This window comes from Lathyrus oleraceus, chromosome 7 (assembly GCF_024323335.1).
Source record: "Lathyrus oleraceus cultivar Zhongwan6 chromosome 7, CAAS_Psat_ZW6_1.0, whole genome shotgun sequence".
In the NCBI taxonomy this organism is placed as follows: Eukaryota; Viridiplantae; Streptophyta; class Magnoliopsida; order Fabales; family Fabaceae; genus Lathyrus; species Lathyrus oleraceus.
The window spans coordinates 448,340,716-448,412,804 of NC_066585.1; the positions used below are offsets into that span (position 1 = coordinate 448,340,716).

General features: G+C 34.4%; 4 protein-coding genes and 1 long non-coding RNA gene across 6 annotated transcripts; 3 read left to right on the plus strand and 2 right to left on the minus strand.

The window, feature by feature from the left end:
- Positions 1-14,826: 14,826 nt before the first annotated feature.
- Positions 14,827-15,549, minus strand: LOC127104299 (uncharacterized). The gene has a single exon (XM_051041489.1). It carries the CDS (start codon positions 15,547-15,549, stop codon positions 14,827-14,829), a length of 723 nt encoding a protein of 240 aa, XP_050897446.1.
- A 6,541-nt stretch (positions 15,550-22,090) lies between these two features.
- Positions 22,091-27,692, plus strand: LOC127104300 (uncharacterized). The gene is made up of 8 exons (XM_051041490.1): positions 22,091-22,603; positions 23,095-23,453; positions 25,613-25,826; positions 25,879-26,095; positions 26,193-26,457; positions 26,852-26,957; positions 27,050-27,191; positions 27,427-27,692. Exons 1-8 carry the CDS (start codon positions 22,091-22,093, stop codon positions 27,690-27,692), a joined length of 2,082 nt encoding a protein of 693 aa, XP_050897447.1.
- Positions 27,693-27,886: 194 nt separating this feature from the next.
- On the plus strand, positions 27,887-28,792 carry LOC127104301 (uncharacterized). Its single transcript, XM_051041491.1, has 4 exons — positions 27,887-28,015; positions 28,091-28,341; positions 28,416-28,583; positions 28,684-28,792. Exons 1-4 carry the CDS (start codon positions 27,887-27,889, stop codon positions 28,790-28,792), a joined length of 657 nt encoding a protein of 218 aa, XP_050897448.1.
- Positions 28,793-39,617: 10,825 nt separating this feature from the next.
- On the minus strand, positions 39,618-41,661 carry LOC127105641 (uncharacterized). 2 transcript variants are annotated; one of them, XR_007795067.1, is made up of 3 exons: positions 40,770-41,600; positions 40,362-40,670; positions 39,618-40,263 (listed from the first exon to the last, which is right to left on the minus strand). It is a non-coding gene; the product is annotated as an uncharacterized LOC127105641 (long non-coding RNA). The 2 variants fall into 2 exon arrangements; XR_007795066.1 differs by having other exon boundaries at positions 39,618-40,670; positions 40,770-41,661.
- A 2,649-nt stretch (positions 41,662-44,310) lies between these two features.
- Positions 44,311-45,801, plus strand: LOC127104302 (uncharacterized). The gene is made up of 2 exons (XM_051041492.1): positions 44,311-45,282; positions 45,373-45,801. The coding sequence occupies exons 1-2, from the start codon at positions 44,311-44,313 to the stop codon at positions 45,799-45,801; spliced, it is 1,401 nt and encodes a 466-aa protein (XP_050897449.1).
- The last annotated feature ends 26,288 nt before the right edge of the window (positions 45,802-72,089 follow it).

Genomic DNA, 72,089 nt, shown 5'->3' on the forward strand with positions numbered 1-72,089 from the left:
AAGTCTAAGGATGGCCTTAAGGCAAGAAAGGACTTGATAGCGATGGGAATAAGAACTGAATTAGGACCCTTGAAGAAAGGAAAACGAACATATCTACCGCCTGCTGCTTATACTCTATCTAGAAAGGAGAAAAAAACATTGTGTAAGTTTCTAAGTGAAGTTAAAGTTCCAGAAGGGTACTCTTCAGATATTAGAAGACTTGTGTCTATGAAAGACCTCAAGTTAAAGAGTTTAAAGACCCATGATTGCCATGTTATAATGGAACATTTTCTCCCAATAGGTATACGTTCTATTCTTCCAGAAAAAGTAAGAAGCTCTATAACTAAGTTGTGTTCTTTCTTCAAGTCAATTTGCAGTAAGGTGATCAATCCTGCGATCTTACCAATGTTGCAAAAAGAAATCGTTATTACTTTGTGTGAGCTTGAAATGTTTTTTCCTCCATCATTTTTTGACATAATGGTACATCTAGTTGTTCATCTTGTGAAAGAGACACAATTGTGTGGACCAGCTTATATGAGATGGATGTACCCTGTTGAACGTTATATGAAAATATTAAAAGGGTACGTGAAGAACCGAAGTCGACCAGAAGGTTGTATGGTTGAAAGATACATTGTTGAAGAAGCGATTGAGTTTTGTACTGAATATTTGTCTAATGTTCAGTCAATCGGACTCCCCAAGTCTCAGCTTGTCGAAAAGAAAGAAGGAAAAAATCTAATTGGAAATGAAATCGTGGCAGTATCAAGGGTCGAACGGGATCAAGTGCATTTGTATGTTCTGCACAATGAGAATGAGGTTGAGCCGTATGTTGAAATTCACAAGGATGTTCTCCGAGGTTTAAATCCCAATAGAAATGAAAATTGGATAGTACGAGAGCACAATCGATGTTTTATACCTTGGTTTAAGGATCATATTTATTCAAAGTATTATTCAGATCCCGCTTCAATAACAGAAAGGTTGAGATGCTTAGCATATGGTCCAAGTTTCCATGTTTTTTCTTATAGCGCATACGCGATTAATGGATACACATTTTATACCAAAGAACAAGATGATAAAAGTACTATGCAGAATAGTGGTGTCACCGTGGTAGCTGAAGCAATGCACATATCAAGTGTGAAGGACTTAAACCCCAAATTTGCAAATCTGTCGTATTTTGGTGTTATCGAGCGCATTTGGGTGTTTGATTATGAGAAGTTTCAGATTCCTATATTTGGTTGCAAGTGGGTTGAAAATAATAACGGCATTCGAATGGATAAGTCAGGATTTTTGCAAGTGGATCTTAATAGGGTGGGATACAAAGATGAGTCTTTTATTCTAGCCTCTCAAGCTAGACAAGTGTTCTATGTCAATGATCCGAAAAGTACGAAATGGTCTATAGTTCTTTTTTCCAACAAAGTAATTGATGAAAACACTGGAAATCAAGGTGATATTGATGTTGAGATTGAATCGTTTACCAGAAATGATCAAGATGAGAATATTATATCAAATGATTCATATATTAGAAATGATCATAATGAGGGTATTTGGATCAATCCAACCGTCCGTGTTGTTAAGAGACATGTAGAACATATTCCAACCAAGAAAAGAAAGAGAACTTAGTGAAAAAGGTACAGGTCAAATGATTTTAATTGTTTTCTTTATTACAGGTAAAATGACTTTTATGATTTTAATTGTTTTTACATTTGTCATCTGATTTTAATTGTTTTCTTTATTACAGGTAAAATGGCTATTATGAAGTCAATCATTCGTGCAAGGGGCAAGGGATACTTGAAAGTATCAATTGATATTTGTTTAGATGGAGATGTTCCATTGTCGTCAAGCCTCATTCGCGTAGATGATGATGCTGGATATTTGAAAGTATCTCTCTACGACAATGGAACATGTCCATCTAAACAAATATCAATTCTATCTTCAAAAGATAAGGGACCAAAAATATAAGGGGATTACGCAGCAAATCGAGTCAGTTGCATCAAAAAAAAAGAAGGTATAAACACAATTGTATGATATTTATGCATAGAAAATGTTAATTCTTGATCTTATACATCACCTAACTAATTTTATGATATTTTAGGTTCATGCTATTGATATTGAACAAAAAGAGGTTGTTGCTAAGAAGACTGCTGCTAGCAAAAAAAACATACATCTCAGAGATGCTTTTGCTACTTAGTTTTATTTCTTTTTAAGTTATGAATTGGTTGTATATTTAGAATCTTTAGAAGTTAAACGATTATATATCAGTGGATTGTTGTATATGTATGGATTGTTGTATATAAGGCTTGTTGAATGCAATGTGTGAAAAAGGGCTTCAAATTATACAGTTTTAGGTGTACTGCTTCAATATACAGGTTGTCTAAAATAAATAAAAAAATATAGCGCTTTTAAAATAAAAATTAAATAACCACCCACTTTAGAGAGCACTTTCCAAAATAAGCGCCCTCTAAACCCTTTAAATTTTCACTTTAGAGGGCGCTTTCCAGTAAAAGCGCCCTCTAAACCCTTAAAAGTTTCCACTTTAGAGGGCGCTTTCCAGTAAAAGCGCCCTCTAAACCCTTAAATGTTTCCACTTTAGAGTGCGCTTTCTTTAAAAAGCGCCCTCTAAAGTGGCCCTTAAAGGGCTTAAAGAGCCACTTTAGACAGCGCTTTCACCAGGAAAAAAAACGCTGTCTTTACCTATGCTAGCGCCAGATTAGAGGGCGCTTTAAAGCGCTGTTATAGGCCAAAAAAAGCGCCCTCTTTTCCCTTATTTGGCGTAGTGTTTGGATTGATCTTCTCCTTCAAGCAAATAATTCTCAATATGTAACACAGATGCTCAATGATATATTTGGTTGAAACTATGTGAAGTTGCAATGAAGATTTAATGTAGAAGTTTGAGCAAAAATTATGTTAAAAACACTTGCTTTTTTGAAAATGAGAGAAAAATAATATTTAAATTATAGATGAAAGAGGTGACTTTCAAAATCTGAAAAGTATGGTTTATATAATGCCTTAATACCTCCCTGAAAAAATACATATGCATGAATAGTTGCCATAATTCATATATTCCTTTAGAAATTCGTTTGGAGTAGGAAAATAGTTGAAACATTCTCACTGGTTCAATGGTAACCGGTTACCATATACGGTGTAACTGGTTATGCTTTAAAAGAATTGAAAATTGCGCTCATGTAATATGTTATATAATTTAGAATAATCGGTTACACTCTTTGAAAAAGGCCACATAACATAGCGCTTCAATGTGGTAACTGGTTACGTCAAAAGTGGTAACCGATTACTAGAACAATGTCACAAACTAATAAGCATCATTCAATATCATGTGATGAGTGCGGAATAGACGATGCCAGCATTACTAGAACAATGCCACAAACTAATAAGTATCATTTGACAGTAACACCATGTATTTTACTTCATCAAAAGTAGTTCTTAAAATGGAACAAACAGACGGGAAATTAAAAGCTTCTTCACACCTCTAAATGTATATTCAAATATGAATCAATAAACGAATAGTCAGTTGGAGTGAGAAAAAATTAACAGTTTGATTCGTACTACCAAATGAATAAGAACTGGATTCAAATTAACACTCACAGCTTCCACTGAAGAAACAATATATTCCCTGCCTAGAGGGCTCAAAACATTGGAAGGCAATTTAATCATATAGAAATCATCTCTTTTCAACCGCAAAATCGGCAAGGAATGCACAACTTCAGCTAACATAACATGACTGGAGGAAGCTAACCATACTCCAAATTTTAGTTAAAAAATAAGAAAGTTACACCAAATTTCAGCTAACATGTATCTTATGATTCACTGCAGTTATAGATGTTTCTTAACCTATTCTTAGTTTTATTTTCTCAATATATTATCTTATCATTAAACTACATTAAAAACAATTCGGTTAAGATACTATCTTCACATTTTTGCAGCACAATGCTAAGCTTCTGCCTTGGTACTAGTTATTATTAGAAAAAGTGACAAATAAAGATTAAGATACGGAATCAATAACAAACAAAACTTGAATTTACTGACTATAGAGTTCTCAATCATTCTTATTTGATCATGAGGAAAATTCACATAAGAACCCCCAAAAGAATAATGTATGGTTTCTGGAACTGCGGACAAACTAGATGTTCCTGTATCATGAATAGCAGCATTGTCATTGATTTTTGTATTGGAAGAGCTTGAAGCATGATCTTCACTCACTGTATTTCACCCGTAATCAGATTTAAGAAGTTGTCTTCACAGCTACTATGAGGACTAGTTGTTTATCGGCTAATCGTGCAGAAAGTGATGCGGCTTGGGAAGCCTACAAAAGTTTGATAAACTCCAAAATCTCCAAGTTAAAGAACTTTAGGTACAAAGTATCTGAGAGAAACTTCCGTTCTGGGTTTTTACCCCTAATGGAACTCTGGAGGTTAAGGAAGTTGTTCAAGAAGTTGAGGTAGATTTTGGTCATTCAGAAGTTGTCATGGAGGATGTTGTTGCTCAGTCGGTTACTTCTGAAGAACAACAAATTGAGGTTTCTAATAATCAACAGTCTATCGGAACCTCTTCTGGGGACATTCCTAAAACACTTTTGAAGACCATCGAGGATATGAAAGCTGAGAATGCTCTGGTTAAAGAATGTCTAGACATGCCGAAAATTATGTTTCAGTTGATACTATCTGTAAGACCCCAATTTTGACTCTAAGACCCCTCATGTTATCTCATCATATGCATTGGCTTTGGGATCACACCTTGACTTCCTCCTTACCCCTCAATCATTGGGTTTGCATTGGAAGAGATCATCAAGCATATTTGATTGTATCATACTTTATTTTTCTTTGTTTACTAACCAAAATATCAAAAATATGTCTATGTATAGCTTTGTTTCTTTTGTAGGTAGTATGTGCATCTACCAATGCCTCATCAAGCTCACAATTAGGGTTTGAGACCCTCAGTGCAAGGAGATCAATCAAGAGATGATTCACATTGGTTCTAGACATTATATATGGATCCCCATGATCTTCACTTATCATCTTGATCAAGAAATCATCAAGAATTTGAAGCTTGTTTGCCTTGGAAGTCCTAATTCATCTAAGCATCTTGTGTGACTTCCTCAACAAGTTTATTCAACATTTGATCAAATATATCAAAGGATACTCCATATTACATCATCTTATACATGTATGATCCTCCATTCAAGTTTGCAAATAGGTTCAAGGTAGTTGACCAGAGAAAGTCAACTGGTCAAAACTGGGGTTCCCTAGACCCTGTCTCCTACAATTTTTATCATATAAAAATTGTTCCAAGATAAAAGTTACTCTTTATGACATTACAAACAACTTTCATGTTGACATCAAGATCTAGTTTTGCTTGGAAATTCATTTTTTATGGTGAAAGATTATAGGTCATTTTGTCGGAACCCTAGTTAAGAGACCAACTTCAAAATACTACAACTTGCTCAATTTTTATGAGATGAAGGCCATAAAACTTTCATGATAAATTTCAAGATATCCTCTCCAACTTTGATTCTTTGAGAAATGTCAAATTCAATTTTCAATGGAAAGTTCCAAGAGGAAACATTATAGGTCATTTTGGACCATTACCGTTGAACAAACAATTTTCCTCAACTTCTAAAAAGCATAACTCCTTCATGCCAAATCCAAATGAGGTAAAATTTGTGACCAAATTGAATAGGATTGAAATAGATACAACTTTTATGAAAGAACTATATCCCTTAGAATATCATAGCAAATGTTATTCAAGGTGGAAGAAGTGGATATTTTACTTAGCACTTAGAAAATTTTCAAATATGTTTGATTTCTCAAACTTCCACCTCAAAATTTATCATGATCCAAGCTTCAAATGGAAAAGTGTTAAACATTAAAATTGTTCCCCTTGATGTCACATTTCCAAAAAGTCCAATATCACTTCATTTGGACAAGATTTGAGGGACTTGTGCATGGCTCCTTTGTTGGGTTTGTTTTGGCAAGTTCTGGATTCAAATGCTCATTTCTCTCTGCATGCTTCCACGTGATGACCTTAATATTCATTATGCACGAATTGAAGTTGGATTAAATCATTCTTTAGGTCTAAATCATTGCCCATGCACCCATTTACCATTGTTACTAATTTTGGCAAATTTTCAAAATGGCGCAAGAATGAATTCAATTGCCTATATAAACAAGTCCTTGGCTTCAGAAATAACACACACCTTGCCCAAGATTTTCCAATTGATCTTAGAACCTCATACTATAGAATTCCTTGAAGATTTATTTGAAATCGAGTTTGAATTTCACCTTCTGTTTTGAAGTTCAAACTCCAAGGATTCATAGCCTTTTTCATCTCAATTGATCATTGCAAGCAAGAGGAGGAAGAATCAAGCAAATTCAGATCGAGATCAAGGCAATTTGAAGCTACCCGAAGGTTATTTTTCAAAAAAATTAAGCCTTCGATTCTCTCTCAATTCTTCACCATTCTCTTTGATTTTTGGTTGGCTGAAGTCCTACCACTATAGGCAACAAGATTGAGTTGCTTTGAGGTCAAATCGAAGTAACTCAGATCATGAACCTCAAATTTCAAATCCATGTATCTTTCAATATACTTGGAATTGGAAGAAATGGACGTCAGATTCGTGCTCCTGAGCATTTTTCTTTCAAAAACATGTACTCACTTTTCATTTTCCATTTGGTTGAGGGTGGACCAATCCGATGAGGTCCATCGGAGAAGATGACTGGAGCTAGGGCTCCAGTGGTGCATTGGCAATGTCCAAGCCATCTGATCTAGCTCCCATGTTCTAATCTTGACTGTCTCTTTTGATTACCACGCGTGTGATGCATTGACCATGGTCTATGGTGGATAGCATGCACTTGGCCATCAGATCTGCCACCTCAATTAATGAGGGAGATCTGATGGCTCTTGCTTTTTGCATTTTCTGATTTTTCATTTAATTACCTTATTTTTGTTTAATTCATAATAAATCCATTTTTTATCCAAAAAAATGGGACTTTCACCAAAAATATTTCGATATTTTTCTCTTCCATATTCTAAATTAAAATTATTTTTTGGATTAATTTTGGTATTTTTCATGAATTAAATGTTTTTGTGCATATTTTTAATTGTTTAAAAATACTTCTGACCTTTTAAAAATCTTGAAATTTTTTGTCTAAGGTCCTTTGATCTTGTTTTACCTAGGATAAATCCATTGGCCATTTATTTGGTGTTTTGAAGGTATTTTAGGTTTTTACCAAATTAAAATGTATTTTAATTCATTTTTAAATTGATTTTTAATTGATTAAATGTTTAAAAATATTGTTGAGTCATTTTTATGGTCTTGTGATGTTTGACTTTCTGTTTGGGCATTGGTCATGGTTGATTTGACCTTTGTTGGATCAAAATCATTAGACTTAGGGGATTGATGAAATGTACATTTCATCTCCCAAAATGAATGGATGGTTGTGATTTGATGAAATTCCTCTCATGATCAATTTGTGTTTCTATCTTCCCCTCCCTCTTCATCTTCATACATATTCTTTCATATTCCCTCACTTGATCAATGAAATCTCTAATGTCTAAAGGCTAGTTTATTCATCAATGACCTTGTGTCAGTTGAATCAATACAAGTATGATTGAGATAGGTCATTCCCATTTTATTTTAGTTTGTGGTATGTTTTATGAGTTTGGTTCTTTGTACCAAATCTCTAACATGAATTAACACCTATAATTTTATTGCACGACCTCAGATAGTTGTGACTTCTACATAAGTCCAATTATGATTGCTTAACATAAAGCTAAATTTGACCCTCAAGGCATACCATTCTATTAAGTGAGATTGTAAGTCTCTCATTCTTCATGGCATTGTGTGGAGACTTGGCCTTTTTTCCTTTCATGGGAGCTAGTGACATACTTTTTGAATTATCCAAGTTGGAGCACTGCTCACAGAAGATGTTTTGGTTTAAGGATTCATACTTGTGAATGAATGGTTGAGTGTTCTCCAAAGAATGACTTAATCAATTAAAAATCACCACTAGCACTTAACTAACTTTTGAGTAACATTTTATTAACTCTTGTTAATATTGCTTTACTTTCAAGTAATTTACAATTATGCAATTTAAATTTCAGTCATTTGTCATCAATTGCCATTTACATTTCATATAACTTGTTTATGTTTTAAGCCATTTTCACCTTGCTCATATGAGCCATATCTTGTGATTGTATATATTGTTTATGTATTTTGATTTTGTTTGTGGTCTTAGGACCTTAAAACACACAATAACAACAAAAACCTTAAAAAACATTTGGAGTACTGTTGCAATTTGATATGAGCTTTTGGACTTAGAATTAGGCAACTTTCCCTGTGCTAAAGGACTTGGCCAATGCCAACATCTGAGACTGAGCTATCCTTGATAACTTTCATCTGATGCAAGACATTGGATGTCTTTGGTTCATCTGTTACTCTATCTCTGTGCTTAAATATTATTTTTGTTATCATGATGTCTGATGTTTTATTCTGAGTGGATCAAGGAATATTTCATATGCTACATTGGAAGACAATGAAGACTGCTAGCTATTGGAACACCTGCTTGGACGTGGCTATCTTTATTTGATGCCTTAATCTTTATGATGCCTGGATATTTCTCATTATTTATTGATTATTGCTTGATTAAAGCCCAAAGAAAAATGAGTTTCTATATGACATTCTTGTCTGTTGGATTGCATCTCATTGGTCAGATCGTTTCAACTCTTAACTTTTAAATTTGTGCTTAGGATAACCTCTTCATCTCCTCCCACTTCTTAAATTTCAAAACCTCTCCCTCTTTTCAAAAAATTTCTTTGCTTGTGATTTCAAACTTATACATGTTTTAATGATTAGAAACTTTGGCCTTATGCCAATGAATTTTCAAGCTTTATTCTTAAATCAAACTTGTAAATAAACTCAACCATATTGACTTAAATTTCAAAATACAAAAATAACTAACAACTTCACTTAATTTTTTGGCCTTTTGTGCCCTTTTCTTATTAAACTTTTGTTAAAAGCAATTCACCAATTTCTTTGAAACTTTTACCACGAACTACGAGGTTTTGATCCCTCATTTTTATGTTGGTACGTAGGCACAAGACCGAAGATCCTGTTAAACACAAAAATATAATCAATGATTTCTTTTCTCGCCCCCACACTTTGTATTTTATCAAACATCATTTATACCAAAAACAAATGCACACATAAAAAAGGGCTCCCTATGAGTATCTAAGACACTTTGGGTGCTACCACCTTCCCTCTGTGTAACCAACTCTCTTACATGTAATCTTTGTCATTTTATTAGTTTTGATTTGAAAACTTCTTATCTTTGGGTTTTGTTCGTACTTTTCCCTTTTCCTTTGGAAACAATAAAAGCGTGGTGGCGACTTTGGTTTTATTGACGTCAAGTTTATCCATAGCTTGATGGTCATGAATTTACCGCTACACTATCCAAACTTTTGCGGCCTCCTCCGCCTCAAAACTCTTAGTTGTTTTTCAAAATAGTTTTGCACTTTTTGTGTTTTTATTTTGTTTAAGTGAATTATGTTTCTGTAACATGATTCTACTTTCTGCCTTCTAGCATTATTTAATGAAAATCATGTTTTGTTGCTTTCCATTATTTTGTTTTGTCTATGTCTTTTTGATTGATAAAAAAAGGAGAGAAATATATTTAAGGGGAGAATCATAATTGATTTTGATATACCTTTATTCTTGAATCAGAACCCAAACATTTTTTAATCTTTCTGATAACAACTACTTCGAAGAATAGTTTGCTAAATATTTTGCAAGGATGAGTTCAAACATTAGAAGCTCTTGAAGTTTTCAGATCAGAACTTAAGTTGTCTGTTTCTGAACCAACTAGGAATCCGAACCAGGCATCATGTTTTCAAAGAATTGAAATCAGACTATGAACCAGGCATCGAGTTTTGAAGAACTAAAAATCTGGCATCAAGTTCTGAGGAATTGTAAATTCCATGGTAAACAAACTTGATAATCAAATTTGACAATCAAGATCTTTAATAAGAATTCGTAACCAGACTCTGAAATCTCTTTCAAAGATTAAAGGAGATTTTTCAAAGGTAACCGGACTCTGAATCTCTTCAAAAGAGTTCAGCCAAGCTTCTAAAGTGAAGTTCATCAGAATGTTGAGTTTGACAACAACTGCTTTGGATGAGTTCAAGCAAATTCCGAAGACAAACCAGATTCTGATGGAAGATCATTCTGGTACTTTAAAAAGGTTAGTCAGGAAAGTGTTCTTTCATTTTGATTTTATCTTTTTAGGATTATACATCTCAGGGGGAGCTTTTTGCTTCTGTAAGATGTATCTTTCCGTGATTACCCTGTATAAAACTATTCATCAAAATACATGTTTTTGTCATCATTTAAAGGGGGAGATTGTTATAACAAGTATTGGTTCTGCATCTATACCTTGAGTTTTGATGATAAAAATGTTGCTTTTGTGTAAGAATAATTTTGGTACCGTAATGGTTTGTTATTATGTAGCTTTAACATGCAGTTCTGATTCTGAGTATATGACGTGTAATGCCATCAGTTTCTGAACATTGTTTTCCAAATTCCGCTTCAATGCTAATCATGAGAAGTTCTTAAAGATATCAAGTTGTTGCTGCAATGTTCTTTCTGCCTCTATGCTGACTCACTCCCGAGAAGTTTCTGAAGAGACGATATGTTGTTGCTGCAACGTTCTCTCCCCTTCTACTTCTGGATGTGACTCTGATCATCAAGCTTCGTAAGAATGACAAGTTTCTGAAGTTTTGTTACTTAGTTGAAGATTCTAAAGATATCAAACCAAACATTGAGATACTGAAGATCTCAAGTCAGACTGTTGACGTTGTCAAGGTTCTGATCGAAGATTTTGATGTTTCTGAATCCAACTGTATGTCTCTACCCCCCCCCCCTCATTTTCTTGTGTTTTTCACACCTTCAACGTGTAGATTGACACTTCAGTTCATTTAGTGGGTTATTTACTCTCAATATTCTTTTACATTACTACGTTTACTTATGTTGAGTATCCTCACAAGCATATATGTACTTTTTCTTTGACACAACTTTATCAGACTCATATTAAGAGTTTATGTGATATTTATTCAAGAAGAGTGTGTCATATCAAGTGTGTGATATCATCCCCAACCGTTATTAAAATTGATATCTATATCATGTATTTTCTCACTTTTTAATGTATACTTATTTTCAAACGTAAGGATAACATTCATTGCAATGATAATGAGAATTTAAGTGACAATCTATCACACACACTTGAAAGTAACATGTTTTACAAGTGCAACTTGAACGAAATCTTGACCTAAACAAATGAGGATTTTCTTTTATAGAGATTACACATGGTTTCACCTATTAATCATTCACATAAGTTGATTTTAGATCAGAGTCAATATTGGTTTAACACGGTAAAACAATCTAGACCATCAATGTTATTAGGTTAATTAAAGTATCATTATGTTAAAGCTGGAAATCATATTCTCGATCAAAACTGACTCCCTAAGTCGTGGCTTATTCATATATTTTAAGAGGTCATTTTCTCAATATGTGGAGAAAACAAAAATAAAGTTGCCTATAGACGTAGAAAACAATCACAATCTCCATGTCATGAAACCCGTTTCCTAAAAATATAGATAACAATTTTTATATTCTAGACCAATATTTACCATTGGTCGTGTACATTTTGTTATTTTATTTTAAACTTTACTATGAGGCAACCTTCTTAATCGAAATACTAGAATACAACTTCTGATTATATGTTATGTTAACGATGCATATTAATTTCTATATAATTCATCTATGTTATGACATCTTTTAGGGAAAAAATGATCCATGAATTAAGCCTCACAAAATAAGACAGTTATTTGCTATTGAAGAATCCTAATTTTCTAGAAAAAATCAGAAATGATAATTCACATACAAATTAATAATCATACTCTTGTATATAGAGTTCTTATAGAATCACTTAAAAGTAAAGAATACAAGTAATGAGGTGTCTGTAAAAGTTCTTAACCAATTTATATTATTTGCTCCCAACTTTGCCGTAAAGTCCACACATTGGTCACATTTTTTGTAATTATGATAAAATGAAATAATTTAATTTTTAAAAATATATTCTTTGATAGTGTTTACAATATATACATATTTAATTGGTAGAATTGTTGAATCTTGAATCAAATATAATGCTTTACAGTCGGATCTTCAACTCATGTCTTTATAACTTGAATTCGAAGCTACCATCAATCCATTTAGTATAGCTATTAATTCAGCTTCTAGACGATCAGTAAAATCAACATGTTTACTAAATCTTAACCGTCATAATTCTGTGTGATCTCTTATTAGACCTCTATAATCCGTCTTACCAAGATTTCCATAAAACCTTCCTTCAATATCTAGGGCAACTTGATGTTCGGAAGATGGACCCCAAACAACCAACTGCACCCCGTCAAAATATCATAAAAATTAAATATGTATAACTATAAGTCTTACACTTAAAGTTTTAATATTATTTTATTTGATGTAATCGATGTTGTTGTTGTAATGTTTTTTAGTTCAAATTTTAAAACGATCACTATATATTTTTAAATTTATAATAATCAATTTTGGGGAAATTAAATGATCTTTGGCGGCATTTTAATTTTTTTTATATACTTGAAATGATTATCCAAATGAAAATCTTGAAAAAATATTAAGAAAATATTTGAAATGTGATTTAAGAACGTGGAAAACATTCCGTTAAGTATTTAAAATAATAAAATAATAAACAACAGGCTTTTAAATAAAGAATTTTAAAATTTTCAAAAAAAATCGTTGTGACGTGTATATCACGTCGTTAAAAAAATTGATCGGTAGAATGGATTGGACTAATATTTTTAATATTGTATCATAGTTTCCATGTCGGTAATACTTTACCGTTCTGACACACATCATGACAGATGTAGAGACGTGACATTCACGTCGCAACCTCAACGGTTAAATAATATCAACGTAATATTCACTATGATGTAAACTCTCTTTATTATGCTAGCTCTAGTCCTGTCAAGGTAGGTATATCGACATAAGATTCACGCCATTATGACAGATGTAGAGACGTGACATTCACGTCGCAACCTCAACGGTTAAATAATATCAACGTAATATTCACTATGATGTAAGCTTTTTTTATAAATTTAGCATTGAGATGTTCATGACGTTGTATGCTCATGACGTTGTATGCTCTATTTATTAGGCCAGCTAGAACGCTTCCCCACACGTTATTTATTAGTTTCTAAAAAAAATTAAACCTGATTCTTACCCACCTTTTTTCTCAATCATTTTCTTCTTCCTCCTACTTTTTTCTTCCTTCCGCAATTTTTCCTCCACCAAAAACCAACACCTTTCATTTTCATTTTCCTCCGTTCCACAATTTTTTTCAAAGTTTAATCTTATCTGAATTTCACTCAAAGATATCTATTTTTAATATAAGAAAATAAAGTACTACCACATTTACGTCTTAACCCTAACTAAAGCTAATTAAACATGTTAAACTCTCTTATCATTATGAATGCAGTTTTGCAAATGATGCATGTTCTGCCTTAGAGGACTTTGATTAAAGCCACTAAAACAGTAGCTTGGTTCGATGTTACCGTACATACATGACTCATTTTTTGGTAAAATTGGTAGCTCAAATTGGCAGTACCATCCATAGTTTCATAGTTGAGGTATAACTTTTTTTTTGTCATTCACTAATTCAGAAGAAAATGCACACAAATATTCTAATATAATGTTTTCTTTTACTTAATCATTGCATATAACAAAATCATAATAGTTCAACATTTGAACTGATATAAAGGTTATGTGACAATGGTTATAAATTTTATGTTACTTAAACACATACAGAGAATTCACATATAATGGTTGCACATTTTATCAACACCAATGGTTATAATCATGGTTCACATTTCTATTACATGAATTCAATTCCATTTTTTCAATCTTACCGTCTAACTTTTTAACAACTTCATGCTTGATAGTTTGATATATTACATGTTGACTTTGTTTTAGCAATACTTAGGAATCATATCTATCAACCTTAAATGTAATTTTTTCTTATTCTGTTAGCTTCATTTGTGGAAACTCTCAAATGACTTGAAGCAAAACTTTGGACAACCAAATTAGTGACAATTTTCTGGTGTGAACTCTCAATCTCAAATGAAACACATGGTGATTGGTGAGTTGAATATCTAAACTTACAAAACAATCATATTGATTCACTTGTTCATTATATACATGACTAATGTCTTCACATCATGTAACTATAGTTTATTTGTGAGAATGATAACACCATCTATTTAGTGCTACTTGCAATTTATATACCTACTTAGACTGTATCAGCGGAGGCAATTCATTTCAAACGTATAATTAACTATATAAAGTTGATGTTATTACTCTTCAAAACCACTTTCCACCCACTTAACTTAAATCTCTTTCAATAATCAAACAATGCAGAATAGCACAAGGTAGCAACAAGGTTGGAATTGAATTGAAAACACAAGTAGCAAGAGGTGCATATATTATACTCAAACTTCCAAACAAAACTTGTTAGTTATTATAACATCAAATCATATAACATTCATTCAATAACATAATAACTAAATAGGATAGGTAACTTAACTCTCAAGTAATAACATAAAAAAAGACACTCGTTCTTCTTCACAGTAAACTCACCACTGGACATTCTTTCACCAATTTTCATACAAATTTAGTGCAATTCTGTTTCAACTTAGACAAGCAGTATATCAGCAATTCTGTTTCAACATAAACATAAATAAAAGAGAAGAATATCATTCATCAGCAACATCATTAGATGGGAGCTCATTCAAATTGAAGTTACGAACAACTCTTGGTCTCACTTCTGTTTCACCATAATTAATCGGGGGCTGGTTCAATTCAACGTTTGGAACAACTCTTGACGCCACTGTTTCATCATTACAATCACTTGTTAGCATCTCAGTATCATTCCCATTGCTTGAAAGTTTCATTCTCTTATACTTAGGATGATTCAAATCAAGATTCGCAACTGATTCGCGAGACATATCCAACGACGGTATTGGAGGAGTATTATTAGAAACTCCGTGATGAATAAGATATCTCCTGCTCCTTTTCTTGGTATTATACGATCTTGGTGGAAGCAAACTTAACAAGTCAACAGCTGGTAACTCTTCTTGTTGACAAGGTTCCAATGCAGCAGGTGGATGATGAACGGTACCCTTGAAAACCCTAGTCCATGAATGTCTTTTCTGTTTGGCATCATCATTATTAGGATAACTTGGAGAACAAGATAAAGAGAAAGTGATCTTGATAGTTTTGTGAGCCTTATCATCATGTATCTGTTGTTTGTTGGAGCGATGACAAGTCTTGTGACCGCCGAGTGATTGGCCTGTGGTGAATACTTTATCACAAAACTCACATTTGTAAACATGCCCTAGTTTCTCATCATATTGTTGTTTATCCTTGTTGTTGTTTCTGAGTTTATGAAACGAATGAGATGAACAAGATTTTGTCATGATGACGACGCAAAGATACGAGGGTTTCAGACAAATAAGAAAGTGGTGTGTAAGCTGTGAAGAGTGAGAGAGATAGTGAAGAATGAGATGGAAGCAGCATAAAAAGAAAACACAAAGAGTCTCTTAAGGATTAGGGTTTTCTACTTTCTAGCTTAAAAGACTTACTAAAATCACTTTAATAAACCATTTTGAATATCACTTTAAATTATATTTAAGATATTTTTTACATATCGCAAACTAAGATTTGATGGAAGTTACAAAGAAGGATAAATATACATGTTAAGTATATATGTATGAAGATATAATTTAAAAAGACGGGGTAAACATAAGTCCTATACTTAAGGCTCAAATTTCAATACATATTCAAATAAATTAGATTTAATTAAAATTGTCAAAAATATATTTTAAAAGATTTGGTTCTTTTTGAGTTTATTTTAAAAAATATATATTTTTATTTCATTTTCAATATATCAAATTATTTTTTAATTTATTTTTAACATATCTTAATAATAATTATTGCTCAGACTATCTACCTATGCTATAAGTGTTTTTAAATTTTTAGAAAAATATATGTGATGAAATGGATAGAATAGTCCTCAATTATTGGTGGAAAACTAAAAATATGAAAGGAATATATGATGAACGAGTTGGAACAAACTTTGCCTTAACAAGAATAAAGGAGGGCTCAACGTGGTTTCAGAAAAATGAATATTTTTAATGACCAAAAAAGGGGAAATTATACTGGTACATTTGAATACCAAACAGTAAAAAATAATATTCATTAGTCACGTGATTTTCACGTCACAAATGTAAAAATCACGTCATAAATATTAATTAGCGATGTGAAAATTCATGAGACAAGAGCACTTGTGACAACTTTTATGTCACGTACAAATCACGTCATAACTTTTCTACGTGATTTTCACATCGCAACAATTTGTCTCTTGATTTTCACGTCACAAAAATTTGTTGTATAGCAGACCTGCACTGCTACAATTCAGAAGAGTAGGATAGGTTGAAAAGTTTGCCACGTGAATTTCATTACACAAAAAAGAAAATATGTCAGTTTTGCGTCGTGTTTGCCACGCCATAAAATTTAAAATATTGTCATATATTTATCACATGAGTTCCCTTTCGCAAAGATTCAACACCAAAAAATCATCCATTAAGTCCTTTCCCGTCAACTACTAAACCCCACATATAAAGATCCACACATCACCAATCGAGTTTGAACCTATCGAAGTATACTGAAACTAATACAAAATAGACATTTCGTAACACTAATTTTACAAAGGTCATATTGTTAACCGTGATAATAGCTTATTTATGGGCGTTTTTTTTTGTATTTACTAAAGGACATGTCACAACGGTCAAATGAAGCAACCATAGTGAAAGGTACACATAGTGAAATGGTTCGAATCCCACCACCAACAATTAACCATTTATCGTGATAAAAATGTGATTGACAATATACATCACCACGATTTTTATTACCAACCGTGATAAAAGGTGATACTTATTTATATATAAGCGAAATAATCTCTCGCTTCAGTACATAACAATCGTCTCTCTCAAAACAAAACTCTAACAACTATTTCACTCGTCTCTCTCAAAATGAAACTCTAACAACTCTGTCCCTCGTCTCTCTCATATGGAAACCCCAAAACGAAACCATAACATCAAATCTTAACCAATGAGTATTTACAGATTCGTTTTCTCTATGTTTTTTTTCTAGTTTACAATGTCTCAGACATCGTATATGACATTTGTCCCTAAAAGTTATAATATGTTATAAACCGGAATTTCCTGTTGTCCCAGGCATCTGGTCCAACATCTATCCTCTCTGGAACAGAGTTTTCAAGTGGTAACAATCTTACAATTTCCGTTGTTTAATTAGTACCTCATAATTTTTAAAATCATTGACATATGCAGAACCCAAAAATGGATAGCTAGTTATAGTTAACTATTCATTCTATTCTTGTACTATATAGCTTTGGACTAAATGTAGAAGTCAAGTGAACAAATAAGAATGATAAAAATAAGAATAATAAAGCGTTATAGATTGTAACCATATATATTTTCTTTATTTATAGACTAATAAGCTTAAGCGACCCTCCATTCCTTACGAGCTCTTCATGGAGCCGCACAAAAAGAAGACTTGGGAGTGGGTTGATCGTCTTAGAGAGACAGCCTATGTATGTTAATTAACACAAATTCATGTTTTTATCGTCGTTCTAAATTATAGTGAAAAGAATGTTATATATAACTACAATTGTTTTAAATAACCGTAGTGAAAAGTATAAAGGTCTTGGGTTCAATACCCAACAACGACATTTTTGCTTCTTAAACAACCTTTAATTACGGTTTTATCTTTCAACCATGGTGATATGTTATTTTGAGTTTATTATTACATGAGTGGAATGCTTATTTCATCAACTACTCACTAAACATATAACTCTTTCAATGTGATATAGAAATTAATAATTTGATAAATTAAGTTATATTAGAATAATAAATTACAATGGTCAATGTTTGTCTAGATTTTTTCCTTTCATTCTATGTATCTCACTCGCTTTTTTAAGTGTGAGAATTATATTCAATACTTGTGACATTTCAACCATCACTTTGTTTTCTATTAGTTCATTGACATAAATTGCATAAATATTGCATCATGGGAGCAAGATCTTGGAATCATTTGTGGAACATAAAAGATATAATATGTGTTTTGAACTTGTATTAGGTTTAAGTGTAAATACTTACAAAAGTAAGCTCTATGGAATCAAGTTAAAACATAATTCTCTGCATGCAGCCTCTACATTCTTGTCATGTTGTATTTTTTCAATCCCTTTCATGTTTCTAGGCATCTATGTAGGATATAACCTAAGGAGAACGTCTAATTGAAATCCAATAATCACTAAAATTAGATGCGGGCTCTTAGTTTGGAAGGGTAGGAAATTCTCAATTAGAGGGAGGTTGGTGTTACGAACCTTAAGCAACATCCATATGTATTACTTCCATTTCTACACGGCACCCAAATCATTCATACAAGCGACCATAAAACCACAAAGTGTGTTCTTATGGGGATGTGATGAATTGAAAATATTGGTTTCAAGTATGAAAGGCTAAGATAGATGGAGGACTTGGAGTCATTCATAATGAATGGTTCAGTTTAGCATTGTTGACTAAGTGGCTACCAAAAGAAATCCTAATGGCATGAAATTATAGAAAGCAATAAAGAACAACCTAACATGCGATTTTTATGACATTAAAAATGAGAGAGGGAGAGACCACAATGTGTGTTCTTATGGAGGAAGAATAGCAATTGAGAATATCGGTTTCAAGTATGAAAGGCTAAGATATATGGAGGACTTGGAGTCAAGCATAGTGAATGGTTCAGTCTAGTATTGCTGACTAAGTGGCTACCAAAAGAAATCCTAATGGCATGAAATTTTAGAAAGCAATAAAGAACAACCTAACATGCGATTTCTATGAGATTAAAAATGAGAGAGGGATATATATATATATATATATATATATATATATATATATATATATATATATATATATAGAGAGAGAGAGAGAGAGAGAGAGAGAGAGAGAGAGAGGTTCAACTATCGTCCTTGTTAAGTTTAATTCACTCTTCAATGGTTTCAAATTTAAAAAATTGGTCATCCACTATGATTTATGATAAAATACAAGAGTTTAGTACAATCACAATATTCAAATAACACTGAAAATATAAAAATCTTCTATCCGGATCAGTTAATTGTACACAATACTCAAACTGAATTATTTGTGAAATCTTTACGTGAAATTGTCTTGAATCTTCCAGCCCTAAAAACCTGCTCTGAATTCTCCATTCTACAATGATCTTTAATCGATACTACTGGTATATTGAGCGTTGGTCTATCCAAAGATTGAGAAGAACTCCCACCTTGTCCATAGGTTCCGCACGACACTAAAAAGATGAACGTGGAGAGAAGAACCTCCTTATTTCCCACTAGAATTGTCAAAACTATCCACAACACCACACACCTTGCGAACCTATAAAACTTTAACCAAATCTTCAAAGAAACGTTAAATTCAATAAGTGAATCTCCTCAACAATCACAAATCTCCAAAGATGAGATTTAGATCCATGTAAAAATGGAAAAAAGTACGAGATTTAAGATGAAAGAAATCATTTGCAAGTGTTCAAGAAATATTCAAAACTCTTTTGAAAATATGAGAGAACGCGTGAATTCTGAGTTTTCAAATCAATATTGGAAGTGTATGTTTTCAAACAATGTGAAGGGTTTTATAGAAAATGGTGTGATGGATATCTACCATAAAAATGAGAAGAAAATGATGTATGATTTGAGTCAAAAGTAAGAGTTATCGTTGGAATCAGAAAATCAAGTGATTTGAATCAAGAAGCAAAAACTATATGAAACCAATTTCTGTGATTTGAGTCAGTTGATTTGAAATCAAAGAAACCGGTGATTCGAATTAGAGTCCTAGAAGGATTTCCCTTTCAATTTGATTCGAATCAAGAAATTTTGTGAGTCGAGTCAGATTGTTGTGAATTGAATCAGACCTTCATGTGATTCGAATCATGAAAATTGGAAATGAACTCCTGAGCTCTGTGAGTCTGTTTCGAGTCAGACAAATTTTGGGATTCAAATCACATAGGCAAAATCTCTTTTTCACAAAATTTGAAATCATTTTTTAGATTCTACTATGATCATGACTCGAATCATTCTCAGAAATAGCTCTTGATTCAAAAACTCAATAAATTGATTTTAATCATGTTGCTTATCAGACACTTTGTAATTGAGAACGAGACACAAACACATAAAAACTAAAACTAAAAGCTTAACAGACAAGCGATCAAAACAATAACCCTTGGGGTATTAAAGACATGAAATTTTAAGTTCCTCTTGGGATTTTGGATGGCGATGTTGTTTTTTTATTTGTTTTCTTCATGTATTTTCTTTATGTTTTGCAAATACTCTTCTTGTAATCCCATTTTTGGTTTATGAACTTTTTCATCTTAATATTTCGATTTTACTACCTCTATGAGAGATGTGTTGTCATCATTAATAAAATGGGAGAAGGTGGCTCTATGTGTTACAAAAACCTAGTAGAATAACTCAAAGCAATTAAGAAGAATTATCCATAGTTCAAACACACCAAGAATTTGATGTGTGAGGACGAAAATAATGACAACCAAAATAAATGGCCTGAAGTAACACAATAATCTGTCAAAAGTGAAAGCAAAACCACAACAAGGCAGAAGAAGATAAAAGTCAAGAACACAATAACTTCTTTACCTAGTTTGATCAAATGATCTACTTTAGGGAAGAGAGCAAGTCTCGATTCACTAAACTTCCAAAAGTTGTTACAAGCTATTACAAATGAGTTACAAGAGAAAAATCTTTTAAGTTGCCACAAACAAAACCCTATTTCTACTCAAACGTTTTTCAATCTCTCAAACTCTCAATATATGAATCACACAAATCTAATGTGTTTTTGAAGTGTTTCCTAATATCCTTATATGCTTTCAAAGGTTTCCCAAATTCCAAGAACTCCAAGGAATTCCAACTCGTGCCTCTCTAAGTTTACCGATGATTATTAACTCTTCTCTCTATCTTCCACATATAAAGTTTTGAAAGTTATAAAGACAAAAATGATGGAGATACAAATTTATAACTACTAAAACCAACAGATCCTTAATAAGCTCAAAGTAGAACCAATTAATGGTTAGAATAAAAATATTAAAAATATCTTATAATATATTTTATATTAATTTAGAATATTATAAATATTTTATGATATTTTTTTATGGAAAACATATTATAAATATTTTAAAATATCTTTTATATTAATTTAAAATACGCTTAATGCATCATTTAGTCCCTTAACTTTATGTGATATTTCGCTTTGATCCCTTAAGAAAAAAGTGTTACATAGTGGTCCTTTAACTCCACTTCCGTTAAAGTATTTGGTCCTTTCCGTTATTTTGTATTGAAAAAGCGTTAAAAAAATGCAAGGATGCACTATTTACATATGATGTGGAATTTTAATATTCCTAGAAAATAGTTTAAAAAATGCCATGATGTAAATCAGTGAAGTTAAAAAAAAGGCATGAAGCTAAAAGGTTAGGGCAAATAAATACATCTCTCTGAATAGGGCAAACTGTATTGAAGAGGATAACATCATCATGTTCCACAGACCAACGCCATTGATGAAGATAACAGCGTTTCTCTAATTACGACTAAGGTACGGTTTCTCACTTGTAACCTACTAAAAATGTGAACTTTGTTTTGTCCATCTTCCTTAGTACGTATGCTATCTTATGTAGGTTGAGCAGGTAATGGAGAAGATGTTTAAGTGTGTTATTCATCATTCTGGTGAGTTTGTTAACTTCACAAAGTCAAGGTATCAAGGGTTAGAGACTATTTGGGATTTTGATCCAGATTATTAGAGTTAATTTGAAATTTTAGGCATGTCAAATTATTAAGATTATCCAATTGTAGATAAACTTTGGTATTACGATGAAATGAATGCTTGTGATATTGTGCTGTTAGAGAATGACAAAGGAACTAAGAGGATGCAAAAAATTATAGTAATGACTGGGGAATGCCATTTATATGTTACTCACCCTGTTTCACAGCCTGGCATTATTGGTGTACCAATTCTTTCATTAGGATTAGATGATGAAGTCGTTCTGGATGTGGGAGATGAGTTTGAAGTTAATGAAACTGATGTAGGGACCACTGTGGTGCAAGATAGTGCATATGTGAGAGTTGGGTTTAAAGTTGATGAAACTGATATGGAGACCACTGTGGTGCAACAGAGTACAAATGTAGGGACACATGTGGGTGATGATGGGATAAATTGTGACATTGAGGATAATGTGGGTGATGATGGGACAAACTGTGACATTGAGGAGAATATGGGTGATGAAGGGATAAAATGTGACATTGAGGAGAATATGGATGAAGAAGGGACAAAATTTGACATTGAGAAGAATATGGGTGAAGAAGGGACAAAATGTGACATTGAGGAGAATGTGGGTGAAGAAGGGATAAACTGTGACACTTAGGAGAATGTGGGTGAAGAAGGGATAAACTGTGACATTGAGGAGAATGTGGGTGAAGAAGGGATAAACTGTGACACTGAGGGACTCAACTGTAACTAGTCGGAAGTTGATGGAGTTAATGTTAGCCATGCAGAAGTGGAGGTGGAGGTAGAGGATAGTGAAGACAGTGCTTTGGATGTGAATTTTGAAGACTCATAAAATGATCTAGAAATTGATGGAGAGATGGTGGTTGATGATGAGGAAGTAAGTATAAAAGGCAAGGCAAAGGGCAAGGAAAATGGTAAGGAAAAGGGTAAGGAAAAAGGTAAGGAGTCATATTGACAGTTGATTCGGGAGGAGTCAGGTTGTGCAAAACCTATACATTCATAAGTGATCAACAAAAGGTTCACTCTAACTTTGAATTTTACTTATTTCATATATATCACCAAATGTTTTAATACCTTGAAAATTTATGACTGCAGGGTTTCTTACCAGATATTGAGGAGTTACTTGGTAATGTTGACCATGAGTTTTGTGTCAAACATTTATATAGCAACTTAAGGAAGAAGTTCCATGGCCTAAAACTGAAGGAATTGATACGGAGGGATACGACTGCAAATCATGTGAATGCTTGGGAGAAAATAATGCTTGAAATAAAGGGAGTCAATGAAGAGGCATTCAAACATCTCGACAAAATTCCACCAAGATTCTGGAGTAAATCAAGGTTCAGGACAAGTATAAGTTATGATACTTCAGTGAATAATATGTCTGAGACATCCAACTCTGTCTTTGTAGCTGCTAGAGCCAAACCAATTGTGACAATGCTTGAAGAAATTAGAGTGTATATAATGTAAATATGGCAATAAAATAGGCAAAATATCGACAAATATGAAGATACAATACTACCAAACATTAAAAAGAGGATGGAAAAGAAATCACAGAAAACAAACCATTGGATTATGAGGTAATGATTAATTTGTTGTCCTTTTAATGTGTTAAATGCCTATGCTGAATGTTGAATATTATAGGCGTGCAGGTGAATATGATTACGAGGTTAGGCATATAATACTAAATGGATAAAAATATGATGTCAATCTTTCCAAAAAAGAATGCTCATGTAGAATGTGGATGCTGACAAGTTCTGCCTTCTAGCACAATTTAATGAAAATCATCTTTTGTTGCTTTCCATTATTTTGTTTTGTCTATTTAATGAAAGTCATCCACCACAACCAACAATTTCAAGTCTGCCACAACCAAAAAAAACTTCAAAAGGGTGGGAAATCTGTTTCAAGTCAATCTTGATGTTTGTTGTGATGTTTGTTATGTCTTATAATGACTTTTTGTAATGTTACTTTAATGCCTTATTATGGCTTATTGACAATGGCTTATAATTTCTTTTTGTAATGTTATTTTAGTGCCTTATAATGTCTTATTGGAAATGACTTATAATGGGTTTTTGTAATGTTATTTTAGTGCCTTATAATGGCTTATTGATAATGACTTGTAATGCCTTTTTGTAATGTTATTGATATTCCTTATAATGGCTTAATGAGAATGGCTTATGATGCCTTTTTGTATCACTTTTTGGAATATTATAGATATGCATTCTAACAAGTAATATTTTGTTTCAACTTTTATATCGGTTATGTATCAGTTTTAAAACAGACGAATGATGTACAAACACAACACTTGTTAAAATAGAAACCAAAATTCTTCATTAAATAAACAGAAGATTACATTCATATTGTGAAAACAAAACACTAAATTACACTAATCCTAGTTGAAATACTTTATTACAAACATAAGGTTCAACCCTAAGCTCAACATCCCAACCACAATGGACTTTTTCAACCACTCTTTAGTGTGGGTAATCTCATTCTTCAATTTGTTAATTTTTTTCTTTTGTCTTTCAAGCTTCAAATCCATTTCATCAACAAATTCATCCCCTAACCACTTGAAGAAATTACACCTCTTGTCCATGTGACTTTTATAATTTCTACCACCCCAAAATTTTCTCCCATAATTGACACTATTCACATCAGTAACAGTACGAAGAACACTATCATCTTGGCAAAAACACTCAATTATCTTGTTTCTACGAAGCACAGGTCCAGATGTACCAAAGCTTGTGATTGAGGCACTGCTTGCATTCTTAGACATTGAAGCACTGATGAAAGATGGAGAAATACAAATGCACGATGGAAGATGGATGTATAACCATACAAATGCACGACGGAAGATGGAAGATGGATGTATGAATAGTGAAAAACGAAGAAGGGAGATGATGATCGGGAAAAACCGAATCCTAAATGGTTTATAACACATCAGCTAAATCTTAACTTGAATGCACTAGTACAAAAAGAATAATATAATTTGTAAATTTACACCCGTTTTACAAAAAACGGGTGTAAAAAGCAAATGCGGTGGCAGTTTTGTAAATAAAGTCTTATTTTGAATTTTAGTACGTAACAATAGACACCCTATTTTTAAATAACGGGTGTAAATTCAAATATTATTTATTATCAACTCTATATTACACCTGATATTCAAAAAAAGGGTGTAAATTTAAAAATAAAAATAAAATATTCGTGCCTTAAACAATAACTTTTATTATTCTTATTTGTTTAATCTTAAATTTTCTTAAAAAAATAATAAATTTTAATATTAATATATAACAATAGACACCCTATATTTAAAAATAGGGTGTATAATTATAACAATATAAATGACTAAATTTATATTAAACCCGTTATATTAAAATAGAGTGTAAATTTTGGAATATTAATATAACAATAGACACCCTATATTTAAAAATAGGGTGTATAATTATAACAATATAAATGACTAAATTTATATTAAACCCGTTATATTAAAATAGGGTGTAAATTTAGGAATCCCTAAGTACAATTTATCATTACCGTCTAAAATATAACCATGACTTCTCATGTTCCAAATTTTCTTTTCATTTCACATTTTAGAAACTTTTCATCATCGATGAAGTGCAAGAAATAGTGAAAAAGGAACAAAGAACGTGATTGCTCGGAAATCTTCACAACCCACAACGGCTTCATCATTCTTCTTTACCGTTTTCTATACTCTCTTTTACGCTGCTTTGGATATTAAAGTTGATTCATTCGTTGTTGTTCTTACTTTTCTTTGCTGGGTTTCTTCTAGTTTCATCGTTAATTCCATCAGTTTCGAACTCGCTTGGAAGGTACTTTATTCATTTATTCGTTTGTTTTCATTCATCTACTCATCAAAATTGATTCGCTGACGGTGAATCATCCACGTGCTTGACGGTTTACAAAAACGGCGGTGCTCCGGCGGTGTTCCAATCCCCGAAATGCCCTCGCTGGAGACTCTTCGATTACGATTCTTCTCCTCGAACTGCAACGCGTTGTCAATCTTCGATGCTCCAGGGTCGAAGAAAATCACAAGAGGATCGCACTCTCTGTGTACTCGATGTTCGCATTCCATTCCCCGGTAAACTATTCACTATTCCAATTTCCTTTCTGTTTCGTGTTCCAGAGGCTTCTTCGGAAGATTTATTTCTGATTCTATGTGTTTGTTGCTGGAGCAGGTACGATGGGGATCAGGGAGGTTGTAGTTGGAATTGTGGCGGTTTTCGATGGACATAACGGTGCTGAAGCTAGTGAGATGGCGTCAAAACTTTTGATGGAGTATTTTGTTTTGCATACTTATTTTCTTCTTGATGCAATGTATTCTGTTGTATCAAAGACTTCCACAGGAAAATTGCTTCACAGGCGAGACCATGATCACGGAAACTTATTGCATAGGTGGAAAGAGATTTTAGGTTGGCAATGGCATGAACTGCATTCTGAAAGGTGGTTTTGCAATTGCATTGCAGCTATAGTTCTACATTTTATTAATAGCTAGCACTAGAGAGGTGTTTTTGCATCTCTAGTATTGTTGATCAAACCTCGAGTATAGTTTATCATGAATGGTTGGTCTTATGTAAGCTGTGAATGTAAATGTGGCATATTGGTGCTTTCTTTTTAAGAATTTATAAGGAATGCGTATCAGTTAGAAATGTGTTATTTACAAAGTGATTTTTGTTTGGATAACTTTTGAATATCTATTTTGCTGATATTTGGTTCGGATTTGGAGTTGTTTTGTTGGTTTATTAGTGTACTAACTATTTCAAACAGCATTTAGTTTTACATTAATTTAGTTTCTCGCATTTGTGTGTCTGTATCTCATGTAAAATTACTTTTCCAGGTTGCAGAATGTATTTTCTGCTAATTTTGATGATTCTTTTCACTTGGAAATTTTGAAGGAAGCATTGTTGAGAGCAATCCATGATATTGATGTAAGGTTTTCTGAGGTGAGATTGAATTTTTGTTCACTTTTACAAAACTCTGTTTGATACAGTTTTGTATGTGTTCTTTATTGACATCTTTCAATTGACCTATGAAGGAAGCCTCTAGAAATAACATTCATTCAGGATCTACAGCAACAGTTGTATTGGTTGCAGATGATAAGTTTTTGGTTGCCAATATTGGGGATTCTAAGGCTTTCTTGTGCTCTGAAAATTTTCAGTCTCCTAAGGAAGCTAAAGGTGAGAAAGATTATGAAATACAGTATAACCAAACTTCCATTATTAAAGATATAAGTTTATCATGTCTTTATTAGGATATCGCATAAAGATTATATTGTTTCTCCTTGCTTCTGTCTAAACTTTAGACATAAAATATAAATATAATATTGTGTGTGGTTATGATAAGGTGACCGGCATACTTTTTATTTAAAGAAAACATGACTATTGTTGTTAATTTTAATATATATTTCTGTAGCCTCCTTATTAGAGCTATATAGGCAGACAGAGCGTGATGGTTCTGTTTCTGTGTGGGATCGTGAAAAGTATAGATTAGCTTCTTCCCATGGGCTCAATCATTTTGCAGTGAAGGAATTGACTAGGGATCACCATCCAGACAGAGAGGATGAAAGAACTCGGGTGGAAGCTGCTGGTGGTCAAGTTCTAAATTGGGGTGGTTTGCCTCGCGTAAATGGTCAGCTGGCCATTACACGAGCTATTGGTGATGTGTTATTTAAAAGGTAGGTTCAGTTGAAATTATTTTCGTAAACTCCAAGCTTATATCAACTTATCAAGTGTATATGCCTTATGTCATGTGCAATGTGGTTCATGTTGAAGATTGTTGGAATTCTTTTCTCACGAATGTGTGTGGGGCTAACAAAATTAAAATTTCAGGGTGACTGGTTTCTTTACAATTATGTATTGAAATTTAACAAGGAATGAAACTCCTACAAATGCAAAAAGAGATGCAAGAGGAGAGAGCTCAAATCCAACAAGGAATGAAACTCCTACAACAGATGCAATTGGAGCTCCGCTCCGAGAGGCCTAAAGAGATGTTTATAAAAGAGGTATGCGTAACTGGATACAATTAATCTACTAAAAATTAGAAAAAAATTAATTTAATTAATGTTCACTTGATACAGCATGTAGAATCTGTGGGTACGAGCACTAACGGAAGTTGCTCAAAGGTTATGACTACTGAAGATTTAACTAAAAAAATGGATGCTTCTGAAGATTACCTCAAAAAGATTAACAATCTCAAGGAAAATTCATTCTCTCTAGATTTGGATCATGAAACAAGTGAACTCTCAGTTTTTATTGATAGGGTGGATCTTAATGAATTAACTTCCGGTATTAAATGGCTATCCACATCTATCTTGTCTTTATGGTGCACGTAAGTATCATATTCTATTGTTAGTTATTTTTTTTATGTATCAAATATAATTAATATTTGTTTCAAAAATTTAGATATCTACATCGCATGTGTATCTCCAAGAATTTCAACAAACTATTTGGGTTTCTCGATCCAAATAGGATACTAGTTCACACAAAACCGGCCGAAGTTATTCAAACATACATACAAAATAAGTTGGATGGAGAGCCAAAAAAATGTTATTTAGGACCATTGCTAAATAGGTAAGTACATGTTTCCTTCAAGGTTTTATCGTTTTTCATATGTTATTTTGTAATATTTAAATTTTATTGATTCTAACACTTTTTTTTTGTAAATTTACAGCAATCACTGGCAATTGTTTGTCATTTGTCCTGAAGATAATATTATTTTTTGGTTTTGTTCATTAAACAGATCTCCTAAGAAAAATATTAAGGTCATATTGGAGGGATAAGAAGCCTAAATAGAGAGATATCATTTATACTAAATTTTTGTACACATAGTCTTTATATTTATAACTTACTTCGTTGACAACTCTTTTATCAGAGCTCTAGAAGGTTATCATTTATTAAGAGGTATTAAGAAGAAGAAGCCTAATTGGAAGAATATTATGGTAAGATTTGTTTTACTATATTGTCGTTTCTTGGAATACTGGTGTGTTGGCTTGATTTTTTAGTTCTTGAAAGATACCATTTATAAAGAGGTATTAAATGCCCATATATCTTGATTATTTATATTATTATAAATGAGATAAAGAAAAAGAAAATTCCGATTTTATAATTGCAAGTGATATATTTGTAAGTTATCATTATAAACATGTAGTATATTTATTACTGAATTGCACTTATGGTGATAAAATTATAGTTGTACATGCTCTGAACCAACTAAAATTGTATGTGTTTCTATGTCGAGTGAAGAAAGTTAGTGTTGGTACAAATTTTGTGAAAAAGGAAAAAAGTTTGTGATGTTGTTGTTTTTGGTGGCTTTAATGTAACTAGGAGTTTATATGCAGGGGCATCAACAAGATAACGGATGGGCATGTGGATATTATGTCATGAAAAATATGTTTGACATTATTGATGCTTGTATTGTTGAAAGATTCAATGAGGTATTTTATATTACATATATTTAATGAAAAACATGTAAATTATTGTTTTAACATGTAGTTGTTTAATTTATTATATGTTTGAACTTGCAGATATTCACAGACACCTCATCATATGAAAAAGAGTCAATTGATCACATCCGACAACTTTGGGCTCAATTCTTTTTGCAAAAGGTTGAAGAGCAAGAGAACCAGGAAAAGAAAGATTTAATGACAAAACAGAAGCGATTAAAAAAAACTTATATATAGATATATTTTTGTTCCATGAATGATTTATTGGTACAAGTTACATGAACAAAGTGGTTGAATTTTTTTCTTACATGAATACAATTTTTGTTGATGTATGACTTGGTGCAAGATTCTAAAGATTAGAGAAATGTTTGTTTTGGTTATTTTTGTTTTTTATTGAATATCCAGGAATATATAAAAATATTTGGTTTAATGAAATTTCAAATAATATTTTTAAAAAAATTGAGATATTTTACACCCTTCATACACAAAATAGGGTGTAAATGTGTTAAAATTAAATGTAATTATAAGATATTTTACATTTGATATATCAAAAATAGGGTGTAAATATTTGTCATTTTACACCCGTTTGAATTATAATAGGGTGTAAATTCGTTTAACTTCAATGTATGTAGGTGACAATTTACACCCGTTTTATATTAAATAGGGTGTAAATGTCCTAAAATTCAATGTATATATCTACCAATTACACCTTTTTTTATCTAAAACAGGGTGTAATAGGTGACAATTTACACCCGTTTTATATTAAATAGGGTGTAAATGTCTTAAAATTTAATGTATATATCTACCAATTACACCCTTTTTTTAAATCTAAAATAGGGTGTAATATATTCTCTTTTTACACCCGTTTTAAAACGGGTGTAAATTCTTCATACATATCTCACCCTTTGAATTTACACCCTATCATAACGGGTGTAATATGTATAAAAAACGGGTGTAAAATCTTCTTTCTGCACTAGTGATGGTTGCATACCTGACATGTCACCTCAGCCATACTTAACGTTTTCTCATCCTAACTAACGGAAAGGACCAAATACTTTAACGAAAGGGAAGTTAAGGTACCAATACTTAACGTTTTTTAATTAGGGCACCAACACGAAACTTTGCTTAAAGTTAAGGGGCCTAAGAACTAATTATGCCTTTAAAATACTATAAAATTAATATACGAATCCACGTAATGAACCTATCAAATCCGATATCTGTGAATCATTGAGACCGAAATGTTCTTCACTTATGAATTTTTGACAATTTTAAAACATGTTTTATTTCTCTTTTCACTCAAAACTTTTAAGGGATATTTCAACATGATATTAGAACAACAATTTAATTTGAATCTTGCAACAAATAACTCCTCCGTATCAAACATCGGGGTGCCATTGACCAAAACTTTGTTTATAGGGTGACTTAGTATTTGAGACTCATAGTAATACGATGAAGATAACTAACTTGAATTATAAGAACTCACATGCACATAGGAGCATGAATTATACTGAAAGTTCCAAGCAAAACTAGTTATTACAAGACTAAATCATCAACATTCATTCAATTCAATTGAATAATAACTGAATCGGATAGGTAACTTAATTTTCAAGTAATGAGCTTAAAAGACATTCTTCCACCAATTTCATACTAATTTTGTGCAAATAGCCTGTATAAAGTTTCACACAAACAAAATTAAAAATTTAACACGCATTCAAAAGTTGAAAATTTATAATCATCCAAAAATAACAGTAGAAAATAATTCATTCTTTTTCAACATAAACATCCAAAAATAACAAGCATTGGCACAATATCACTCATTCTTTTTCAACATCATTAGTCGGGAGCTCATTCAAATCAAAATCTCGAACAACTCTTGACACGCCTGTATCAACATCATGCGTCTGGAGCTCGTTCAAATCAAAGTTTCCAACAACTCTTGACACCGCTGTTTCACATTCGCTCGGGTTCTTCTTCTCCTTCCCCACTGTTTCATCAATACGATCACTTGATAGCAGCACAAATGATTTCTACATCATATCAATATCATTCCCGTTGCTTGAAAGTTTCATCCTCTTATACTCAGGATGATTCAAATCAAAATTCGCAACTGATTCGCGAGACATATCTAATGACGGTAGTGAAGACTCAGTCTTACTAAAATCACTTTAAACTAACTAAGTCTCTTTATTAAACAATTTTGAATATAAACTTAAATTAAATTTTAGATATCTCCTTACATATAGCAAATTAAGATTTGATGGAAGTTACAAAGTAGGTTAAATATATATATATATATATATATATATATATATATATATATATATATATATATATATATATATATATATATATATATATATATATATATATATATATATATATATATATATATATATATATATATATATATATATGGCAATATAATTTAAAAAGATTCAGTCAATAGATATCCAAATAAATTAGATCTAATTAAAAGATATGTAAATAAACTAGATCTAATTAAAATTATCAAACTATATCTTAAAAGAAATACCATTTAATTTTTTTTATTTTTTTTTTAATTCATTTTGAGTGTATCAATCAGAAAAATATATCATTGATTTAATTTTAGGCGTAAAAAATGAGTCCTTCTAAACAAAAGGACAAATTTTATGCAAGTTATTTACTTCTTATTTCATTTCCATTTCCTATTGCGTTATTAATTTTTTCAAGAACCTTAATATAACCTTTAAGTTCCTTTTTTTTCTTTCTAATTTTTGATTTTCCTTATTAAGTCTAACACCAAACTTAAATATTTGTGTATAAGTTAGAATTGTTACCTTGCTATCACCTTCATCATAGGAGGTTTTGAAGAAAACATGTTCTTCTTCGTATGATTCTTTTATCGTTCTTTTAGAAAATACTTCATAAAAAGCTTTGGACGAACTATCAGATATATCTTTTAATATATTTTTCATGAATCTCTTGAAGTTTTTCCCATTGATTCTTAATTTGATGCTCGATATGATGGATCTTTAAAATATCTTCTGGATGTGGACTCTTAGAAAATTATTCTAGATGTTGTTCTCTTAAAAATTCTTCTAGATGTTGATTCTTAAAAAAATCTTGTGGATGTTGACTCTTTAGAGGATTGTTCATTTATTGTGACAGTACTTCCAAATGACACTTCTAACGTTGATCTTTCAATCACTTCTTCAAGTAATAGTTTTAATGAAGATGCTGAGGAAGATGAAGATTCTTCGAATATGCTTGACTTTTCTTCTTCATCCTTAAGTAGTTGGATCGACTCCCTAGTTTCATGATAATTTCCTCCTTCTTGAGCTTTTCCTAAAATTCAACACAAACCTTTATGTACTTCGAATCAACGGTTGGAATAAATTCTTGATACGAATTCTTAAATCTGGGATGTTTGTTAGATACAAAATTTCTAAAACAACTTTAAAAAATTTCAATATTTGAGAACCGTATGTGAAGATGATATTCACTTTCACCTGATGTCTCCTTTTCATGGGTATGTATATTAACTTTCTCTGGCTTGATCTCAAAAAAATCTCCATGAATCATCTCAAGATTGTCCCATACCTCATTGGAATAATTAAAATTAGAAACATAAAATTACTCTCTAGAGCTTAAATTATTCAGTATTAATTAATTAGCTTTATAACCGAGTTATACTTTAATTTTCTTCTTCGGTCCATATATTGCTCGGATTATCTACAACGTCACAATAAACAATGTAAGTAGGGATTAACAAACCATTAGTAACAAAATCCCATAAATCAGAGTCAACAACATCTAAAAATATTTTCATTCTAGATTTGCAAAGATCAAACCTTTCATCATCAAATGATGGATTCATATTGAAGAATTGTTTAGAGTCGTCATTCTGCCTCCTGAGACAATTAGTCTTATAATAGGAGTCAGACTCTAATGTCACTTGTTGAAAAAACGACTCGATTTTAACTGTGATTATAAGATATTAAAATATAACTATGAATAACCCATCAATTTAACACTAAAACTATTTAGCTATAGTTCTAAAGTTACGGTCCAATTATGAAAATGTTGAGTTATAAAAACAGTTAAGTTGATCTTATAAAAAAATAGATATAATGAAGTGGAATAATTAAAAGAAATAAAATCAGATACATGAAAGAATGAAAATACAGCATAAAGAAATAAAGAACATGACCGTAAAGAGACAATGGAAGAAGAAATTTACAAGAAATTTATATAGGTTTGGTCAAACCACTTAACTTACTCTTGTCCCAAAGAATTTCTTCTGGTGAGTTTCCAATTAACGAAATGTGAGTTTTTCATGGGTTATGTTTGTTGGGTCATCATGAGGAGTATCCACATTGGGTCAAGAGCAACACACACACAAGAGAGAGAGAGAGAGAGAGAGAGAGATGTCACATATTCACCTAAAATCTTAAGGTTATAGGTGAATGGATCCTCTCACTTATAAATTTCTCAACCTCCACTTTTCTAAGCAATGTGAGACTTCCAACTCACACTTAATCTCCCCCTTAATTGTGAGTCCATCCACTATGCTCCTCCTCAAGGGAAGGTTATCTCATCCACATAAATTTGAATCGTCGTTGCGGGAACTACAATGGAACACGACGCCTGACCACCACATTGTCAAGAAGACTGTCAATACAAGGAGTCAGTCCCTTAATTGAACCATCGACTTTGATACCATTTTTGGATCATCATAAGGAGCATCCATATTGGATCAAGAGCAACACACAAGTGAGAGCGACATCATATATTCACCGAAAACCTTAAGGTACTCTGATGGGAAAGTAAGACACAATAACATACCAATATGCATCAGATATAAAATTCCTCAGACTTGTAGGAAACTTAAGGATCAACAACAAATATAAGACGAAAAATTGATTAAATAAAGGCACAAAAGAACATCGATATTTTTAACGTGGAAAACCTCTAAATATGAGAGTAAAAACCATAAGTCGTCCAAACCAAAGAAATAACTCCATTATAATCAATTAAGAGTATATGAGAGTCTTACAATGACTCACAAACTAGTTCTAACAACCACAAATCACAAAGCAAACTAGCTTACAAATAAGAATCAAAAAGTTGGAAAATTTCCCAAATCTACAACTTTAGTGCGAAGCAGATAATTCTCAACTTAGACGTTGTTTTGAAATTTTGAACAATAAAAAATTAGATACATATGTTACGAATCTGACTTTCAAATTTGAGCTTGATCTGAATGTTAACGAATTTGGGATCCTCGATTTAGTGAGTCTGGTTGCAGAAGAAAAGGAATGTGTTTCTCTCCTCTTTTCTCTCTTTTGAATCTTTATTTTCTCCCTATCTCTCTCAACCCTAAATTGATCATCTCCACTTAAATAATTGAAATAAATGGGCTAATCATATTTTAGTTTTTCTCCAATATGAATCCAATGGTATAATTAAGAAGATAGGGATCTTCCTATTTAATTTAAGGTGTTGAAGTTATCTGGTTCACACATATAAAGCCAAAAAAAGAAATATTATTAAAGGTTTGGTTGTAGTTATAAATCCTTTGTCATCTAACATTTTTTCTTTACTTTATGACATTTTTTTAACGAAAGATAAAATGAAGTCAAAGAACTCCACAGCCTATACTTGGGTCTTTCTAACTATCTAATTTGGAAAATCCAAAAGAAGATATCTTGAGTACATTTTGAAAGGAAATAACTTATCCTATACATAAATAACTATATTAATTAAACTTAATTAAAGCCATTGTCCATACTATTTATATTAATATTATGAGTCTTTTCATATTTTCAAAAAAACTATGTGATAATATGAATAGATTAGCCCACAATTATTGGTAGGGAGCTTAAAAAAGATGAAATGAATATATGATGGACTAGTTAGAACAAACTTTGCCTTAATAGTAACTAAGAAGAGTTTGGTTTTATAAAAATAAATATCTTATCGATATTCTTTTAGGTAACGTGTGATTGTATTTAAGATGATTTCTACAACGAGCGAGTGAACATGATTATAAATTAGGTAGTGCGCTACATATAATAACGAATAAAGAAAACAACCATTGTAAAATAATTTGTAGGTTTTGGGTTCGAATTCCAGCATTGTCATTCTTGGATTTTATTATTTTGATAGCACTCCACTTATAATAACGGTTAAATTAAAAACCGTTGTGATGTGTTTTTTTAATATATTATTTCAATTTTCTACTAGTCCAAAATTTTCAACATGAATATTTCTGAAATCGTATCATACCTGAAACAACAATACACCCATTTACGATTTGAACTAAACAAAAAACTGTATTACATAAATGACACAATTCCATTAGAAACCGAAAATTGTATTACATATCAATGAGTCAATTCTATTAGGAACCAAAAAATGTATTTTGGATTAGGGGACCTAATTGAACATGAGAGACAAGAGTGGAACTCCTTAAGGATATATTCTTACCCTATGACAGCAACATAATTCTTCAAATTAGTTTAAACTCTTAAGACAAAGATGATAGTCTTATGTGGATGCCTAAGAATGGAAAATTATATGGTTAAATATGGATTCCATTACTTCCATTACCAAACTAACAACTCTAAGCTAGGCAGCTCCAACTATAATAATGAGAAACAAATATGGAAGAAGATGTGGAACATCAAAATTCAGTATCCATAATAAAAAAAAAACTTTCCATAATCAAACAATGCAGAATAGCACAAGGTAGCAACAAGGTTGGAATTGAATTGAAAACACAAGTAGCAAGAGGAGCATATATTCAACTGAAATTTCCAAACAAAACTAGTTAGTTATTATAACATCAAATCATATAACATTCATTCAATAACATAATAACTAAATAGGATAGGTAACTTAACTCTCAAGTAATAACAATAAAAAAGACACTCGTTCTTCTTCACAGTAAACTCACCACTGGACATTCTTCTACCAATTTTCATACAAATTTAGTGCAATTCTGTTTCAACTTAAACATCAAAAAACAACAAGCAGTATATCAGCAATTCTGTTTCAACATAAACATAAATAAAAGAGCAGAATATCATTCGTCAGCAACATCATTAGATGGAAGCTCATTCAAATCGAAGTTACGAACAACTCTTGGCCCCAATTCGTTATGCGATTCTATATCTGCTTTACCTTCAGTCACATTGCTTGAAAGTTCCATGCTCTTCTCAACGGATCCGCGAGACTTATTATTAGAAACTCCATGATGAATAAGATATCTCCTGCTCCTTTTCTTGGTATTATACGATCTTGGTGGCAAATAACTTAACAAGTCAACAGCTGGTAACTCTTCTTGTTGACAAGGTTCCAATGCAGTAGGTGGATGATGAACGGTACCCTTCAAAACCCTAGTCCATGAATATCTTTTCTGTTTGGTTTTATCAGATAAAAAGAAAGTGATCTTGACTGTTTTGTGGCGTTGATGATCGTCATGTATCTGCTTGTTGGAGCGATGACAAGGTTTCTGGCATGGATCATGATGATGATTGTTGTTTTTGTGATTACGGTGATGAGAAAGAGATGAAGAATCCTTGTTATTCTTCATGATGATGATGATAATGGAGTAGAGGTGGAGGGTTTGAAAGAAACAAGAAAGAGTCGGTTGGAGAGTGAAGGAGTGAGTGAGAGAAGTATACAGGAAAACATTATGAGATCTTATTTATAATCAAATCTTATTTCAAACTTGTCCGATAAAAATGCTAATAATGTGAAGTAAAATCTAAAATCTTTTAATCACAATATATGCTTAATTGATCATGTAGAGGATATTTTACAACTAATATTTTAAGAAGATAAAAAGATAATATTAGAGATAAATTTAATAATTTGTTATTAATTGGTTAGGAAATAACACCATCATAAACAAACAGTCACTATCAAAATAAATCCAAGATTCTATATTTTGTTGTAAGGATTCTATTAAAAACAAGAAAAGGAAATTTATTTGTTCTTAATAAAATGAGAAAAAAAAATTGTAAAGTGCTATTCAAAAGTGATACGTAATTAATCTTAATAAAATTTATTTGGGCGGATGAATTAGTTCAATAACATAAACGATTATTTAAGATTCAATTTCAAATTTATTTATATTTATGTATTAAAAATAAATAATTTATTGATATTTATAAATTAACAATTATTTTTAAAAACAAATTATTTGATTTTAAAAAAATAAAAAAATAAAGCATATTTTGAATTATAAATATTCAACATTTAGTTTACTACATGTATTTTGTTTTGTATAATATTTAAAAGATTAACTTAAATGTGTTATTTAATATCATTCGTTCGAATTTGATCTAACCTTTAGCCCATAAATATATTGATTTAAAATAGATAAAAATTTGATTATGGAGACTTACATTGATGTTTGACTATGGAGACTTATACTGATGTAATTAATATCCAATTAAATAAGCTGTGAAATAAGTAACACAAACAAAATTCGAGTAAATAAGAGATAAAAGTAGAATAAAAACAAATAAATAGTGGGAGTATAAAGGGATAATGGTTGAGAGAATTATACTAGAGATTTATAGTAGTTCGACCTAATTACTTGACTCACTCCTCTTTCCAAGATTTTCTTGATAGTAAACGACCTAATTATTTATCTGTTTGAGATACTCCTTAATTTATTTAAAAAATCTCATTTATCTATTTGAGATACTGCTTCATTTATCTGAAAAGTCTCGTCTATCTGTTTGAGATATTGCTTCATTTATTTGAAGAATCTCATTTATCTGTTTGAGATACTACTTCATTTATCTGAAGAATCTCATTTATCTTTTTGAGATACTGCTTCATTTATCTGAAGAGTCTCATTTATCTGTTTAAGATGCTGCTTCATTAATTTGAAGAGTCTCATTTGTTTTAGAGATACTGATTCGTCGATCCTCAGAGAATCTTGTGTGTCCAGTTCAAGACATTGTTCTGCTAATTTTCATAAAGTTTTAGATACAGTTGAGGTATCATTCCATTGTTGGAATATCTCGATTGTGATATCCAAGATATTGTTCTGACGATTCCTAGAGAGTCCTGGTCATTACGATAACTTTCCTTACAGTACTTCTCACTACATTCATTCTTTACATATCGAAGGACAAAATTTGGGTCTTTTCGTATTTAATTATCTTCCACCATGAATGTACGAAGACTTTTGTCATTCATACCTTTTAGTTTATGGTAGTTAAATAGGGGCAACTGTCATATCCCAATTTTGTCTAAGCATTTTAAAATTTTCATTTAGCATTCGTAACAAGAAAGCATATGGCACAGACTAGGGACTTGGAGGTCCACCGGGAGGAAGAAACTATAGTTTTCTTATTGTCACGGCATATGTTCAACAGATCATCATGACCCTGATTTCATCTTATCTCTTCACATTGTTAGAGTGGTACTGGCCTATATCTAAGATTTAAAATCCGTCAATATTCTTTAAAATAAAGAGGTCCTTTCCTGTTTCCTTAAGGGACTGTATGGGTCATTACTAGACTAGAGTTTGATAGTCATTACAGTGATTAATCGTGGGGTCAGACATTTGTTTAATCATGAAGGCACATCATATTAGGTTCATAGCATTATTTGTGTCATTTCTAAGCCATTTAAGAATATGCATTGCATGGGCCTGATTTTGTCTGGAAGCATGGCTTAGTATACAAGTACAAGGCCAATTTTGTATAATTTCACGCATGGAATGTGATGTGTGGACGCCAGTTGAAGGGAATACAAGTTTAAATCAAAACCTCGAGCAAGTTTTATTACAGTGTCATATCAATAAATCCATAAGCACTATCCATAAGCATGATTTCTTGCAAGCAAAAATTAATGATGCACTAAGTAATCCATAGTCCTAATAAACATCACATTTAGTTTGGAGCATTTCTTACATTAAATCATCATCTTTCTCACCTAAGTTGAATGAAATACCACAAGCTAATGATAAACGACTTAAGGTTAAATTTATGGTTTTCCATTTTTTAAACCATCTTTTTTATGGGATGTAAGCGGAGGAGTCTCACCAAGATTAAATATTAAATATCCAATGTTTGCATTATGAGATTGTAATATAGAAACAAGCAAGTATCCATGGATTTCATGTACAATGTCATTTGAGCATTACTACAAGCGATTAACCAGGATTTACTTCATTGAACCACAAGTTTTGGTTAACAACATGCTTGTTTCAAATTCCTTACTACAAGCTAAATTACAACATGGTTGTTTCATATTCCTTACTACAAGCTAAATTACATAACAATCAAGTCAAACTTCAAACTTGCTCCCCTTTGCACCCAGTTCTACATCCATTTCAACAGGCCATTACGCGCTCATTTCCCAACAGACGAAACACGACGAAATATGACCTGTAAAACAAAAAAAGAGACATCATAGATGACCCAAGGAAGGTCTAAGTGCGAAGAAGAATGCCTTATTTCAAAACTCTGAAACATGAAAGTCCAAACCGTCCAAAAGTTTTGATCGACTGCAACTTGTGACAAATAAACCAGAACAACAGAAACTAGTTGATATTAACATTGCTCTGTGAATATGAGACACTAGAAGAGAATTGAAGTCATAAAGATGGACCGTGTATGGTTTTTTGCATCCCTGAATTATTACCATTGAACTTTTCAAGTAAGACAGAAGGTTGTGTTTAGACGTCTGAAGGAAAAGGAGAGGGTAATACCAAATATCAAAAAAGTACACCATCGCAAAACCAAAATCATCCATAAGCCTTGGACTACGCGGTGAAAGCCTATTAGTGAGCATCATACCTAGATAAAAAAAAACATGCATCAGTAAAAATCATTATGGGACCACACATTCTAAACATAAACACAATTTCAGATTATACTACAGACAAAATTGATACCCATCACACATTTGGTCCCCACGAAATCAGAAGAAAGATTCGCTCTAACCGATTGGAAATCCTTACAAATTCTTACAGCTAATGCCTACACGTTTCAGAGGATTTTCCTTTGAAAAATTATCCTCAAATTCGCATGTGTGAACACTTGATTTCCCTCTTATAAAAGGACACGTCCAATCATTGAATAAAGGGAGGAGGATACCCTACTGTTACCCTGCTGAAATCTCATACCAACCCGTACCTAAAGCTCAAAATACCAAGGGTGACTCAAAGTTTATCATCAAAACTCTGAGTAAACCGAGCTAAGCCCTGAAAAATCAAATTAAGTGCAGAAGTAAGAGGAGGGAGATACCGAAAACTAAGCGAAAAAGGAGAAGAGCTCACACACAGAATCGAAAAGACACTTACTTGAGGTAAAACTTGTCGGAGTCTCTCCGGAGTCGCAAAGCTCCGGCGACATCATTCACCCTTTTATTCAACCTTTCCAAGGCATTGCAGCTCCATGTAGTTGCCGATTGAATGTATGATTTGATGATTCGTTGCTTATTCATGATTGTTTGAGTTATGTCTGGATTATTGTAGATTTGTAAGAAGCTTTGCGAATTTTGGTTTGAGTTGGTTATGTTATTTGTTTTGTTGTGGGTTTTGTTTCTTTTTGTTGAAATCGGAAATTGGTTTGCTCGGATCTGTTGAGATTCTGATGATGAACACCATGAGGTGTTCATCTTTGGTTCTGGAATTTTAGGTGTTTCGTTTTTTTTGTTTAAATTGGGCTTTGGTTTTGTTTTGTTGGAAGACGATGAATGGATTGCAGTTTGCAGAAGAAAGTTTTGTTCGGTTGAAGTGTGTAGGTAGAGAGAGAGAGGGAGTGAACGAATGAGGTGAGGTTTTCTTTTTTCACTGTGTTTGTTTTTCTGCTTTTATTCTAAGTCGTACCAAGTGGTGAGATGGGGATACATGTAGGTAACTAATGATGCATGTTGTTTTCTTTTATTGCATTGCTTTTTCTCGAAATCATTTATGGTAGTGGTTGGAATATAGACCTTCAGTGGTGAACTAGTCATTTTTGTTTCGTTCCTCCACGCGTCTGGTCGGTCGGTGCAAAGAGTTTGTTTGACTCCCTTCTATATTTGGGCCAGATCCGAGTTTGGGCCTTCTTGGAGGGCCAACCCGGTGCATTTTCCCCTTTTGGGTTGTATCCACTATTGCATTTGGGTTGGATCTAGTTTAGATCCTTTAGCTTATTTTCTTTTCTTTCATTTAGTCATTTTCTTGTTTTATTTGTTCATAGAATTAAACTAATTAATTAAATTTCTGATAATTATGAAATTCTAATTAGGTTAGTTAGGCAATTACTTTTGTTTTTATTAAATCAACATGATAAAAATATGTTAAATTCAATTTATTAGTTAAAATAGAGTTAATTATTTCTAGCCTAGATAATTGTTCTCATTAGGTTATTCCTCTACAATATCATGCCCATTTTTCTTATTCATTTGAATAATATGCTTCGGTCATGAGATATGATCACTCGTATTCGTCTAAAAAGTTCAATGTTTGATGCTTGTGAAAACTCTAACCTTAAGGTAAACCTATCAAAATGTTCAAATACGAAATCTTTGGCCCAACACCAAGTGATCTTTCTCAAATCCGACTAAAACCTTACCAAATTCAAATCCAAATCATTTTTATTAATGTACTTCTTACAAACTTTTAATTCTAAATTTTAGATCAAAAGGGGTATAGTAAGCGTCCGCTTCACTATCTCTCAAGTCTTCGAATAATTGGCGTTCGCCATATTGCTCGAATTCTCGTCGTCTAATTAAAACCCTAAACTACAAATTCAAATCGCTTTCCCTAAATCAAATAAAATTTCTAAAGACTTTATTTTTATAATTTAAATTTTAGATGAAAAGGGGTATAGTAAGCGTCTGCTTCACTATCTCTCGAGTCTTCGAATAATTGGCGTTCGCCATATTGCTCGAATTCTCGTCGTCTAATTAAGACATTAATCATACAAAATTCTAATCATTTTCTCTAAATCAATATGAACTCCTAAAGACTCTCTTTTATAATTTAAACTTGGAATGAAAAGGAGTAGAAGAAGCGTTCGCTTCACTATCTCTCGAATATTTGAACGATTGGTGCTCGCCATATTGCTCAAACTTTCGTCGTCTGATTAAAATACTATAAATAAACTTGGATAAAGGAATAGGTGGTGCACACCTCATTATTCTTCGAGTAAGCAGGTGGGAAGAGTTCACCTCAGTACCGCGTATATTCGATATCCGCAAACAACTTTCGATAATAGTTTGAACGAAAAGGGAATAAGAGTCGCTCGCCTTATTATTCCTCAGAAGATTAAACGATTGGTGTGCACCATATTTATCAATGTCTCGTCGCTCTTCTTCAAAATACCAAACATATTAATTCAAACTTGTCACCCCTGTGTGATCAAAAAAATCTTTTAGTAAAAGAACATTGTTTAATCCTTTCTAACGCACACAACAAACTAGTGCTTAAGCCTTCGCCGAGAGTAGACAAGCCCATGTTTAGCCTTTAGAACGCGATCTAAACAGTCGTTCATTAAAAGACACCAACCAACCGTAGTTCCTCGAACTACGCATGCTCTGACTTCCTTATTGCACCATAAGGATACGTAGGAACGAGATTGCGAGATCTTGGCGAGCACACTAATAAAAAACCTCCCTTTTCTCCCTTCTGAGGTTTTCATCCATCTATATTAACAATCTTTATCACTCGAAAAAAACAAACAACATTTAAGTTAACATTCAAATCGCAAATTAGAACTAAAAGGTTCCCGTTGAGTACAACAGACGTGAGGGGTGCTAATACCTTCCCCTTGCGTAATCGACTCCCGAACCCGAATATGGTTGCGACGACCATTATTCTATTTTTAAAGGTTTTATCAATATTTTCCTATTCCTCTTTTGGAATAAATAAAGTTCGGTGGCGACTCTGTTCGAACAATTTTTTTCGCGACCATCGCGTGGAATCGTATTTTCTCGAGATGCGACAGATGATGACTCTGCTGGGGAATTTTAGCTCCAAGCTAGAGAGAGTCAAGCCTAACTTAGTTCAATTTGTGACGAATGTTAAATTACTGGTTTTCTTCATTATTTGCTTCTGTTTATCTTGGTGTATTATTTATGCTATGTGACTTATTCTGCTATTATATTGGATGATCTATGGTGTTTGACACATGTTGTGAGATAAGCTTCCTACCCGAGCTTTTAGAAGAACTTAGAACCCGGAGTTGTGTAGTATTGAACCGAGGGGTATACACCTCGTTGGGACAATACGAAGGCTCCACATAGAGTAGATCTGTCCGGAATTTCCATCACAATATGGTTAGCCCATTATTGCAAGGAAACTTTAAACACGATCCGTGACTCTAGAAACCTCACCTTAAACTGAAGTTCGTCTTCATGATTGGCGATTGTGTAGTATTGAACCGAAGGGTCTACACCCTGTTCGAACAATACGAAGATCCCACTTAGAGTAGATTGATTCATAACTTCCATCTCGATGTGGCTAGCCCATTATTGCGATGGAATGCTGAACATAATCCCTGACTCTAAGTTCTTGTCTTGACAACGAAAGACCTTAGAGTTATCCTTTTTGTGTGGGGTAAAGAACATAGAACCACCGTGTAGGGTGTACCTGTGATATATATGAAACTTGGATCCCTGTCATTGCATAAACATCATATTGCATTCATTATGAGCATAACAAGATCATTTAGACACTTTCTATTTTCAGGGAATTTCAAAATTTTAAGTTGATTAAGCATTCGAGAATAGATGGAGCCAGGAAAGAGAAAAACATTCCAAATCAAATTCAAAGTACCATGTGTGAAAGAGTTCATTGCATTCAGAGATGGTTGACTAATATTCGTCGATACGCGTTCACGCTAAAATATAGGAAGATGCTACACTTGTTATCTGTACTAGTACAAAAGGATGATATTACCGCACTAGCCCAGTTTTATGATCCACCACTCAGAAGTTTCCTCTTTATTGATTTCCAATTGGCTACGACTTTAAAGAAATTCGGGAAAATATTGGACTCTCCTAAACAGAAGAAAGGACCTTATAGGGGACTGGGTCAAATCCCAAAACCCAAGGAGCTAGCAGAAGTATTGGATATTCCAGTTGAAGATCTAACCCCTGACATCAAAATTTGGGGAAAGGTACAAGGAATTCCTCAAGAATACTTGGAGAAGACTGCTCAAATCTTCGCCAAGGCCCAGAAGTGGGAAGCCCATAACACTAATATGGCATTACTCATTCTTGGATTAGTGTTATTTCCTAATGTGGAAAAGCTGGTGGATGTAGCAGCTATTAGTGTGTTTTGGGTCGTTAAGGTTAAGAACGAAGATCTAGTGTCGGCACTTCTGGAAGATGTTTATCACACCTTGCACTTACGCTTCGAAAAGAAGGGGGGATTGATGTTGTGTTGCATACCGCTCCTTTACCAATGGTTTGTCTCTCATGTGTTCAAAGATTCTGATATGGTTGAGAGGATTGATGGATATGAGTGGTCTCAAAAGTTGGTAGGACTCACAGAAAATTCCATTATTTGGTATCCTCATGGTTTGAACGTGCGAGATGCAATTACTAGTTGTGGAGACTTTCCGAATGTACCATTAATAGGGTCAAAGGGTTGCATTAACTATAATCCAGTTTTAGCGGTGAGGCAATTGGGTTATCTTATCACATACAAGCCAGATGACCAGTTGTTGGAAGGTTTTGTGTTTCATGATATGGAAGACCCCATTATGCTGAGGAGGGTTGTCCAAGCCTGGGAAAAAGTTCGTTTTAAGGGACAAGACAAAGGAAAGGGCGTTATAGGAGATAGAGAACCTTATTACCAGTGGGTCACAAAGAGAAGTCAAGAGGTCAAGCTGACATTCATCCTTGATCCTCCTACTTAACCTCCACCACCAGAATATATCCTTGTCTCTATTGAGGAGGTGGAAGCATTGAAGGCTACTATAGCGAAACTCGGGCGAGAAAATGAAGAGTTACAAATCAGCCTCCAACAAGTTTCAAATGAAAGAAATGAGATGAAGTGGGAACTGGAGCCGAAAAAGGCTCAACTAGAGGCAACTGAGGAAAAGGTTGATAAAGAAGAGCACAAGAGAAATAAGGTGAAAGTGGGCATAGAACAAGCTGACCTCTTCTTAGAAACTATCAAAGAGCAGTTGAAACAAGTTGAGAAAGAATGCCAAAAGAATAAGCGATGGTGGTTACGAGCAACAGAAGAAAAGAAAGAAGTTAGAGAGGCATTAGAGGCTAAGATACATGATCTTACTATCTCTCTTAACAATGCTGAAACCCACGCGGAGCACGTGCGCCGACTCAAGGAAAGAGCCCATTTATGCTTGATCATATATGGAAATTGTTCAAGAAACTAAACCCATTTACATGCCTCTTTAGGTGGCGGTCAATGCTTGATTGATCTCATCGTTTCCTCATCTATATGGAATCCTTTGGAGCTCAGAATAAAACCTAGAAAAATAACACAATCCGTGCAACAGACACATTCTTCCAAATTTGCAAATAAATTTTCTTGTCTTAGTACTTCCAAAACAGACCTTATATGATGACAATGATCTTCTAAATTTTTGTTATAAATTAAGATGTCATCAAAATAAACAACAACAAATTTTCCCAAGAATTCTCTCAAAACATGGTTCATTATTCGCATGAATGTGCTTGGTGCATTGGTTCAGCCAAATGGTATGACCATCCACTCATATAATTCATATCTTGTTTTAAAAGTTGTTTTCCATTCATCACCCTCCCAAATTCTTATTTGATGGTAGTCGCTTTTTAAATCAATTTTTGAAAATAGGCATGCACAAAATAATTTATCAAGCAAATCATCTAACCTAGGGATAAGGTGTAACACCCTTCTAAAATACCCCAATATTTAATTAAAACAACAAAACATAAATCAGAGTAGATATGCAATTTAAGGGTGTCACACTTGACACTTCACACCAATCATCAAAATATCCTGTCATGCTCATTTATTTAATCAAAACAAACCATTGCATAACTCGCAGCGGATAAAATCTAACAACATTCAAACATGTAACACATCACATGTAAAGTTGTTCAACAACCAAAAATGAAAACAAGGTAAAACATCCCGTCCCGATGTTACATCTACCAGAGCATGACCCACTAAGGAACTACACTAGACTCCAAGGACTAGCTTCTACTCAATCACTGCTCGTTACCTGAAACATAGTTGTAAGGGTGAGTTCCTCAATCGATATAATAAGCATTATAAAATATCATGTAATGCTAAGTAAATTAACACATTTCATCACCCTAATCATATCACACATTCAACAACGGTAACATCAACTCATAATCATCATCATACTCAACTCAACACAAAACACACATATAATATTGGAATACATCCATTCATATTATACGCCATACATACATTATGAACTGAGACTCCATGCATGCGGTACCGACTATTCGTGAACATATAGTTCAACCTCACCGATCAAATCCAGATACGGCTACCAAGCTCACTAGTCCCACTCATTTGAGACCTAGTGACTCACTCACTAATTCCTCACCATGGGAATTAGCTACCACCCCAAGGGCTATGATATGCACGCTAATCACCTAGCATGCAAACATCAACAACAATCCACAATAGTCACTCACTAATTCCTCACCATGGGAATTAGCTACCACCATAAAGGCCATAATATGCACGCTAACCCAACTAGCATGCCAACATCAACAATCCACAATGGATATATGCTCACACTCTAAGCCATAAAACAGTCCATTCCACAATAGCATACATAATACATACATTCACAGCATTATGCATATCATCATACATCATCAGCATATTATCACAAAATCATATCATGTCATGCCAATTAATAATCACAGTATTAACACACTCTACTAATACCTACACTGCTCAAAAACAACGGGAAATGATCCCTACTATATCATACATCAGCTAAATCACATCACTCAGCTGAAACGACCAAAAACTGCACAACAACAGCTCAGAAAAATCACAATTCTGCCCATACGCGTATGCCCCATGCCCATACGCGTATGGCCCATCTCCTGACCAAATCCCATACGCGTAACACCATCTCATACGCGTATGCTACGCGTAACACCTCTCCCATACGCGTACCAACAGAGACAAAACTACGTTAGAAACATCATCTTCTTCATCCATACGCGTATTGCCTAGTGCCATACGCGTACCAGACCATCTCATACGCGTATTGCCTAGTGCCATACGCGTATGACCAGAAACTAGATTTCCAGATCTGCTATGGTTTTCTCTACCACGAGATTCCTCAGATCCAACCTCCCACAGTCCAATTTTACACAGTATTCGTTCATATCATCTAACACGAATCATACCCTATTCGATTTCACAAATTCTAACATTATTACATCTAATTCCTACGAATTTCCTTCAATTATAATCCAAATTTCGTTCATCCAAAAGTTCACAATTTCATCATGCATCATTCCAATTAGAGTCAAATCAATGGTTTATCACTACCCATTACATGTTATCCCATAATACCCATTAAACGATGATAAACCCCCCTTACCTGAGTTAATCCGGCAATTGATTCTTTGACCCTCAAGCTTTTCCTTTCTTCAACCCTTGTTCTCTTGCCCTTTGCCCTTTTCCACTTTTGAGTCGTTTCTCTGTTTTCAGGTGAAAACCTCTTTTTACCAAATGGGACTCTTTTTACTGATTCCAACATTATATTCCAATAATAATAATTATAATAATAATCCCCTAATATTCTAATTATTTAATTAAATTAATAAATATACTATTAACTTAAATTAAATAATTATCATATTTTATCGGGGTGTTACAACTCTCCCCCACTAAAAGAGTTTTCGTCCTCGAAAACATACCTCAAGCGAATAACTCAGGATAAGACTCCTTCATCTGACTCTCAAGTTCCCAAGTCACATTGCCACCTGCTGGTCCTCCCCAAGCTACCTTTACCAAAGCAATCTCTCTACCCCGCAACTGCTTCAACTCTCGATCCTCGATCCTCATAGGTGATGTTTCAACAGTCAGGTTATCTCTCACCTGTACATCATCTACTTGGACCACATGCGACGGATCAGGAATGTACCTCCTCAACTGAGACACATGAAAAACCTCGTGCAAATTCGCAAGTGACGGCGGTAAAGCGATACGATAGGCTACCTCCCCTATCCTCTCCAAAATCTGATAAGGACCAATAAATCGAGGTGTCAACTTCTTCGACTTCAAAGCTCGACCAACCCCAGTTATCGGAGTAACACGAAGAAACACATGATCTCCCTCTTGAAACTCAAGTGACCTCCTCCTCTTGTCGTGATAACTCTTCTGACGACTCTGAGCAATCCTCATCTTCTCCTGAATCATCTTAATCTTTTCCGTAGTTTGTTGAACAATCTCCGGTCCAACCACAGCACTCTCACCGGACTCATACCAACATAAAGGTGTCCGACATCTCCTACCATACAAAGCTTCAAACGGTGCCATACCAATGCTCGAATGAAAACTATTGTTGTAGGTAAACTCAATCAAAGGTAAATAACAATCCCAAGCACCTCCCTTTTCTAAAACACAAGCCCTCAAAAGATCCTCTAGTGACTGAATCGTCCTCTCAGTCTGACCATCAGTCTGCGGATGATATGCAGAACTCAATCTCAGCTTAGTTCCCAAAGCCCTCTGCAAACCTTCCTAGAACTTCGATGTAAATCTAGGATCTCTGTCCGAAACAATACTCGACGGAATACCATGCAAACTTACAATTTTCTCGATATACAACTCAGCTAATCTCTCTAATGGATAATCCATTCTGATCGGAATGAAATGAGCCGATTTTGTCAATCTGTCAACAATCACCCAAATAGCTTCAAAATTCTTAATTGTCCTCGGTAAACCAGAAACAAAATCCATACTGATACTATCCCACTTCCACTCTGGGATAGTCAACGGTTGCATTAGCCCAGACGGCTTCTGATGCTCAATCTTTGACTTCTGACAAGTCAAACAAGAATAAACAAAACTCGCAATTTCTCTTTTCATTCCTGGCCACCAAAATAACTTTTTCAAATCATGATACATCTTTGTAGCTCCAGGATGAATACTCAGGCCACTACGATGTCCTTCCTCAAGAATACTCTTCTTAAGTTCGGTAACATCCGGAATACACACCCGATTACCAAATTTCAAAACACCATTCTCATCAACTCTGAATTCACCACCTTGACCTTGATTCACTAGAGTCAACTTATCAACCAAAAGCACATCGGATTTCTGACCCTCTCTAATCTCATCCAGAATACCACTCGTTAACTTCAACATTCCCAATTTAACACTATTGTGAGTACTCTCACACACCAAACTCAAGTCTCTAAACTGCTCAATTAAATTCAATTCCTTAACCATTAACATAGACATATGCAATGATTTCCGACTCAATGCATCAGCCACTACGTTTGCTTTACCCGGATGGTAATTCAAACCAAAGTCATAATCCTTCAGAAACTCTAACCATCTCCTCTGTCTCATATTCAGCTCTTTCTGATCGAACAAATACTTTAAACTTTTATGGTCACTGAAAACCTCAAATCTTGAACCGTACAAGTAATGCCTCCATAACTTCAGAACAAACACCACAGCTGCCAACTCTAAATCGTGTGTCGGATAGTTCCTCTCATGAACCTTCAATTGTCTCGAAGCATAAGCTACAACCTGCTTATTCTGCATCAAAACACCACCCAAACCCAACAATGAAGCATCACAGTAAACCTCAAATGGTTCCGACGGACTTGGTAATATCAGAATAGGAGCAGTAGTTAACCTTCTCTTTAACTCTTGGAAACCTTCTTCACATTTTGAGTCCCAAACAAACGCTTTCCCCTTTCTAGTCAACATCGTCAACGGTAACGCCAACTTAGAAAATCCCTCAATGAATTTCCTATAATAACCTGCAAGTCCAAGAAAACTCCTTATCTCAGAAACTGACTTCGGAGCTTCCCACTTAGATACCGCTTCTATCTTAGAAGGATCAACAACAACACCACCTCTTGAAACCACATGACCAAGAAAGCTAACCTCTTCTAACCAAAATTCACACTTGGACAGTTTAGCAAATAACTTCTTTTCTCGCAGAACTCCTAACACCACTCTCAAATGTCCAGCATGCTCTTCTTCAGATTTCGAATACACCAAAATATCGTCAATAAACACCACAACAAACTTGTCTAGGTACGGATGGAAAATCCTATTCATATACTCCATAAATACCCCAGGCGCATTAGTCACACCAAAAGGCATTACAGAATACTCATAATGTCCATACCTTGTTCTGAAAGCAGTCTTCTGAACATCCTCAGTTTTCACACGTATCTGATGATATCCCGATCTCAAATCTATGTTGCTGAACACACTCGCACCAGCCAACTGATCCATCAAATCATCAATCCTCGGCAAAGGATACCGATTCTTGATCGTCACTTTATTCAGTTGCCTGTAGTCCACACACAACCTCATAGTACCTTCTTTCTTCTTAACCAATAACACTGGTGCGCCCCACGGTGACACACTCGGACGAATAAATTTCTTATCCAACAGATCTTCCAGCTGACTCTTCAATTCAGTTAACTCAACAGCAGACATACGGTACGGAGCCATCGATATCGGCGTAGTATCAGGTACCAAATCAATCGAGAACTCAACTTCACGCTCTGGCGGCAATTCATTCACTTCTTCAGGAAACACATCAGGAAAATCACACACCACGGCTAGATCGCAAATCACCAGTTTATCTTTAGCCTCCAAAGTCGCTAACAGCATAAACAACTCTGCCCCATCTGCTACTGCCTCATTCACCTGCCTTGCTGATAGAAACAAACTCTTTCCTTCCTCAATCTCAGGAAAGATCACAGTCTTATCAAAACAGTTGATATAAACTCGGTTAAACACCAACCAGTTCATACCCAGGATAACATCAATCTGCACTAGTGGAAGACACACTAGGTCCATCCCAAAGTCTCTACCAAAAATACTCAAAGGACAATTTAAACAAACTGAAGTAGTAGTCACTGAACCCTTCGCAGGAGTATCAATCACCATACTTCCATGCATCTCAGATATCTCTAATTTAAGTTTCACAGCACAATCCAAAGATATAAAGGAATGAGTCGCACCTGTGTCAATAATAGCTACAAGAGGAAAGCCATTTATATAACACGTACCTCAGATCAAACGATCATCTGCAGAAGTCTCAGAACCCGATAAAGCAAAAACCTTGCCTCCCGACTGGTTCTCTTTCTTCGGCTTAGCACACTGTGGACTGATATGACCCACCTCTCCACAGTTGAAACAAGTCATAGTCTTCAACCGGCACTCTGCATCCAAGTGACCACCTTTTCCATACTTGAAACACTTCTTCTCATTACTGGTACACTCATGGATACGATGTCCAGCCTGACCACATCTGTAACACTTAGCAGGGGCACTGGAGTCTCCCCCACTAAGCCTCCTCATCCCACTCTGCCTCTGGAAACCTTTGCCAACTGCATACGGTTTTCCACGATCATTCTGATTCTTGCCTTTCCTATCAACCCTCTGCTGATAGCTCTCCGCTCTGGCCTTGGTATCCTGTTCAAAAATCCTGCAACAGTCCACCAAGTCAGAAAACACTCTAATCCGCTGATACCCAATAGCCTGTTTAATCTCGGGACGTAACCCGTTCTCAAACTTCACACACTTTGAAAATTCCCCAGTAGCCTCATTATAGGGAGTGTAATACTTCGACAGCTCTGTGAACTTAGCAGCATACTCAGTAACAGACCGGTTGCCCTGCTTCAATTCTAAGAACTCTATCTCTTTCTTTCCTCTGACATCCTCGGGAAAATACTTCCTCAGGAATCTCTCTCTGAACACCGCCCAAGTGATCTCAGCACCCCCAGCAGCTTCCAACTCAGTGCGGGTAGCAACCCACCAATCATCTGCTTCCTCTGACAGCATATGCGTACCGAACCTGACCTTCTGGTTATCGGCACACTCAGTCACTCGGAAGATCCTCTCAATCTCCTTCAACCACTTCTGAGCACCCTCTGGATCGTATGCTCCCTTGAACATTGGAGGATTGTTCTTCTGGAACTCACTCAGTTGACGAGCAGCTCCCAAGCCCACAACATTCGGATTCCCTCCAAGTACTCCAGCTAGCATACCCAGAGCCTCAGCAATCGCAGCATCGTCTCTACCTCTTCCAGCCATTCTATTCTGAAAGTCCAACAAGCTAAAACAATAAGTACTGATAGGGTTACACAACACCTATCCCGTACAGGGGAACAGAATAATTACGACTCGACTCGACCAACCAGGCTCTGATACCACTAATGTAACACCCTTCTAAAATACCCCAATATTTAATTAAAACAACAAAACATAAATCAGAGTAGATATGCAATTTAAGGGTGTCACACTTGACACTTCACACCAATCATCAAAATATCCTGTCATGCTCATTTATTTAATCAAAACAAACCATTGCATAACTCGCAGCGGATAAAATCTAACAACATTCAAACATGTAACACATCACATGTAAAGTTGTTCAACAACCAAAAATGAAAACAAGGTAAAACATCCCGTCCCGATGTTACATCTACCAGAGCATGACCCACTAAGGAACTACACTAGACTCCAAGGACTAGCTTCTACTCAATCACTGCTCGTTACCTGAAACATAGTTGTAAGGGTGAGTTCCTCAATCGATATAATAAGCATTATAAAATATCATGTAATGCTAAGTAAATTAACACATTTCATCACCCTAATCATATCACACATTCAACAACGGTAACATCAACTCATAATCATCATCATACTCAACTCAACACAAAACACACGTATAATATTGGAATACATCCATTCATATTATACGCCATACATACATTATGAAATGAGACTCCATGCATGCGGTACCGACTATTCGTGAACATATAGTTCAACCTCACCGATCAAATCCAGATACGGCTGCCAAGCTCACTAGTCCCACTCATTTGAGACCTAGTGACTCACTCACTAATTCCTCACCATGGGAATTAGCTACCACCCCAAGGGCTATGATATGCACGCTAATCACCTAGCATGCAAACATCAACAACAATCCACAATACTCACTCACTAATTCCTCACCATGGGAATTAGCTACCACCATAAAGGCCATAATATACACGCTAACCCAACTAGCATGCCAACATCAACAATCCACAATGGACATATGCTCACACTCTAAGCCATAAAACAGTCCATTCCACAATAGCATACATAATACATACATTCACAGCATTATGCATATCATCATACATCATCAGCATATTATCACAAAATCATATCATGTCATGCCAATTAATAATCACAGTATTAGCACACTCTACTAATACCTACACTGCTCAAAAACAACGGGAAATGATCCCTACTATATCATACATCAACTAAATTACATCACTCAGCTGAAACGACCAAAAACTGCACAACAACAGCTCAGAAAAATCACAATTCTGCCCATACGCGTATGCCCCATGCCCATACGCGTATGGCCCATCTCCTGACCAAATCCCATACGCGTAACACCATCTCATACGCGTATGCTACGCGTAACACCTCTCCCATACGCGTACCAACAGAGACAAAACTACGTTAGAAACATCATCTTCTTCATCCATACGCGTATTGCCTAGTGCCATACGCGTATGACCAGAAACCAGATTTCCAGATCTGCTATGGTTTTCTCTACCACGAGATTCCTCAGATCCAACCTCCCACAGTCCAATTTTACACAGTATTCGTTCATATCATCTAACACGAATCATACCCTATTCGATTTCACAAATTCTAACATTATTACATCTAATTCCTACGAATTTCCTTCAATTATAATCCAAATTTCGTTCATCCAAAAGTTCACAATTTCATCATGCATCATTCCAATTAGAGTCAAATCAATGGTTTATCACTACCCATTACATGTTATCCCATAATACCCATTAAACGATGATAAACCCCCCTTACCTGAGTTAATCCGGCAATTGATTCTTTGACCCTCAAGCTTTTCCTTTCTTCAACCCTTGTTCTCTTGCCCTTTGCCCTTTTCCACTTTTGAGTCGTTTCTCTGTTTTCACGTGAAAACCTCTTTTTACCAAATGGGACTCTTTTTACTGATTCCAACATTATATTCCAATAATAATAATTATAATAATAATCCCCTAATATTCTAATTATTTAATTAAATTAATAAATATACTATTAACTTAAATTAAATAATTATCATATTTTATCGGGGTGTTACATAAGGTGCCTATATTTAATGGTAATGTTGTTGATGGCTCTACAATCAGTCCACATTCTCCAATTATCATTCTTTTAGGGACTTCAATAATCGGAACAACACAAGAACTTAAGCTTTCTCTTACCCATCCTTTACTTACCAAGTTAGATACTTGTTTCCGTATCTCTTGCATTTGTTAAGGGTTACTCCTATATTTTGGCTTATTAGGAAAAGATGCTACAAGATACAAGTCAATGTGATGTTATATTCCTCTTATAGGTGGAAACCGAATTGGTACCTCCTTAGGAAACAAGTCCTTAAAATCCTGCAAAAGAAACTCAACACAACTTGGAAAATTTCGAGTGTTAGAAATGTTAGTTAATAAAGCCACCTCTTTGCAAATAAGCAAATATAGGGGTTGTTTTTTCACAATTGCCTCTTTAATCTCTCTTTTTTTGGAAATTAAACTCTCTTTTTTTCATTACTCATTTTTTTGTCAAACTTCTTTTTTTCCTTTTCCTTTTCTTTTTCTTTTTCTTTTTCTTTTTCTCTTTTTTCTAGCTCATATTTTTCTCTCAATTTATTTTGATCCTCTCTCACCTCACTAGGATTCAATGGTGCAAGAATAATCTTTTGGCCATAATGCATAAAAAAGTACTTGTTAGTACGACCATCATGCATCACTCTTTTATCCAATTTTAATGGCCTACCATGCAACAAGTGACAAGATTCCATTGATAATACATCATATAAAATATAATCTTCATATTTTCCAATTTTTAAACACACATTTACTTGTTTGTTAATAAACATTTCAACATTTTCACTAAGCCATTGAAGTTTGTAAGGCTTATGGAGAGGTGTTGTTTCCAACTCTAACTTTGAAAACCAAGCGTTTACTAGCAACACTAGTACAACTACCACCACCAATGATTAAAGAGCATGTATTTCCTTTCACTAGGCATTTGGTGTGGAAAACATTTACTCTTTGATTTGATTCCTCCTCCTTGGCTTTATTTTCCAACAACCTCCTAATCATGTAAAGTTCACCACTTGGAATTTCTCCATCCTCCTTTTCACACCCTTCATCAACATACCCATCATAGTCCTCATCCCCAAGGTCCTCATTTTCTTCAATTAACACAGTTCTCTTTGTTGGACATTGAGAAGCAATATTCCCTTGACCTTGACACATCAAACACTTAACATTCTTATTAGTTGAAACATTTGGATAAGGTACAACATATTTACAGTTGTTTTCAATCGTGTTTTTGTTAGAGGATGTAGCTCATCCTTCTTCAATTCGTCCTTCCAATTTAGTGAGTTGAAAGTAGTGTTTCTCCTTAGTTGGCCCTTTCTCTTGAGTTGTTATTCTACTTTGATGGCTTGATGAACTAATTCCTCAATAGCCACATAGTGATAGAGTTCCATTATGTCACTAATGTCACGATTTAAGCCATGAAGGAACCTAGCCATGGTTGTTTCACCATCTACCTCCATGTTGGCTCTAATCTTTGTAGTTTCCATATCCTTGTAGGATTCATCAACATTCTTAGAACCTTGAGTAAGCCTTTGTAATTTGTTGTGAAAATCCCTATGGTAATAGGATGGAACAAACCTCTTCCCCATGATTCTCTTCATTCCTTCCCAAGTTTATACAACTAGTTCTTCATGTCTTCTTCTTTCTTTGACCAATTGGTCCCACCACGGCAAGGAATATTCAGTAAATTCAATGGAAACAACCTTCACTTTTTGAATGTTAGTTAAACAATTACAAGTACAAATTTGTTCAATTTTCTTTTCCCACTCTATGTATGCATATGCCTATTTGATTAATTATTTTATGTAAAGTTTCAGTTTCTTCTCTCAACATGGTTCTAAATTATGTTGTGAGAGCTTCAATTAGTAATCTATTTGGATAATTACCATCATTTTTAGCCCTCGTCACTCAAATTTAGTCCTCACAAGTGTTTACACTCACACTCAAAGCTCTTCTTTTAGTTTTTTTAAAGAAGCCAATCAATCAACATAAGAAAACAATTTTTCTAGTGATAATCAACAACCAAGACTTACAATAAACAAGACAAAAATAAGAAAAAAACGAATATGAAATAGGCTGGAATTTAAGTTAGGTATTCAAAAATAAGGAGAAAAAAAACAAATTTTTTAGACAATTTTTTTTCTTTTCTCTATCTATATTCAAATGAAAATGATAATGAAGAGTATAAACAAGAAGAAAATTGCAACTTTACCAAAGTGTGGCCTTTTTCAAGAAGCTTTCTCTGATTACCACTTGATGACTCTAAAATGAAATGTTGTGCCATTTTAATTAAGGTCAACTTTAAGTTTTGTTTTACTATGAGTTCTTGTGATCCTGTTAGAGATACTTATATTTTAGAATGAATAATTAATGATTTTCAATTTTTAATGGTGAATGGATGTATTGGTGAATTTTGTATCAAGGTAATGAAAAGAGGAAATGGATGAAAGTTTTAGACCAGAGAGGCATCACTCCTCTAATTCTAGAAGAAGATAAGCCTTATAGAAGGATGATCACCACAAGAATTATGAATTCTTGATAAGATCAATCTTGTTTCTCAAAGAGAAATATTTTATTAAAAGTCAACTTACTTTATTTTCTGAATTTCTGTCATATATATGAACTTGTACATAAAATTCTTGTCTTGCTTTACATGTGGAAAGTCAGCAAGTACAAGAAATAAAACGAAACTTGTAAAGGCAAAGTGCACAAGAATTCAATGTAAACTTAATCACTACATAGGTTAGAAAACAATGGAATAAAAGAAACATTAATTGAAGGGTGGCTGATTATTATAGATTTGATTGGTGAAAGTTACTTGTTGGAGACAACAAATTCAAGGAGGAGACAATGCATTGAATGATATTTTCTCCTCTTTTTCCAAAATAAAACACAACTATAAATGGTTTATGCCTTATTAACGAAAACTCTTTATTTTCAATTCATAAATAAATAGAACTTAGTTAGATGAGAAACATGGTATGCTCTCAATCCATCTCTCAATGGACTAATGGAAATGACCATTTTACCCTTCAAGTCTTTTAATTTTGGCCTTGCTTCTATAATGATTGTCACTATTTATTTTAAGGTCTCCTTAGATTTCTTAGCACATGCCTTTGTTGTAACGCCCCTAGTTAATTTAATACTTTAATTAAATATTAGGATATTTATTTGTTGCATGTGTTATCATTCATTTTGATTAATAGTATTATTTTGGTGATTTGAGTGTTATAAGTGTATTTTAGTAATTTAATAATTATTCAGTTAGTGTAGTTAAGAGTGTGGGATTTAAAAATTAGAATTATTGTAATTATTAGTAATAATTAGTTAATTTTAAAATATTTATTTATGATATAAATAATTGGATTGTTAGGAATTAATTAAAATGTTTTACTTAAATATTCATTTAACTGAAATATTTATTTAATAAGAATGTTTTAAAATAATCATTTACGGTAACATTATATTTATTATTTTATTTAAATAAGGTATGAGATAATTGCTTAGTGTAGGGTGGCTTTTTGGCATGAGAGTTCCTTACCCTCTCATCAACTCCAATGGATTTTCAGCATAATAATCCTATTTTCTTTATCGACAATATGTTATTGTGTTTTTATATTCTTTTTTTTTCCTGCACATTATAAATTTTAGTCAAATGGAGTTTCCCTTAACCATTTGCCTTTAACCTATGATAATATGTCAATAGTATTTTTATAAAATTGAAGTTCATATATATATATATATATATATATATATATATATATATATATATATATATATATATATATATATATATATATATATATATATATATATATATATATATATATATATATTTAACTTAAATATTTATTTAATTAGAATGTTTTAAAATATTCATTTCCAATAACATTAAATTTATTATTTTATTTAAATAAGGTAGAGGATAATTGCTTAGTATAGGATGACTTTTTGGCCGATGATGAGAGTTCCCTTACCCTCTCATCAACTCCAATGAATTTTCGGCATAATAATCCTATTTTCTTTATCGAAAATATGTTGTTGTATTTTTATATTCTTTTTTTTTGTTCTGCACATTTTATAATTTAGTCAAACGGAGTTTCCTTTTAACCATTTGTCTTTAACCTATGATAATATCTCAATAGTATTTTTATAATATTGAAGTTCATATATATATATATATATATATATATATATATATATATATATATATATATATATATAATATATATATATATATATATATATATATATATATATATATATATATATTCGTATGATTGTGAAATTGGTGTGAAATGTTTGATTTGTCTGTTTTTGGATACAAATTGTTATTATAATCCGTAACCAAATCGGTTTGAAAAATCTCACCTGGTTATTGTTTTTTTAATCAATAATGTTTATCGATAGAAATTTTGGTAATCGAATAAGATTTGAGAAAATCTCATTTGGTTACTATTTATTAAACAGTTCAGTTGATTGATTGAACTTGGGTGACCGAATGGGATTTGGGAAAAATCCCTTTTGATTACAGTACAATGACATTGGGGATTTTAGGATATTGTAATTTCTGTTAAACTTAGAAAAATATTCTTTTTGAAAAAATATAACAAATTAACCGTGTAGAATTATTTTTCTATAAATAATCACATTTTCGTGAGAAAAATAATTTTTTTGTTGTAAAAATCACTTTTTTCTATAAATCATTTTTTATATATAAAAAAAATTATTTTAAAAATTAATATTATTAATATTGAGGTTAATAATTATTTTGATAATATCGAGTTAATAATTATTAAGGTAAAATAACTATTTTAAAAATTAATATCAAGTTAAAGATTATTATTAATATTGAGTTAATAATTATTTAGATGAATTAAGATAAAAAAAAAACAATATTATTAGTATTGAGTTAAACCACCAACCCCTATAGTTATAGTAGAGTTATCCCTCGTGTAGGTTACCCTTTTGGTATCCTTTCGAACCTTTTAGAGTTACTTAAGTGTTTTAGTGTTGTTTTGAGCTATATAATAATATAACAACTTTGTTGAGGTGTGTTGGAATTTTGTGTGATTATAAATATTAAAAATAATTATTTTGTGGTGATTGATTCGTGGGGCTATATTGATGGACTTTTATTGGAAATGTGTGGTTCATGTTTGAAACTATTTTTTAGTGAATAATATTATAAATAAAATTTGGTGGATTATGTTAAAACTTTTTTATTGGTGAAATGTATGTTTTGCTTGTTCATACTATCATGCATGAAAATACATTAGAGTTGGGTGGGACTTCAGTCTATTTTGGTGGCCTCATATTTATTTGTTAGGATCGTTGATCTAGTTGAGAGTCTGGAAGCGGGCCTCAGATCTATTTTGTGGGGATCGTCGTTTCAGGTGAGGGACTGAAGACCGTGGAAGAAATCAGTAACATACCTCTAATATCCATAAAATTGGTACCACATGTATATAAGTGATGAAGTTGGTGCACGATAGCATTACATATATTGAGAATGATTTTGTGTGTGTTTGTATCGGTGTATGTGTTTGTCTATTAAACTTATTGTCGTATTTGTTTATCATCTTGTTGCTAAATTTCACTATTATTACTTGTAAGTGTATTCTCACACCCTGTTTGTTGTTGTGGCGGCTGTGCTTCTCGAAGTATAAATAACTAGGTACACGAGTAGCTACTGAGTATGGGATGGTGTATATTCCCCCTTTAACTTTTATCATTGGGTCTTAGGGGAGTTGCTTTGATATGTAACATTGGGGATGGGATGTCATTCGCTATTACGTGATTCTTTTATTTCGTTTTGTTGGAGTTGATGTTGGGACTTTATTTTTGAACTGTTTAATTTCTTATGCATATTTGCATGACTAATTGGTTTTTGAAGTTTATGGTTTGATGACACTCTAATACCTAATTTTAACCAAACTATTTTATTTTAATGTTCAGTCGGGGAATTAGGGTGTTACATAGTAGTATCAGGGAGGGTCGGCCCGTCCGGCCAGGTTTTATGATTCTATCTGTTTCTTGTTACACGACATGAATGGGAAATAATGTTGGTGCTCGTTTGTTTTTCTTACCGCTTGCCAGTAGAAGCAGGATTGAAACAAGTGGGGAAAAGCTTCTACTTCTCTAAGATTTTTCTGGTGTGAAGGATTGGTTTAACGGGCTGCTGATTGCAAGGGAGTAAGTGTTGTTGAGGCTATATTGCTTCTTGAACCTGAAAGGAGTACAAATTTAAGTTTCATTTCGTAGGTCAATTCGAGATGTCATCAAAGGAGAACAATCAAGTGTGCGTGATGTTCGCTTCCTTATGAGTGGAATATGATGTGGTGGCAAAATGATATGCCAATGGTGTTTGGATTTTATGATGTTTTTCCTGAAGATATTCGTGACTTACCTCTCGAACGTGAAGTTGGGTTCTCCATGGTTTTAGTAACTAGTACTAGACAAGTGTTGATGGCTCCTTGAAGGGTGTCCGAGTCAGATTTGGATGAGCCGGAGAGTTAGTTAGAAGACATGCTTGAGGATAAATTCATTAGACAAAGTGTATTGTTGTGGGGACCTCCAATGTTGTTAGTGAAAAAGGAAGACGACAATATGAGATTGTGCATCGACTATCGCCAACTAAACAAAGTGACTGTTAAAAATAAATATCCTCTTCCTAGAATTGATGATCTTGTGGACAAAATGGTTGGAGCATGTATTTTTCAACAAGATATATTTGAGATCGGGCTATCATCAAATCTGAGTGAAAGATGAAGATATCTTGAAGACTGCTTTTAGAACTCGGTACAGACATTATGAATACTCAATGATGTTGTCCAGAATTTATAATGCCCCTGGTGTATTTATGGAATATATGAACAAAACTTCCCATCCTTATCTGAATAAGTTTGTTGTTGAAATTCTGGTATCAGATATAAGATGTCGAAGGTAATGTCACGACACTAATATCTGAATAATACAAACAGGATAAAGATAAAAAACAGGAATGCAAGAGACACAAGCAATTGTTAACCCAGTTCGGTGCAACTCACCTACGTTTGGGGGCTACCAAGCTAGGAAGGAAATCCACTAAATAGAAGAAGTTCAAAGACTCTCAGTAAACTACACAAGTTACAGTCTTTTTCACCTAATCTCTACCCGTGTGACTTCTACCTAAGAACTCTTAGATATGAGATCCCACTCACTCCCCCTCAATCACACCAGTGATATTAAACAAGAATTACTATGAAAAGAAGACACTCTTCAAAGACACACACTTGATCTTACTTAGAAGCTTCAATCAAGTAGACACACGCTCATGCTTAAAAGCTTTGAGTGAAAAATTACAACTCAAAAATCAGACCAATTCAATCATCTATGGATAAATTGAATGGCTTACAAGTCACACGACCACACAAGACTAAAACCCTTATTCTCTCTCAATATTTCGTTCTGTATTTCTTGTGTATAAAATCAGGTTTTCTATGTCCTTTTTATAGAAGCAATTTGCTGGGCTTGGACATCATAAAACCCTAAACCTATTTTCCTTTTAAATCTTCTCATGGCAGTTGATTAGATCTCTTTGGAAAATAAGTTAATCACGTTGTAATTACTGATTGATAGCGTGTTCAATTAACTCATCAATCATACACAGATTGCCATTAAAAACGCAATCACATAATACATAACATTCAGACTGAATGTTTTGTATACATATGTCATGACATCGGGTCTGACATCCTGGAACAATCCTGCATAATTCCATTTTAAATATCCAGCAGGTACATAATATCAGATGTCATGACATCGGGTATGTCATCCTGAAACAATCCTGCATAATTATATTTTCAACATCCAGCAGGTACAAGATATCTTATGTTAAGACATCACATGTAACATCTTGCGAACACTCTTGGTTTTACCAAAACTGCTGCCAACACCTAAAACCAACAAACTCCCCCTTTGTCAAATTTTGGCTAAAACATATATCAATCCATTTTGCTCACAAGAAAAAAAATAGATCAGCAGTTAAATAACATAACAGCAGTTTAAGCAGCAGCAGAAGCAAACATAATTACTAACTATAATAGCAACTAGTAATACACACATGCACATGGGTACTTCTTCTCCCCCTAAGTCTATTCACCTACAGACATCTCCTTTAACAACAATAGCACCTGTAACAATCAGAATATCCTTCTGACATCTCCTTCAACATCTGTAACATTCAGAATCACATTCTGACATCTCCTTTAACATCACCTGTACAGCCACCTGTACTACACATAACATTCTTCTGTTCAACATCAACTGTCATTAGCCTAGTGTAGCGCCTCAAATTTGCACCCCCCATTTGTACATCCATTTCATTTTTAGGTCATTAACATTGCATTGTCATTGCATATCATGTTGCATTGCATCAGTCAAAACTGGTCAGGAGAAGTCAACTGTGCAAAGGAACAAAGCATTTCATTGAGATAGAGGCCCTATGGTTGCTCTAGAGAGCTTACATGACCCAAGGTTCATTTTGATGCAATTTGGCCAAGTGTTGAAAGCTCAAAGTCCACAGTGCATGGCCAAGTCATTTGAGGCCCATAAAAGTCAACTGCAAGTCAACTGAGGGCTAGGAGATGGAGAAATGGTTTGAGACACTTCATTCATGTCCCAAAGAGGTTCATTCAACATGTCAAACATCTACCTTGAATATTTTGAAGCCAGATCAAAAGTTTCCAAAAATGGAAAGTGACCTGTAATTTGAAAGTATCCAAAAATGGCAAGTTTTGGACCAACTTCAACTCAACTTTCCAACATAAAAGAAGCTTCAAATGAAATTTTGTCCAACATGAAAGTTGAAGATCTTTCTCTCCCATTTCCAAAACGTCCAAGATCATGAATTTCTAATGAATGGTTAAGGAGTTATGATCAAATCATTGCAAAGTGTGCTTGAAACTTCAAATGGCCATATCTTTTGAACCAAAACTCCAAATTTGGTGGTTCTTTTTGCAAAATGTTTCTCATGTCATGAAGTTTCCAAAACATCCATCACATTGCATGAATTTCTAACACATGAGAATTTGCATATCCAAGTCAATTTTGGAGGGAAAATTGGAAATTTAAAATTGATGCATCATGAGAGCTTTCCACCATTGCCATTGTGTTTGAAAAGTGATTTTGAGTGAAAATAATCAGCTACATGGCACTGTTCACGTGTAATTATCCCATGCACCATGCAATTTTCAAGTTTTGGTCATAACACCTTATCTTGTTTAATTTGAACTAAGCCATGCCTAATGTTGATTAGTGAAGAGTATATATTCCTAATCATAACAGATTTGCACAGAATTCTGGATCTAGATCTCACATTCTCCTCTCCCTCCAAAAATTTCTCACAATCAAATTTCAAAATTCTTCAACATAACACCTTGTTTTGTTGAAGATTCGTGATCAGAGAGTGGAATTGAGTGTGAATTCATCATTAGTTTGAAGATTTCATGCCAGATTCATGCATGCTTGAAGCTTGAAGGTGTTGATGGCAACTTAAAATTAAGCTAGATCTACACGTTTCTAAGCCTTCAATTCTTCATCAATCATCATAACAAGGATTCTGGAGCAGCTTTGGATCATTTAGAGCTTTGGATCGTGCAAAACCAGAATCTGTTCTTCAAGAGGTAGGATTTTTGACCTTCACAATTCTCCAATTCATGTGTATATTCTTGTAGATCTCTCTTCACTGATGATTCTGAGCAAAAAATCAATTGAAATGATGTAGTATTGAGGGAATTATATGTGATTGAAGTTTTCATGTCAAAAATGTTGGTGATCGATTTGCACGATATAGGATGTTTTAGCATGATTTGACCATGGATTATTGGTGTACATTGCATGAGGTTTCGTTTGGTATATTCATTTCATGTTTCTGGACATTTCTGGAAAAATCTGGAAATTCGTGGTTGAACCTTCATCATCTTCATCTTCATCTTCATGAAGAAGATGAAGATCTTCATGCGTAGCGTCGGATCTTCATGATTAGCGACGGATTCTGGATATTCCACGCTGGCCTAGGGCTACTTCTCCATTGGTCCACGTTCTGGCCTCGCTAGCAAAATGATAGGTCCACATTCATTCTGACCGAGTCCACCTCAGCATTGACCAGCCAACACATTAATGAAACGGTGCGTTTCATGCGTTGGCGCGCCTCATTTCAAATTTCCACTTGGTTCGATTCCCAGCAAGAGCAGTTTTTCAAATTGCTTCATATTTTTGGCCTTTCCCTCCACTTTGCCATGCCATGCTTCATTTTTTTTATATTTTTTTTCTATCAATTTAGAAAAATCATAACTAATTGAAAAATGCATCAAATAATTCCCAATTTTTTGCACAATGATCCTCTGTTTGTCTATTATTTTGTGATGATGATTTCAAATGTTGTGCATGGCTGGAATTTTATTTGTTCTAGGTTGATTGAACATAGGTGCTTGTGTGACCTTGCCTTACTCTTTCTATCATGAAATGCTTGATTTTAATCCAAATTGCTTGAAATTTTACATGATGATTCTAGACATGTTGGTGGATGTTTTAGGCTTGGTTTGGTATTTTTCTCGTTTTCCAATTCTGTTTTATGCATGTGTTTGCATGGTGTGACAATTTGTGTCACACCTTTGGTTGTTCAACTTGTGCAATTTGATTTCCATGCCAAATGACCTCTAATGCTTCTGATTTTTTGTGTAATGATCATGTTAGATGTGTTGAATGTTCATGAATTTTTCCAGAATTATTTGAATCATTTCTGTTTGGATTTGGAATTTTCATTCTTAAGGTCCAAATGTGTGCCTTGAATTGGTCATTGACTTCTCTTGCCTATTACATGAACTTGCATGATGATTTTCGTTTGGTCCTTTTTAGGACTTGTTCTTGATTGATTAAATATGATCCATGGTGAATATCAAGTTCTGTTTTGGATTTTTTCTTCACTTTTGACCCTAGGCTTTGACCTAGTGATTTGGACTTACATTTGAGTTGTGAATTTCAGGTTCAAGTATGCATCTCCATGATTGATGTTGCTCCTTCATTTGACCTTGATCATTTGTCATTGTTGGCTAACATTCACTTGTTTTGTAGGATTGGATGATGGTTCATTTGTGTTTATGGCTTATGTGTTGCATATTGGGTTGTCTGTTTGATATTGACTGTTGACTATTGTCTGATTTTGTACTGATTGGTTTAGCTGTTTCCACAGGTACCTAAGTTGCTTTAAGTTCATTTGAACTTTACTTTGCTTTGCTTGTGGTTGGCATACCACTGAGGTATAATTCCTTGATCTTCATGTAGTCTGGAAGACCTATCATGTTACTTTGGCAGGCACCTCTCTGAAGCCCTCCTTAAGAGGCAATGTTTGTGGTTGTTTAATTTTGTGCCAAGCAGGTTAAGTCCTCTTAAGAGGCAATTGGCAGATAAAAGGGATGTGCAATCCATCCCCTGCTATTCAGTTGTGTCATTCACTTTGCTCACACCATGTGTTGATGCAATTTGAATAAGAACCCAAGATCTTGTTGTGTCAGTCATGTGGAGAAGAGTTCCTTCATTCTGAACTCCCACACTTTCTATTTGATTCAAGCTCTCCCAGGCCAGGGATAAGAGCTATGAGGCATAACCCTCATCTCCATTTCATCTGCATCACCCTAATTCTCAATGTTAGGGTTAAGAGCTAAAAACACCCCATTCCAGTTGGCTTGTTTCTACAGCCCAGCCTTGTGTGAGCCAATTGATTGCATATAGTGTGTGATACTTATGCTTGTGTTTTGCTTGTTGTGCTGTGTTTAGGATAGCTTGCTTCCTGTGCAAGTTAGGATAGAGACCTCAACATAGGGATCGTATGCATGACAACTTCTAGGCTCGAGTCGTAGTCTCTCTAGTAGCTTGTTATCTCCCTTGTCTCTAGTTAGGTTAGAAGTTCTTTCCCTGTTAAGGGGAACTACGTCGCCCTGATCCTCATACCAGATGAGGTACGTAGGCAGGAGATGAGCTGATCTCTCTGGGCGCCCTTTTTCTTTTTCAACCCCTTGCGTGTGTTCGGAGTCTGACGTAAGTCCAGCGATTGGCAGTCGGTTTCCTGTGTGGGTTTGTTTGTTGGAGTCTGACGTAAGTCTAGCGATTGGCAGTCGGTTTCCTGTGTGTGGTTGTTTGTGCGGAGTCTGACATAAGTCCAACGATTGGCAGTTGGTTTCCTGTGTCTTGTTTGTTTGTGTGGAGTCTGACATAAGTCTAGCGATTGGCAGTCGGTTTCCTGTGTGTGGTTGTTTGTGCGGAGTCTGACATAAGTCCAGCGATTGGCAGTTGGTTTCCTGTGTCTTGTTTGTTTGTGTGGAGTCTGACATAAGTCCAGCGATTGGCAGTCGGTTTCCTGTGTGTGTTTGTTGGTTCGGAGTCTGACATAAGTCCAGCGATTGGCATTCGGTTTCCATGTTTGCCTGTGTGCCTGGAGTTGGATGTAAGACCAGCGATTGGCATTCCGTTTCCAGTTGTGTGTTTTGTTTGGCGTGCGTTAGCCGAGCTACGAGTGCTCTGATTCTTACTCTGGTTAGAGAAGATACGTATGCATAGGATGCGACATCCTAGCGAGCATGTTTCCCCTATCCCCGAACTACGTCGACTCTGAAGTTTGTGTCTGACAAACTACGTAGGCCCAGGATGCGATATCCTGCCGAGTCCGTTTCTTCCGTCCTTTCTGTGTTTCCTTCCAGTGTTTTGTGCAATTTTGAGCAGTTTCTTTAGCAACCTTTCTTCTATTCTTTCTGAGCGTGGATCCTGTCGAGTACGACGGATGCGTAGGGGTGCTAATACCTTCCCTCACATAACCGACTCCCGTACCCATCCATCTCTGGTCGCGAGACCATTCCTTTCCAGGTTTACTTCGAGCGTTTCCTTTCCCTCCTTTGGGATAAATAACGCACGGTGGCGGCTCTGTTTCTTTTTCCCGCCGGTTTTTCGCGTAATGCGACAGCTGGCGACTCTGCTGGGGATGAAACAAGAAGTTGACCTCTTGCTGGTCCATCTTCCCTAAGAGAGTCAATCCTAGCGCTCTCTAGGATAGTGTTGGTTGCTTTTACTACTTTACTTATTGCATTTATGATTATCATGTTGTGATTGTATATATTTGCATATATGTTTGCATGCATATTGTCATTGTGCTGGCTGTGTATCTGTTTCTCTGTTGGGTGGGAGTTACCAGAGGTAAAAGGCCCAATACCCAGGCTATGAGTGAACTTTAGGACACCTAGGAATAGAGTGATTCATGGGAAGCGGGTGGTATGGCGCTGTCATACCCCAAAATTTGCCCGTTAATCTTGCAAGACATTTTTCAAGGCACTCCAACTCATTTTTCAAGACACTGGTCTTACAGGAACAAAGACCCAGCACACAGGTGGCCCAAATCCAGAAAATGGCTTAAAATGGCTTGCTCGCTAGGCGAGCAAAATCCTTCGCCTAGCGAACCCTTCGCTGCACCACTCGCCTAGCGAAGCTTGCGAATACCAGAAATTTTGGGCTTCATTCTGAGCCCATTAGGTCACACAAAAAGCATTATAAATACCAGAACTTCAGTCAGAAGGGGGGGGGGGGGGGGGGGGGGGGAAACGGAGACAGAGGGAAGGAATAGAAAACCCTGGAGGCTAACCCAGAGAATTCGGAGCAACCCTAAAGGAAACCCTGAAGGAGCCGCATCTGCACAAAGGTTACCTCCGCCCAACTCAATCCGGCGCCAACCCTAAGGGTGACTTGCCAATTCAAGGTTGCAATTCAATTGCAAACAGGTTTACATTACTATTCCCGCTTTATGTTCTTAATTTACATGTGGCATTATGATTGAACTTATAAAAACATCTTAAGTTTTGCATGTGGATTTAAGTATGGATGGATATCTTGAACGTTTAACCATGTAATTTCTGTAACAGATGCCATAGGGTTTGGAGCTTGCCGAAATTGTACTATTCTAAAATTCAAAACCCGCAGCCGTTCGCTAGCACATCGCTAAGCGAACATGTAGCGAGCGTTCGCTAGGCCTTCGCTAGGCGAGGCAGCAACGAACATGACAGTCGCTGATTTTTCTGTTCCAATCTTTGCTCATCTGACATGTTTTATATCGCCATGCATTATTTACCTGACATTATTACTGTTGTGATTCCTTTTGTTTGGTGCGATTCTCGATTGCACCCTGATTTGGTATTCTGACCTGTTTGCTGAATTTTGTAAGGGTTCACATACTCCCAGAAAAAGTAGTTTGCTAGGTATTCCACTTTATTTGTGGGATACCCTTGTGGAGATTCATCCTAATTACTTAATTGATTTTAATGTGGAGATTCATCCTAATTATCTAATTGATTATAATGGGGAGATTCATCCTAATTACCTAATTGATTATAAAATATTGCCTTTGAATATGTGATCTTGGACCTCTCTTTGTTGCCTTACGGTATTACGGTATTACGGTCATGTCCCGCGAATGTGGGGATACACTTAGCAAAGACCCTTCGGTTAAATCATCATGTCCCTATAAGATAAATCATAGTCCCTCGGATGTTGCCTGCGAATATATGATTTTGTCCCTCGGTGACCCGTCGTTGTAGCCTACGGTTAAATGATGATTGTCCCTTCGAATGCTAAGGTATCCTTACAAATGTTGCCTTCAATGACCAATCGATGACCCTACGATGACCCTTTACATCCAAAGGATAGAACTACTTACTTCTCAGTAGTAAGGACAGTTTTACCCTCATAAGGATAGGAAATGCCCATAAAGACCTTGGGTAGGTATAACTCCTAAATGCTTGCTCACAGCTTAAACTACTTTTCACACCTCACACTTTTCAAAACCTCTATTAGAAAATCACCACTTGGCATACATTCGTACTAGAATCATTGCCAAGTTATATTTTTCTAAACAACTTTCAACGAGATAAATACTTTGCATACATTCGTACAAGAATCATTACAAAGTTAAACTCTCTTTTCAAAACATTTTCTAAACAGCTCTCACACACTTTTTCAGACAAGAAAAACATAAGTGATCAAGCAATTAAGAGCCCATGGATAACCATGGATACAAAGGGTGCTAACACCTTCCCTTTGTATAATGTACCTCCCGAACCCAAAATCTAATCAAGGTCTTTCCTGTTCTTTTCCGCCTTTCCTTATTGGATAAAAGAAAAGTCGGTGGCGACTCTTGCTATCCGCGACATTTGCTTTCCAAAGCAAAAACACACAAAGTCAGTTCACCGTATGACAGAACTGGCGACTCTGCTGGGGAGTAACAAAGAGAGGTTACCTTAAGAAAAAAAAACAAGATCACTTATTTGAATTGTCTTTTAAGGGATTGCTTGGGTAAGTTGTGCTTGAGTGAAAGATCCTACACCCGGATCTAGTGTACCTTAGGTAAGTAGCAATAGATCATCGCGACTATCCGGCGTATACTGGAATGGTTAAAATGATGGCTACGGTTAATGGGACACTTTGGATGTCCTGATGTTCCTCATGTTTACTTGAGGAGAAATTTGGCGTCTGCGTGGTGTCATCAAAGCATTAACCAGACCTTTAGAACCCTAATTGACTCATCTTGGCCATTAGAAAGTAGTGAGATAACTGACTTCGGTTCCGACTGGGGTTGGTTGAGACTTGATACTACACTCCTCGAGATTGGACTTTAGGGAAGCTTTGGTCAACCACTTGGTGTTGCACTGAAGTGGACTTAAAGGAAGGTCAATGATTGGAGATCCTTTTAGAACCCGGTTACTATTCTAGGACAGGTAGAACCAACCAAACTTCAGTGGGGAGGGTACTTACCTATGGAACTCATGCAAGCCTTAAAACCTAGGAATGATTGTTGTGTGACTTGCTTGTGTTTGTAACATCATAACATCATAACATCATAACATCATAACATCCTGGCATTGTACTAACCATTTCAAGGACTTAGGGATTTAACTTTGCTCTGTAACAGGACTATGGCTTCCAGGAAGACTATCCGGATCAATTTCGTAGCGGCCTCTCCTCAACTAAAGAATTTAGTGTCAGAACTTCCTGATCAGGCTCAGTTCATCAAGAAACATGGTTATCTCCTCAATTTAGTTACCACCGGTTTCAAGGAAGATATGATGAGAGTTCTATTCCAGTTCTTCGATCCTAAACATCATTGCTTCACTTTCCCAGATTATCAGTTGGTGCCCACGTAAGAAGAATTCTCCAGGCTGCTTGGGATACCTATCCTTGATCAAACACCTTTCAGTGGTTTAGAAAAGATTCCGAAGTCTGAAGAAGTTGCCGCGGCTTTACACATGGCAAAGTCCGACATTGAAGCTAATTGGGTAACAAGAAGTGGAATTAAGGGTTTACTTGCCAAATTTCTGATAAATAAGGTCCGAGAATTCCTCAAAGTTATGGATGTCCATGCCTTCAAAGATGTCCTAGCATTACTAATCTATGGTTTGGTGTTATTCCCTAATCCAGACCAATTCCTAGACATGAATGCTATTAAGATATTTCTCACTCATAACCCTGTGCCTACCGTGCTGGGAGACATTTTGCATTCCCTTCACACTCGTACTATGAAAAGGCAAGGGACTCTCATGTGCTGCATACCTTTATTATCTAGGTGGTTTATTTCGCACCTTCCTCAATCAGTCTTGAAGAATGAGCGAAACCTGAAATGGTCTCAAAGGATAATGTCGCTCTCCCATTCAGACATCCATTGGTGTCCTCAACCCAAAGAAAATGTTATCATCATTGACCGCTGCGGAGAATTCTCTAACGTACCACTCCTGGGGATAAGAGGAGGTATTACTTATAACCCAGCTTTAGCCCTACGTCAGTTTGGTTATGCTCGAAGAGATGGTCCACATGAAATAATTATTCAAGGCACTGTGTTTGACTATGACAACGATTCTCAAGGTCTCCGTCAAAGGTTTGTACGAGCTTGGGGCATGGTGAAAAGAAGCACTTTAGGACAAAAAAACTCTACTCCTATGGAGCCTTATCTCAGATGGGTACGCGCCAGAGCTCATGAGCTTACCATGCCATATCTTGCAATCGGACCTCTGATTGTCGAACCAAAAGTTGAAGGAGGTACTCCTCAGATCATTCCTTATCCAGATATGCCTACCAATGTTGAAGAATTGAAGAAATCCTGGATCCAGTTGAGAGAGGAAAGGGATACTTTTGAAACTCAATTCGGTGCAGAAAGGAAGAAAGTATTAGAGCTCACCAGCCAGCTTAATGAGGAACGAAGACTCAATGCATATCTTCGCCC

Excerpts from the sequence above, each read along its gene's own strand:
- LOC127104300 (XM_051041490.1), top strand. The coding sequence starts at position 22,091 with ATGAATGCTTGTGATATTGTGCTGTTAGAGAATGACAAAGGAACTAAG. Across the intron at positions 23,454-25,612 it reads ATGCTTGAAGAAATTAGAGT|TGCAAGAAATAGTGAAAAAG; the intron begins GTATATAATGTA and ends TCATCGATGAAG. Across the intron at positions 27,192-27,426 it reads GTCTCCTAAGGAAGCTAAAG|CCTCCTTATTAGAGCTATAT; the intron begins GTGAGAAAGATT and ends ATATTTCTGTAG.
- LOC127104301 (XM_051041491.1), top strand. The coding sequence starts at position 27,887 with ATGAAACTCCTACAAATGCAAAAAGAGATGCAAGAGGAGAGAGCTCAA. Across the intron at positions 28,016-28,090 it reads AAGAGATGTTTATAAAAGAG|CATGTAGAATCTGTGGGTAC; the intron begins GTATGCGTAACT and ends CACTTGATACAG. Across the intron at positions 28,584-28,683 it reads TTAGGACCATTGCTAAATAG|CAATCACTGGCAATTGTTTG; the intron begins GTAAGTACATGT and ends GTAAATTTACAG.
- LOC127104299 (XM_051041489.1), bottom strand. The coding sequence starts at position 15,549 with ATGACAAAATCTTGTTCATCTCATTCGTTTCATAAACTCAGAAACAAC.
- LOC127104302 (XM_051041492.1), top strand. The coding sequence starts at position 44,311 with ATGCTACACTTGTTATCTGTACTAGTACAAAAGGATGATATTACCGCA. Across the intron at positions 45,283-45,372 it reads TCACAAAGAGAAGTCAAGAG|GCTACTATAGCGAAACTCGG; the intron begins GTCAAGCTGACA and ends GAAGCATTGAAG.